The 71391-nt window shown below is 48.0% G+C and overlaps 1 protein-coding gene across 1 annotated transcript; it reads right to left on the minus strand.

Annotated features, from left to right (window-relative positions):
- Positions 1-31188: 31188 nt before the first annotated feature.
- LOC138080828 (histone-lysine N-methyltransferase PRDM9-like) lies at positions 31189-49627 on the minus strand. Its single transcript, XM_068973668.1, is given in 14 exon segments — positions 31189-31251; positions 32463-32652; positions 35973-36007; positions 36010-36481; positions 36893-37418; positions 39098-39291; positions 40418-40485; positions 41016-41287; positions 41504-41605; positions 42404-42560; positions 44350-44399; positions 48612-48719; positions 49023-49146; positions 49553-49627. Coding segments are annotated over 14 exon segments (2436 nt in total).
- Between the last annotated feature and the right edge of the window lie 21764 nt (positions 49628-71391).

Raw genomic sequence — 71391 nt, forward strand, 5'->3', positions numbered from 1 at the left:
GAGGTGTGTGCCTTTACATTGGGCTAAAAGAGGTTTGGGAAAACAGGTCATATCAGAGTTTCCTCGCACAGACCTAGAAACAGAGAGAAATGGAGGTGGCACCCGTGCCAGAAATGAAAGCTGACGCTTTGGAATCCATTGTGCCGAAGACAGAGACTAAAGCTGAGTTATAATTAATCTGATGATATGTCAGGGAACAGAAAGGCACAGATAGATTTGCACATTTCTCCACTAAAAATGCACTGAAATTCAGAATATATTTATTCCAAGTTTAAAACAACTGTTAAATGATTAATAATAAAAAGCAGAGGAGTCTACAGCAGGGACTGAAGCAGGGCTCAGCTGTGAAGGGAGGCCTCTGGCTTCATCTCACCCTCACATATTCCAATTGTATATATTATGGCAAAAGAAAAAAAAACTGAAGGATTTCACAGATCAGGTTGTGAGAATTTAGTGGATTCTTGCAGTCTGGGATTCCACTGCTGGGAAAAAAAATTTGTTGAGAAAAACTGAGGCTGTTATTGGAACAAAGCAGAACTTTCTCCTATATCTGCTTATCAGCCATCCTATAGTATGCAGACGTAAGAAAAGGTTAGAGCTGGGTTATTCTTGAATGGGGCTCCTGGTGTCCCCAGAATGCAATGGAAAGAGAACAGACCAGTTTCTCTCCCTCAGAACACAACTGACATTTACAAGTACTCAACCTTAGATGATTTCTTATTCATTTTAAAAACTTATTTTTTTAAGTTGTTATATTGTTTTGTATTCAGTAAAACTGATTCTATTTCAGTTACTTAAGAAATCTAAGAATGATTACAGTGTGATTTTGGAAACAAAACTAAATTTCAAATAATACCAGACAGGGTGAGAACATTAATATGAAAGAGAAACTATCATTTTAAAATCCGCATTGTGAATAAAGTTATAGATGCCTATTTTTCAAAGAAAACGAAGAATGTTAGATATTCAGTTCAGTCGCTCAGTCGTGTCTGGCCCTTTGTGATCCCAGGGACTGCAGCCTGCCAGGCTTCGCTGTCAATCACCAACTCCCGGAGCTTGCTCAAACTCGTGTCCATTGAGTTGATGGTGCCATCCAACCAACTTATCCTCTGTCATCCCCTTCTCCTCCTGCCTTCAATCTTTCCCAGCATCAGGGTCTTTTCAAATGAGACAGTTCTTCACATCAAGTGGCCAAAGCATTGGATCTTAAGCTTCAGCATCAGTCCTTCCAATGAATATTCAGGACTGATTTCCTTTCAGATTGATTGGTTTGATCTCCTTGCAGTCCAGAGGACTCTCAAGAGTCTTCTCCAACACCACAGTTCAAAAGCAGCAATTCTTTCACGCTCAGCTTTCTTCACAGTCCAACTCTCACATCCATACATGACTACTGGAAAAACCATAGGTTTGACTAGATGGACTATTGTCGGCAAAGTAATGTCTCTGCTTTTGAATATGTTGTAAAAGTTGGTCATAGCTTTTCTTCCAAGGAGCAAGCGTCTTTTAATTTCATGGCTGTAGTCACCATCTGCAGTGATTTTGGAGCCCCCTAAAATAAAGGCTGTCACTGTTTCCATTGTTTCCCCATCCATTTGCCATGAAGTGATGGGACCAGATGCCATGATCTTCGTTTTCTGAATGTTGAGTTCTAAGCCAGCTTTTTCACTCTCCTGTTTCACTTTCATCAAGAGGCTCCTTAGTTTCTCTTCACTTTCTGCCATAAGGATGGTGTCATCTGCATATCTGAGGTTATTGATATTTCTCCCAACAATCTTGATTCCAGTTTATGGTTCATCCAGCCCGGCATTTTGCATGATGTACACTCTAGAAGTTAAATAAGCAGGGTGATAATATACAGCCTTGATGTATTCCTTTCCTGATTTGGAACCAGTCTCTTGTTCTATGTCCAGTTCTAACTGTTGCTTCCTGACCTGCATACAGATTTCTCAGGAGGCAGGTCAAGTGGTCTGGTATTCCCATCTTTTTCAGAATTTTCCACAGTTTGATGTAATCCACACAGTCAGAGGCTTTGGCATAGTCAATAAAGCAGAAGTAGATGTTTTTCTGGAACTCTCTTGCTTTTTCCATGATACAATGGATGTTGGCAATTTGATCTCTGGTTCCTCTGCCTTTTCAAAATCCGGCTTGAACATCTGGAAGTTTATGGTTCACATACTGCTGATGCCTGGCTTGGAGAATTTTGAGTATTACTCTGCTAGCATGTGAGATGAGTGCAATTGTGTGGTAGTTTGAGCATTCTTTGGCATTGCCTTTCTTTGGGATTGGAATGAAAACGGACCTTTTCCAGTCCTGTGGCCACTGCTGAGTTTTCCAAATTTGCTGGCATATTGGGTGCAGCACTTTCACAGCATCATCTTTTAGGATTTGAAACAGCTCCACTGGTCTTCCATCACCTCCACTAGCTTTGTTCATAGTGATGCTTCCTAAAGCCCACTTGAGTTCTCATTCCAGGATGTCTGGCTCTGGGTGAGTGATCACACCATCCCGGTTATCTGGGTCATGAAAATTTATTTTGCATAGTTCTTCTGTGTATTCTTGCCACTTCTTCTTAATATCGTCTGCTTCTATTAGGGCCATACCATTTCTGTCCTTTTTTTGTGTCCATATTTTCATTAAATGTTTCCTAGGTTTTATTTTCTTGATGAGATCTCTAGTCTTTTCCATTCTATTATTTTCCTCCATTTCTTTGCATTGATCATTGAGGAAGGCTTTCTTATCTCTCCTTGCTATTCTTTGGAACTCTGCATTCAGATGGGTATATCTTTCCTCTTTTTTTTGCCTTTCACTTCTCTTCTTTTCACAGCTATTTGTAAGCCCACCTCAGGCAACCACTTTGCCTTTTTGCATTTCTTTTTCTTGGGGATGGTCTTGATCACTGCCTCCTGTACAATGTCCTGAACCTCCATCCATAGTTCTTTAGGCACTCTGTCTATCAGGTTTAATCCCTTGAATCTATTTCTCACTTCCACTGTATAGTCATAAAGGTTTTGATTTAGGTCATACCTTAATGGTCTAATGGTTTTCCCTATTTTCTTCAATTTAAGTCTGAATTTTGCAATTAAGAGTTCATGATCTGAGCCACAGTCAGCTCCCAGTCAGACTGTATAGAGCTTCTCCATCTTTGGCTGCAAAGAATGAAATCAATCTGATTTCGGTATTGACTATCTTGTGATGTCCATGTGTAGAGTCTTCTCTTGTGTTGTTGGAAGAGGGTGTTAGCTATGACCAGTGCATTCTCTTGGCAAAACTCTATTAGCCTTTGCCCTACTTCTTTCTGTACTCCAAGGCCAAATTTGCCTGTTACTCCAGGTGTTTCTTGACTTTCTACTTTTGCATTCCAGTCCCCTATAATGAAAAGGACATCTTTTTTGGGGTGTTAGTTCTAAAAGGTCTTGTAGGTCTTCATAGAACCATTCAGCTTTAGCTTCTTCAGCATTGCTTGTTGGGATATAGACTTGGATTACTGTGATGTTGAATGATTTGCCTTGGAAACGAAGAGAGATTATTCTGTTATTTTTGAGATGGCAGCCAAATACTGCATTTCAGCCTCTTTTGTTGACTAGGAGGGCTACTCCATTACTGTTAAGGGACCCTTGCCCACAGTAGTAGATATAATGGTCATCTGAATTAAATTCACCCATTCCACTGCATCTTAGTTCACTGATTCCTAAAACATTGATGTTCACTCTTGCTGTCTCCTGTTTGACCACTTCTAATTTACCTGGATTAACGGACCCGCCATTCCTGTGCAAAATTGCTCTTTAACCACATTGGACTTTATTTCTATCACTAGTTGCCTCCGTAACTGGCTGTTGCTTTTGCTTTGAGCCCATCTTTTCATTCTTTCTGGAGTTTTTTCTCTATTCTTCTCCAGCAGCATATTGGGCACCTACTGACCTGGGGATTTCAACTTTCAGTGTCCTATCTTTTTGCCTTTTCATACCGTTCATGGGGTTCTCAAGGTAAGAATACTGAAGTGGTTTGCCAATCCCTTCTCCAGTACATTAGATGTAATATTTATAATAAAATAAAATTTTCTGGAAATAGAGACATCTAGGCCATAGCTATATTAAAGCTACAATTATTCCCCTCTTACTGAGATTAAAATAATACAGTCTTCTACAGTGAAGAAGGAGAAGGATGGCCAGACCCACAGAGATTTCAGGGTTCAGGCCATGAGAAGCGGCTGCATGCACGGGTGGCGCTGTGTGCCAGGTGAGGGCTGCTGCAAGGAGCAGCGAGGATCAGAGTGACTTTGTGTATCTTGTTTCTGCAGAATTAAGTTTCAGATTTGTTACATTTTTAATTCAAAGTTTATTATACATTATTAGTTATAAAAGATAAAAGAAAACTCCCAATGTTTGAAGTAACAAAGGCTGCTATGTTCAAAAATCATGGAAAAAAATGCAGTTGAAACATTAGGTGGACCTAAAGCACCCCCACCCCCCTGCTCCCATCACCACCAAAAGCAGAAGAAACACTGTGATTATAAACTCCAGCTTGTATGATTTGTGCTTGGGGGGAAATCATGGCAGAATTATGAGCCACTGAGACTTTTTGATCTCTTGACAGTAAGATAGTCAATAGTTGATAGATTGGTTTTCTAAATTTCTATATTCATTTGGCCTTGCTTAGCCAAGGTGGTCTTCAGTGATTCCAGAATCACCCCACTGCACCATTTCCAAGACATTATTTTCTTTCCTTTTGAACACAGCTGGTCACAAGCTAGCTGTGCCATTGCAGAAGCTATGGGTCCCACATCTTCTAGCGAGAAATGCACATCATGGTTGGGAACAGGCCTTACTTTGGGGCTTGTTTCTGGTCTAAGATCCGACCTGTGCAGCCTTTGCATCAGCTCAGCCTGAGCTTCACTTCCAGTTATTTCCCGTTCCTCTTGCCACTTTCCTTGGAGGCACCTCTGGAATAGCCTCCCCCAAGTGTGAGGTGACCTCTCACTCATTCCAGGCATTGTACTTTGACTCCAAATACCTTTTTGTTCAAGAATAGATTTCTTCTTTACTCTCGAAGAGGCAGCCCCTGTGTCCCCACCTCAGAGATGGCTGTCTGCCGCCCCAGGATTCCCTAGACCATCAGGGCCCTTACTGAGCTTCTGTAGCCTGCTTCTTACCTCTCTAGGTCTGCTCTGCCAGGATGAGCCTTCGGCGCCAGCGCAGGCTGTGCAGGAGCAGGCTGGGTCAGTGGTGGCAGCAGTAACCAGCTGATGTGCTCGCACACGGCTCAGCTCTAGATTTCTGCCTGGCCCTAACAGTGTCCAAAGTTCTAAATTCATGTGAAGATTTTTCTTAGAAAGAGAACTGTTGGCTTGAACAGAGTCTTGAGCATAAGCTGATTCTGCTAGTTCGTTTCTGTGTTCGGTAGCTGTTAGATCCAGACCTAAGCAGTGATTCTGCCTCTAACAGTTGAGTGGTCCTGGGAGGTCACTCAGTGTTTCTCAGCTGAAGCCTCATCACGAGGAGCACTTTCTCGTGGCCTTGTCAGCATATTCAGTGAATAATGCGTACTAATCGCTTCAGTCGTGTCCGACTCGGTGACCCCATGGGCTGCAGCCCGCCAGGCCCCCCTGTCCATGGGCTTCTCCATGCAGGACCACTGGAGTGGGCTGCCATTTCCTTCTCTAGGTGAATAATTGTAAGCACAACACATTCAGCTTTCTGGAACCTGGTGCAGAGTAGGTGCTTGCTAAGTATCAGCTCTGTTGATAAGATTAAGTTAGAAGGAACTTTCAGAAATAATGGGAGCATCACTACAGTAACGTGCGTAGAAGAAGCATCTGCTGCGGCACATTCCATCAGCTCTTCAGCAAGAACAGGAGCACTGCCTACAGACGCGGTCGGTGACTAAAGAGAGACGTGCTCTAATCGCCTTTAAAATGCTCTACATCACGACTTTCACGGGTCTTTACACCTGCAGATTCTGGAGAAAGAGACCCTGAGTGGGATCGAGAGTGATGACTCGCGTGTTTTATCTAGAGCCGAAGTCCAGGAGCACTGCTTCTGGACTTCAGGCTACAGATTCCAAGGGCACCGGGGCTCATCAGGAGTGCTTCTTCCTGCCCTCAGGAGTCTGGCAAGTTCCTGTTTCCAGACAGTACTCAGACAAGCATTCTAGAAACTCTCTGAGACTTAGGAATGTTGCCTGCTTAAGCAATACTTTTGCTTTTATATAGCATGATATTGGAGAAGGCAATGGCACCCCACTCCAGTACTCTTGCCTGGAAAATCCCATGGACAGAGGAGCCTGGTGGGCTGCAGTCCATGACGTCTCTAAGAGTCGGACATGACTGAGCGACTTCACTTTGACTTTTCACTTTCATGCATTGAACAAGGAAATGGCAACCCACTCCAGTGTTCTTGCCTAGAGAATCCCAGGGATGGGGGAGCCTGGTGGGCTGCCGTCTATGGGGTCGCACAGAGTCAGACATGACTGAAGTGACTGAGCAGCAGCAGCAGCAGCAGCAGCGTGAGATTGTTCATCTAAGGGTCACTTTTGAGGCTATTAGTTCATATGGTTCATTTTCAAGATTCTCACATATTATCAGAGTCGTAGCTGACATCAGTGGCCCCTAAGATAAGAGGGCTTTTTTTAAAAAAATAATTCGCACATCTGCCAACAAACATGATGCGAAGGTTAGAACCTCCTACTGTTTCTTCTGTGGAGACTATGACAGTGCGTTTTAGCATCATGACTGTAAAACAGCCTGTTACATAGTCAGCAGTGTAAAGGGCTTTTGTTTCTTTTCTTCGTGGACTTTGGAATATAATGTGTCTACTCACCAAGGCAGGTGGTTCTGTAGCAGCAGCACATGTCAGGGTTTCAGGTCCCAGCGGCTGAGTCTCCTCACTGCCGGGGCCACTCCCAACCTGTACCCACTGAAGCTTCGCCCAGCGTCTTTACCTTCCGAGCACATCTCTCCCCTGGTTGCAGGTGACACATTGACAGTGGAGCCAAAGTAAACAGGCTCCGGGAAATGGGAGGTGATTCTCAGAAAGGGAGGGACTTCCCAGGTGGCTCAGATGGTAAAGCGTCTGTCTACAATGCGGGAGACCTGGGTTCGATCCCTGGATCAGGAAGATCCGCTGGAGAAGGAAATGGCAATCCACTCCAGTACTATTGCCTGGAAAATCCCATGGACAGAGGAGCCTGGTAGGCTACAGTCCATGGGGCCACAAAGAGTTGGACATGACTGAGCGACGTTCCTTCTCAGAAAGGGGAGGGCTGAGTCTTCGACAAGGCTGATGGGGCAGAGGCAAGCTTGTGTAATGAGTAAATACAATGTGTATCTTTTAATTAAATATTAAACCATAATTGAGTGAGTATGGAAAGTGCCTAACATGACTTAGACCCCAGATTTCAGATGGGGAAGAGCTGCTGTTTTAACCTAAAGGAGCAGAGTGTGGTTGAGGGGCTAGGGACTGAGGGGTAGGCTGCACTCCCGGCCCCTTCAATCGGCACCACCAGTTTTATCTATTTTATAAATAAGGATTCTCTTCAAAAAATGATTTAAACAGCTCAATCCAATTTCCCGTTTTACCAGCGAAACGTGATGAACCCCAGAGTGGTTAACTGGTCTGGTCACAGTCATCCAGGCCTCAGCCTTCTTTCATCTGCAAACGTGGAAGAGCAGTAGAGCCTTCCACAGCCGCAGAGTTGGGTGCAGTGATCACACTGTCTCCCCCCTCTGTCCCGACGTTCCACTCCTGTGGGGGCGGCTGGGAAAGGGCTAGTGACTCAGTGGTGAACAGCACGAGCTCTGGTGTTGCCGTTCTTGTCATTTGTCGCGTGGCGACCAACAGCACCGCAGGCACCCCATGGCTTCTAGCGTCTGGCTTCCTTCACTTCTTTCACTGTTTCCAGAGTTCAGCTGTCTGATAGCATGGATCCATCCTTCATACCTTATCACAGCTGAGTGATGGTCCATTATATATATGGATGTGTATGTGGATATAGCATATATCACTTATGCATCCAGCAGCTGATATAGACTTTTAGGTTCTTCTTTTGAAGTATTATGACTAATACTGCTATGCACATTTGTGTACAAGATTTTGTGTGCACATGTGTTTTCAGTTTCCTTGGGTTTACACACAGAAGTAGAATGGGTGGCTCAAATGTTAATTCTACGTTCGACTTTTTGAGAAACTGCCAGGCTGTATCCAAAGAAGCTCACTATTTTAGATTTCATTTATGTTTTCTCCCTTCTGTTTTCCTTTTTCTCTCTTTGTGGAATTCTGTTATAAACTGTGAAGACGAATCAGCAAAATAAACACAGTTTCTTCAATAAGTCAACTACCAAAAAAAAAGATAGGAGGATAATTTATTAACTATCAGTTCAGTTCAGTTGCTCAGTCGTGTCTGACTCTTTGCGACCCCATGAATCGCAGCACCCCAGGCCTCCCTGTCCATCACCAACTCCCAGAGTTCGCTCAGACTCATGTCCATCAAGTCCGTGATGCCATCCAGCCATCTCATCCTCGGTCGTCCCCTTCTCCTCCTGCCCCCAATCCCTCCCAGCATCAGGGTCTTCTCCAATGAGTCAACTCTTCGCATGAGGTGGCCAAAGTACTGGAGTTTCAGCATTAGCATCATTCCTTCCAAAGAAATCCCAGGGTTGATCTCCTTCAGAATGGACTGGTTGGATCTCCTTGCAGTCCAAGGGACTCTCAAGAGTCTTCTCCAACACCACAGTTCAAAAGCATCAACTCTTCGGTGCTCAGCCTTCTTCACAGTCCAACTCTCACATCCACACATGACCACTGGAAAAACCATACCCTTGACTAGATGGACCTTAGTTGGCAAAGTAATGTCTCTGCTTTTGAATATGCTGTCTAGGTTGGTCATAACTTTTCTTCCAAGGAGTAAGCGTCTTTTAATTTCATGGCTGCAGTCACTATCTGCAGTGATTTTGGAGCCCAAAAAAATAAAGTCTGACACTGTTTCCACTGTTTCCCCATCTATTTCCCACGAAGTGATGGGACCGGATGCCATGATCTTCATTTTCTGAATGTTGAGCTTTAAGCCAACTTTTTCGCTCTTCTCTTTCACTTTAATCAAGAGGCTTTTTAGCTCCTCTTCACTTTCTGCCATAAGGGTGGTATAGACATAAAAAACATTGCAACCAATTACACAGCACTCTGAGAATGACTGTGCCCTCCTGGATGGCCAATATCCCAAATATTTGGGGTAGTCTTGGGCAAACCAGAGCAGTGTGTCACCTTCTGTGACGTAACTGGCCACTATCAATAGGAATTTAGCCAAATCAAAGTATTTTCCAACTGGATTAGTTTTCCAAGTCTTTATACCAGGAACTCTTGTACTCTTAAGCACTATACCTATATTCTGGTTTATCAGAGTGCTTTCAGAACCACACAATACAAAGGAAACTCTGGTGCATGTGTCTAACTTGTGCTGTGCACTTAGTTGCTCAGTCATGTCCAACTCTTTGTGACCCCATGGACCGTAGCCAGGCTAACCCACCAGGCTAATGCCAGGCGTAGTAATGGGGGCGGGTGCATGGTGACTGCAGCCACGAAATGAAAAGACACTTGCTCCCAGGAAGGAAGGCTCTGACAGACCTAGATGGTGTGTTGAAAAGCAGAGACATCACCTTGTCCACAAAGGTGCATATATTCAAAGCTATGGTTTTTCCAGAGAGTTAGACCATAAAGAAGGCTGAGCACTGAAAAACTGATGCTTTTGAACTGTGGTGTTGAAGAAGACTCTTGAGAGTCCCTTGGACTGCAAGGAGATCCAACCAGTCCATCCTATATTCATTGGAAGGACTGATGCTGAAACTCCAATACTTTGGCCACTTGATGTGAAGAACTGACTCATTGGAAAAGACCCTGATGCTGGGAAAGACTGAAGGTGGGAGGAGAAGAGAGTGACGGAAGAAAAGATGGTTTCATGGCATCACCGACTCGATGGACATGAGTTTGAGCAAACTCTGGGAGACAATGAAGGCCCAGGAAGCCTGGCGTGCTGCAGTCCATGGGGTCACAAAGAGTCAGACATGACTGAGCGACGGAACCAAGATTAAAGTTGTTATTCTGGAAGCCGCCACAAGGCGGCAGCATTTCCTCATGTCCGGCTCTGGTTCACCCAGGCGGCCGGAGCCTTGGGGGAAATTCGGTTCGCGGATTGTGAGCGCGGGAAGTGTGGCAGCAATCACCAAAGGCTTGTTTGTGTCTCATGACTTCTCCCTTACGGTTTATTCCTGGGACACATCTCTGTTCTTGAAACCATCCTCTGCGCAGTGTGCTGTCACCGCAGCTGGGGGGACCCGAAGAAAGGAGGCGGAGGGGAGAGCCCCGGGGCCTCCTAGCCCTCTCCCAGCGCAGAGGCTGCACCGTCGGGGCGCAGTGGGCTCGCTTCCTCTGCAGGACCGGGAGGCCGCGGGCCGGTGAAGAGGTCGCAGGCGCAGTGGGCTCGCTTCCTCTGCAGGACCGGGAGGCCGCGGGCCGGTGAAGAGGTCTCAGGCGCTCCCGTCCATGAGCGGATGGCTGGCCACGCGGGCCGGGACACTCTCCTCCGTCCATCGGACACAGGGCTTCCCAGCCTCGGCCCCAGCCTGCTCGGGCTCCGGAGATCTGACGGCAGCTCAGGGCGTCAGTGCTAAAGGGGACTGGAGTAGGCATTTTCTTTCTTTCTTTCTTTTTTTTTGTTTTCAAGTATAATTTGAATTGGAGTATGTAGGTGAATTACAAGGTTGTGTGTGTGTGTGTGTGTTCCTTTCCTATATACAGCAACTTGATTCAGTTATACAGACATACGGTCCTTCACTGGTCCTTTTCCCATGTAGCTTATCACAGAGGGTCGAGTAGCTTCCTTGCGCCACACAGTCTCTCTGTGGATTATTATGTAAGTAGCAGGGCGCATATGTAAATATCAGCCAGCTATCGTCCCTGGCCCTCCCCTTTCTCTTTCCTAGGCCTGAGTCTGCCTTTGTTGGGTAAAGACATTCATTTTGCATCCATTATCAGATTCTACCTGAAAGTGCTATCATATAATACTAGCCTTTCTGTGTCTTCCTTACTTTACTCCGTTTGATCAGCTCTACTTTCTTCCCTGTGACTGGAAATGGCGTTATTTCACCCTTCTCTGTGGCTGAGTAATACTGTGTTACTGTACAAGTGCCCTCTTCTTCACGCATCCATCTGCCCTTTGACAGGTAGGCTGCTTCCCTGTCTTAGCTATGGTACCTAGTGCAACTGGGATCTTAGGGGTTCAGGTGTCTTTCAAGGTTTTGTTTTTCTCCAAATCTATGCCCAGATGTGGGATTTCAGGGTCCTTCGGTGATTCTGTTGAGTTTTTAAGAGAAACTCCATACTTTTCTTTCTAGTTGATGTATCAGTTTGCTTTCTCAAAAACCACTTCAGGAGGGCTACCTGCTCTCCACACACTCTCCAACATTTATTGTCACAGGTTTTTTTAAAAGGCCATTTGACCGGTGTGAGTTGATACGTCACTGGACTTTTGAGTTACCTATTTATAGAATAATGGGTTATGCTGAGCACCTTCTCATCTGATGAATGACCTTCTCTATGCCTTCTTTAGAGAAATGTCCAGTTGGGTCATTGGCCCATTTTTTGCTGTGTGTTTATATATATATATGTGTGTATCTGTATATGTATTGAGCCGCGCAAGCTGCTTACATGAGGTTGTTGTGATATTGTCCTTTGCAAATATTTTTTCCCATCCTGAGGATGGTCTTTTTCTTCTGTTTTAGGTTTCATTTGCTCTGCCAAGGCTTTGAAAGTTAACTAGGTCCCATTTGTTTATTTTAGTTTTTTCATTATTCTAAGAGGTGGATGCAAAAAGAACCTTCTGTGATTTATGTCAAAGCATGATCTGCCTATATACACCTCAAGAGGCTTATAGGGTCTGACGTAACATTCAGATCTGTGAACTGTTTGGAACTTAGCTTTGTGTGTGGTTGTAGGGAATATTCTAATTTTATTCTTGTTTCCCTTGCTTAAGGAGCCTGCACCCCATCCTCAATAGTGGCTGTTCCCAATTTGTGTTTCCAGCATCTGTAGAAGAGGGTTCCCTTTTCATCACACCCTCCTCAGGATGTAATGTTTGTAGAGTTTTTGACAGTGGCCCTTCTGACTGGTGTGAGGTGATACCTTGTTTACTTTTGATTTGCATTTCTCTAATATTTAGTGATGTTGACATCTTTTCCTGTGACTTTTTTACAAAGGTGTAATATAAACTTTCCCCTTGAAATTGGCTTCCTGAAGGTCTTCCAAGTTTTGCATTCTTTTTCAGGGACCAGTCCTTGGATATTTCTTGAAATCGGGTATTTTTCACCTGTAGCCCCACAGGCCTTGTGAATCCTGAGCATCCACAGCACAGCGTTTCACGCTGTTGTCAGTCACTGAGTCGTGTCGTGAGTTGGATGTGAGTGTGTGCGTCTCTTTCTGTCATGTCACTTTGTTCATTTGTATGAAATGACAGAATACACCTGTCAGTGGTATCTTAGGTCATTTCTCTTTCTGACTTACTTCCCTTAGTATGATAACCATTTGGTCTGTCCATGCTGGGGCCATTGGCATTATTCTGTTCTCTTTCATAACTCAGCAGGGCTCCAGTGAAGAGGGTATCACTAAGTGTTCATGTTTTGGTCAACAGACTCGAGAGGTCTACAGTAGCTGGCGCGACATTTAGATCTGTGGGCTGTTTGGAACCTAGTTCCAGGTTTGGCTAGTCGGTTGGCTGCGTTTGGCTGACCCCAGTGTCCTGTGGGCTGTCAGCCATGCTGCCCTGAAATCAGCGCTGCGTGTGCCGTTTCTAATTCTGACTTTCTCTGGGTCGAAGTCCAGGAGTGGGACTGCCAGATTTCGCAGTTCCACTGCGCTTAGACTTTTTTAAGGGGCCTCTGTGCTCTTTTCCATAGTTCCTGTACCAATTAACATCCCGATAAAGAGCGAAGGATGACTCTGTTTCCCTAACCCTCTGTAGGACTTATTCCTGGTAGGTCTTTTGGATGTTGGTCTTCCCGACCAGTGTGAGGTGACTCGTCGTGGTAGTTTTGATTTCCATTCATTTGATATTTAGTGAGCTGGAGTATCTGTGCAGGTCCTTTTTTGATCTTATACAGTGTGAGTACAATTTACCAGTTGAAATTGGTTTATTGAAAGTGTGCCCTGTTTTAAATTATTTTCAAATGATTACACAGCGACATTATTTGAAGGCAGGTGTCATATACAGCCTCACAGCCCTGGTGAATCTGAGCCCCGCAGCCCTGGTGAATTCTGAGCCCCTCAGCCCTGGTTTTAAAGTTGTTGCTATGGGGACTGGCCACAAGGGGCAGCACTTTGCCACACCCATCTCTGGTCTCTAGGGCGAGCAGAGCCTTAGGGGAGCCTCAGTGAGCCTCCAGGTTCACCCTGTCCTGGAGCCCTCTTGGTCAATTACCGAGGCGATTGCATCTTTACTATTTAAAATTAAGTAACTGTCCAGGTGGATGGCATCACCGACTCAATGGACATGAGTTTGAGTAAGTCCCTGGAGATGGTGAAGGACAGGGAAGCCTGGCGTGCTGCAGTCCATGGGGTCGCAAAGAGTGGGACACACTGAGCGACTGAAGAGCAGCAAATTGTTCGGGTGCGTGAGACGCTGATCGGTGTGTTTGGGTTTCCCTGGTGGCTCAGCTGGTAAAGATTCTGCCTGCAATGTGGAGACCTGGGTTCCATCCCTGGGTTGGGAAGGTCCCCTGGAGGAGGGACGGCTACCCACTCCTGTATTCTTGGGTTTCCCTGGTGGCTCAGCTGGTAAAGAATCCGCCTGCAATGTGGAGACCTGGGTTCCATCCCTGGGTTGGGAAGGTCCCCTGGAGGAGGGGACGGCTGTGTATTTAATTCTTACTTTTCAGTGCTTAGTGACAGCATGTTACTTTGGTTACCTCTTTAAAAACCCTATCTCCAAATCCAGCCATATCCTGGTGTCTTGGGGGTTCAGAACGTGAATTTAGGGGGACATGACGGAGCCCGCAATGCCCTGCTTCGGAACGAGCTGACATGTGCCTCAGTCCCTCTTTCCCTCAAGTCCCTCGGGGGTGATGCGGCGGCCGAGGGAGGGGCCGCGCCTGCCCCGCTTGCGGCCCAGCTATGCAGCCCTTCTCAGCTTCCCTTGACCAGGCAGCAGCAGCTCCAGCCCTCCTGAGGTTCTGGGGGGCTCTGTCCTTGTCCTGCTGAGGAGTAGTTCTGGGGTGCTGTGTCTTTGTCCTCCCGAGGAGCAGTTTTGGGGGGCTGTGTCTCTTGTCCCCCTGAGGAGAGGTTCTGGGGTGCTGTGTCCCTTGTCCCCCTGAGGAGAGGTTCTGGGGTGCTGTGTCCCTTGTCCCCCTGAGGAGAGGTTCTGGGGTGCTATGTCCTTGTCCCCCTGAGGAGCAGTTCGGGGGGGGCTGTGTCCCTTGTCCCCCTGAGGAGAGGTTCTGGGGTGCGGTTCTGTGTCCTTGTCTCCCTGAGGAGAGGTTCTGGGGTGTGGTTCTGTGTCCTTGTCCCCCAGAGAAGAGGTTCTGGGGTGCTGTGTCCTTGTCTTGCTGAGGAGCGGTTTTGGGGGGCTCTGTCCCTGTCCTCCTGAGGAGAGGTTCTGGGGGGCTGTTGCGGGGGGCGCTCCGCAGAACGAGAGAGGCAGTGGAACTTCCCTCAGCAAAGCCGAGGGGCCCCGAGGAGAGGTGAGCTTGCTGTCCGCCAAGCCAGCCCCTCCGCGAGTGAGAGACAATCAGACGTGACACAGGTTCCCTCCGAGCAGTTCCGCTTTATTGCCACAAAGTCTTGGTTTATATAGGCAAGCAAGGGGGTTTTGCGAGGGACTTTCCATAGTTGCACCAATCACGTTAAAGGTCTAATCATAAATGCCATAGTTGCACCAGTCACATTAAAGGTCAAGTCATCACGCACCTTCATTGTAACAGGAGTCTACCGTGATCATGCGCTGTCCACTGCACGAATATCAAGACAGCCAATCAAAAGTTTTGACAAACAACTTAGGCGCCCTCATCTCTTCTGCCAGGCGCCATCTTAGCTCTAAACCGCAAAGCTAGCCCTTCTTTTCTAAGGTTTCCCATTTAGGGCCCCACAGGCTGCGTCCTTGTCCTCCTGAGGAGAGGTTCTAGGGTGCTGTGTCCTTGTCCTCCTGAGGAGTAGTTCTGGGGGGCTGTGTCCTTGTCCTCCTGAGGAACGGTTCTGGGGGGCTGTGTCCTTGTCCCCCTGAGGAGAGGTTCTGGGGGGCTGTGTCCTTGTCCTCCTGAAGAATGGTTCTGGGCTGCGGTACTGTGTCCCTGTCCTTCTGGGGTGCTCAGTGTCTGGGAAACCAGGAGCCAGCAGTCTAGTGGGGATACTGGGAACTCTCAGGGTCCTGGCAAATGTCTCTCCCACCAGACGCCGCAGCAAAGGGGGAAACCTTGGGGGGAGTCACGGGGGGAGAGTCATGGCCTGATTTATGCTGCAGGAAGGAAACGTTGAGCCTGGGGTGTGAGCGGCCCCTGGGGTCAGGGAGCTTGGTTGGGGCCTGCTGGAGGGATTGGGCTTGGGCCAGGGCTGTGGGGGTGAGGGGAATCAGCATGGGGCCTGGCCAGAGGCTCCGCAGGAGGGTCTGACAGTCACTGGAGCACAAGGAAGTGGGGGCCTGGGAGGGCCTGGGTGGGGCTCAGCAACCGGAGAGGGTGGGACTTCTTCTGGGCGTGGGGAGCAGCAGGGTCTCAGCCCTCTGAGGGGCCTGTTAGCCCCCGAGATGAGATGTGGATGCAGTGGTCGGGCCAGTGCGTCTGGCCTGGGAGAGGGGTCCAGGCTGGAGATGTTGCTGGAATCATCGCAGGAAGAGGAAAGGCCAGGACGGGGCAGGGGTTACAGCAGACCGTGTCCAGTGACTGCAGTCCCTTCGGAACCAACCGAGAGCCCAAAGGAGTGGCTGTCAGGGGGTCAGCTTCACTTTCTCATTCCTTTGTAGAACCACTGTGTCAGAATTAGGGTCTCCGTCAGGAGACTTCAGAGCTCTGTGGTGCTGCGGCTTCATCAAAGGGCCCCAGGTAGAAGCAGAACCCCTGCAGGGCCCGCCTGTGTCCCCAGTGGGGAGGAGTCCCATCAGGGCACAGGGCTCACAGCCATCGTCAGGGAGCTCCTGCCCTCAGGACTGGCTCCTCCTTCCCACCAGCTGCTGGCCAGAGGCCCAGGCACCTGCATCCTGGCTCCAACCTCCCGCCCCTGGCTTCTGGGACAGCTTAGGGGTAAGTAAGACCCTCAAACTCCTGTGCCTGCCTGGGGTAAGAATGTCTAAAAATCTGCACCTCGCAGACCATGGAGGGCTGTTCCCAGCAGGTATAGGGGAAAGATGGGGTGTGAGATTCCTACGTGTGCAGGGCCTTCCCAGTGCAGAGATCTGTGCATTTCCCGGCCAGTCAGCTCCCCACGTCATCCTTCCAGGAAGCCCAGATCCAGGGTCAGGAGGGCAGAGGCCGTCCCCATGCTTGTCTGTAACTTCTCACCCCCACGGTGAGGAGCCTGGCTCCCACCATCTCCTGTTCATCTTTGCCTTGCCCCATAACAGAAGACACGTGCACAAGTTTCAGCTTTCTTAGCTACTGCAGCCTGGAAAGAACCCCATAAAACAAGCCCACTGTGTTTATGAAAGATCCATTTTGCCTTTAGTCTACACATTCTGTTAATTTCCAAAGTTGAGTCAGCACCTTTTGCCCCATCCCTTACACTGAGGCTACTTTGTATGTTTCTGTTATTCTGAGTCCAAGCTCACTCCACTGGCTGAACAGTAGGCCAATGAATCCGAGGGACGAGGTGTTGAGGCAAAGAAGAGGCTTTAACTGGGGAGCCAGCAGGCTAGCACCTCAAAACAACCACCTTATTGGGGACTGGATGCCAGGTTCTTTTAGACTAGAGAGAAAGAAGCAATGAGGAACTAAAGTCAAATGCAGCTTAGAGAGGGAGAGGCGGTGGGGAATTAAAGGGAAAGGGCCTTCACTTTTGCAAAACATTTCCCACGGAATGTCCAGCGTTGGAAGGGGTGTGGGTAGGGACAAACTATTCCTCCATGAGCTGAACAAAGGCACTTTAGTTCACAGTCAAGCAGAGGGGTAGGATCCTCCAGGCAAGCCACTGAGCATGATTATAATAATAAAAACAACAGAAAGCAAGTCACAAGTCACAGAAACAGCTTCCAACATGGAGTCAGAGTCGGCTTTCTCTCTACAGTGTGTATCCCACTGCTGCACCCAGAATAGCTGAATTTGAGTAGATTATGTTTACCCCTTGGGCCATACAGATCTGTGGGCTCAGACAAAAACAGGGACAGGCTTTCCATCCTACAGTTGAAGAAGAAAAGTTAAAATTTTACGTAACCCCCTGCTCCTTCTGCCTCTGTAACTCAGCTTGCTTCTCGCAAAGTCTGGATCACGGAGGTCATGTAGTCTCAGAAAGCAGGGATTTAAAATACTAGGAACCAGAGCTTATCTCACTCACCCTGTCCTGCTCTTTGCAATGGCCCAGCCCCTGCAAACCTGCTTAATCAGGCCTGTCCAGGTCAGGCATCCCCCTCCCATCTTGACTGCTGTTCCCACGCATGAGAAACCCCTTAGTTTAAACCAGCCTATTAACAGCTAGTGTTGCCTACTATAGTCTGTCTATAAAAACTCTGTACCCCTTTTGTTCGGGGCTCAGAGCTTGGAGTGTTAACTCCTCAGGGCCTGCCGGCATAATAAACCTGAGTTCTCCAACTCTCTAAGTGTGGTGCTTGGTTCTTTGAGCACTGGTTTCTGCAACGGTATGCCAGCTAAGATGTATTCTTTCTTTCCCGTGGGCTGATGGCTCATCCTTTCTATTGCTGAGCAGTGGTCATTGCATGTGCCTGGGAGGAAAAACAATTTTCCTCTAACCTAGGTGGTTAGTTGGGACTTTCCCTGTAAAAGACAAAAAAAGAGATTACCAGGAGAAAAACAGAAGTTTAATAGCATGGATACCTCCTGTATATACGGAAGTTAACCAAGAAAACTGAGTCACTCCCTTAAGTGTCCAAAGCCATCACCTTAAATGCCATCTTCAGACACAAACAAAAGACCTGGGGGGAGGGGAAGCCAGTTACGGCAGGCTATCATGCAAAACACAGTGAAGAAGGGTGTGGTTGCTTGCAGATTGAAGTCAGGACTTGTCCATTGATAAGTTACTTGAGATTTAATCATCTGCCTGTTTCTGGTGGGAAAAGGGACAGCCCTTCAATATGGAGACTTCTTTACTGTAAATGTCCTTCTCATAAGGACAGTTACTACTCAGCTTTCCAAGATCCCTTTTTTAAAAAAACATTAGACTGAAATAATCCTTATGCCAGAGAGTCGTATTTTAGTCAAATCAGGTCTGCTCGCATAAACTTCTAGGATTTCCTTGTAATTATGCGAGGGCCCACCTTCTCCCATAGGAAGGAGAGTGGCTGGATTCAGGGCCTGACAAGGCTGAATAGTAACACGGAGGTTCTCACATAACAGTCCCTGGTATTGAGTAATCTGGATGTCGACAGCCATTTATGGGGGTCCCCTCGCAGGAGAGTGTTGACTTTTATGATCAAATCTTGGCCCAAAGTCAGCTTGGTTGCCTCACGGACCAGTAAGGCAACCACAGCAACTGCCCATAAGCATCGCAGCCACCGGGTGGCAACGTTGTCTGGCCGTTTCTGGAGAGAAGCCATGGGTCTGTCCCGTGTCCCCGCAGTCTGGGACGACACTCCCATAGCCACGTTGCTTTCAGTCCTGTAAAGAGTAAGCGGCTTAGCGAGGTCTGGCAGGCCCAAGGCGGGCCTGATGTAAGTGCACTGCGTTTGAATCCCGGTACCGCTGGGACTTGTTTCGCAAGCTTGGGGGTGTTGTCTTCCGCCCAGACCTCAGGGAATTGTGGCGTTGACTCTCTCTGTCTCGAATGTTTAGCCCTTCCAGGAGATTGTGCAACCTCCATTCATCTTGAGGGGTTACTGATGGGGAGACTAAAGTGGTGGTTGAGCCCCCTCAAAGAGTGGGCCTTTCCTGGGAGGGAAAGGTCACTTGTGCCCCCAATTTAGACAGCAATCTCTTCCCAGCAAAGGTACTGGGCATTCAGGGATGTATAGAAATTCGAGTCACTTGGTGCTTCCCCTCCCTCATCTGACATTTTCAGGGTAGGCTTGAGACACAGAGGCTGCATTTATCACCATCTGAGACCCAGCAGCCTCTGATCTATTGGTGTACAAAGTCTATAGGCCTCGCACAGTCTTTCGTAGAGCTCAGAGGGCGATTCGCTTTCCCTTTGAATCACTTCGGAGGGTTTTGCCATACTCAGGTTTTTGGGGCCCCCCCGCCAAGGCCTTGTAAAATAGCCGCATGATATCTCTCTAGGTGGCCACTCCCTTTCTCTGTGTTACAGTCCCGACTGGGCCTCCCTCTTAACGGGGGTCACTGGTTCTGCCCACCGCTGTGGGTTGGCAGTACCCTCAGGTGCCATTTCTCTTAACCATTTTCTGGCCTCAGTTAGGATCCTGTGTCTTTCCTCAGTGCTGAGAAGGGAGACTAGTAATTAGGTTATGTCATTCTATGTAGGGCGGTGGGTTCGAAAAATAGTCTCTATTAGCCTAATCAGGGCTTGTGGCTCTCCCGAGTATGGTGGAGTGTGTCTCTTCCAGTTTAATATAGCCGTAGAGGAAAGTGGCTGGTAATAATATGCTACAGCGCGCTGATGGTAGTGCTCACATGCGTCCTGAACTGGAGGCTGCTGTAGCTCTCTGAGGGGCATCTGTAGTGGGGTTCTTTCCCCTTGCTCCTTGGTAGCACACAGCCTCTAATTTCTGGTTTTCTTCCCCCTCCCCATCAGTACTCACTGGGAGAGGTGGATACAATCTAGGAGGTCCAGCCGAGGTGGCATTCTGGGGGCGCTGACCAGAGGTCTCCATCGCTGGGATCGGAGCCTCCCGAGACGGCAGCTCTGTGATCTCCAGGAGAGCTGGCAGAGGAGCAGCGGCTGCTTCAGGAGCTTCACCCAGCCCTGGATCGGGCGTTAGGCCGCCTCTGGTCCTGATGGAGCACTGGGAAGCAGGTGTGTCATTATCCAGTACGAGGGAGGGGCAGGTCATCTCCATCCAAATCCTGTAGAATTTCCTTTTTTTATCATCTTTTTTTTTTGCCATTAATACTCCCTCCTTTCCCTTCTGGATACAGAACCTTGTCCAAGTAGGAGGGTCTTGTGCTAACCCTAGCTGTGAGTCAGTATATGGGTATTGATCCGGGTGTCCTGGCTCTCCGGGACTACTGTATAGACTGTCTCCACTAGTTTTAAGCTCATGGTGTCCTTGGTGGCCCTCCTACTCCCGTAGGGGGCCATTCGACCTCACAGAGTATGTGGAGGCAGTTAGGTATCATCTTCACCCCATCAGTTCAGTTCAGTTCAGTTCAGCTGCTCAGTCATGTCCAACTCTTTGTGACCCCATGAATCACAGCACGCCAGGCCTCCCTGCCCCTCACCAACTCCCAGAGTTCACTCAAACTCATATCCATCGAGTTGGTGATGCCATCCAGCCATCTCATCCTCTGTTGTCCCCTTCTCCTGCCCCCAATCTCTCCCAGCATCAGAGTCTTTTCCAATGAGTCAACTCTTTGCATGAGGAGGCCAAAGTACGGGAGTTTCAGCTCTAGCATCAGTCCTTCCAGTGAACACCCAGGACTGACCTCCTTTAGAATGGACTAGTTGGATCTCCTTGCAGTCCAAGGGACTCTCAAGAGTCTTCTCCAACACCACAGTTCAAAAGCAGCAATTATTTGGCACTCAGCTTTCTTCACAGTCCAACTCTTGCATCCATACATGACCACTGGAAAAACCATAGCCTTGAGTAGATGGACCTTTGTTGGCAAAGTAATGTCTCTGCTTTTGAATATGCTATCTACGTTGGTCATACCTTTCCTTCCAAGGAGTTAGCGTCTTTAATTTCATGGCTGCAATCACCATCTGCAGTGATTTTGGAGCCCCCCAAAATAAAGTCTGATACTGTTTCCACTGTTTCCGGATCTATTTGCAATGAAGTGATGGTACCAGATGCCATGATCTTCATTTTCTGAATGTTGAGCTTTAAGCCAACTTTTTCACTCTCCACTTTCACTTTCATCAAGAGGCTTTTTAGCTCCTCTTCACTTTCTGCCATAAGGTGGTGTCATCTGCATATCTGAGGTTATTGATATTTCTCCTGGCAATCTTGATTCCAGCTTGTGTTTCTTCCAGTCCAGCGTTTCTCATGATGTACTCTGCATAGAAGTTAAATAAGCAGAGTGGCAATATACAGCCTTGACGTACTCCTTTTCCTATTTGGAACCAGTCTGTTGCTCCATGTCCAGTTCTGACTGTTGCTTCCTGACCTGCATGCAGCTTTCTCAGGAGGCGGGTCGCTGAGTCCCTGACTCAGGATGTCTGGTTTTCTCTAACAATCGCCTTTTGATGTTCAGACTGCCTGCTCTTTGTTGCAGAGCTCTGTGTAACCTGGCTCCTCCCTTCACCTCCTGGGAGCAGTTCCCTCAGGGTTACTTGAGACGGTGTCTCCTGGGCTTGTAGTCCTAAAAATTCCCACTGAATAGAACACAACTCTCAGCTTTCAGGTTGTGCGTCTTTTTTAAGTGACAGGAATATTGTAGCATCGTCCCCATTTTCATTGTTTACGGGACCTTCACACTGTCTTCATGGGTCTCCCAGGAGGCAGATCCCATCTGCCAGTGCAGGAAACATGAACGACTTGGGTTCAGTCCCTGGGTTGGGAAGATCCCCTGGAGGGGGACACGGCAACCCACTACAGTATTCCTGCCTGGAGAACGCCGTGGACAGAGGAGCCTTGCAGGTTACAGTCCGTGGGGTCGAAAAGAGTTGGACATGACTCAAGTGACTTAGCACGCATGCTCTCTCCACAGAGATTGTTCCCAGTTGACATTCCAGGATCGATGGAGGAGGGCTCTCATTTCTCCACACCAGCTCCAGCCTTGGTTCTTTGCAGAGCGTTTGGCAATGGGCATTCTGACTGGTGTGAGGTGATGCCTCGTTGTAGTTTTGATTTGGATTTCTCTAATATTTAGCAAGATTGACATCATTTCCTGTGATTTTTTTTAAAAGAGTATGAGTGTGAAACCTCTTGCAATAGACTCTTGAACGTCTGCCCTGTGTTTTGATGAACACTCCTAAAACATTCCTTGAAGCCGGGTGTTGTTTACTCACAAGGCCATGGGCCCTGTGAATATTAAGGGTCCATCTGCACAGCTTTCGACGTTGTTGTTACGGAAAACGGCCACAAGGCGGCAGCATTTTTCATGCCCCTTTTTTCTTCTTTCTGTGCAATTTCATTTTGATCTATTGGAATAGAGTTGATGGCCAATGTTGTGTTTGTATAAGGTGTACAGGAACTTAATTCAGCCATGCATAAACACATATCTATTCTTTCCAGGGTTTTCTTCCCATATACAGAAGATCCTAAAAAGTAGTGAGAAGCAGGAGTCGGAGAAGGGAATTAAAATGCAGCAGGAGGTGGCGGAGGTGTTTGAAACAAGTGGAAACCCACGAAATGTAACCCTATAGAAGCAGGGCTCTACAAGCTTAAAGCACGGAACCCGGATTCTGGAATGCTTCACAATGGGCGCATTTTCCCTGAGAAAGTGCCGGAGAAGCCACCCACCGTGCCTGCTGGCTTTGACTTTGAAATGGAGAAAAGAATCAAACGGCGAGAAGCAAAGGGGGTATTGGAGGATAAACACTTTCAGTGTACACAAAGCCTTGCCCTAATCGCATCTTTTTAGGTGTTGCGGATGTTCCCAGTAAGAAAGAAATTCCACTCACTGTCCCCAGGACGCCTGCCTTTGTTTGGAAGGAGAGAACCCAAACCCACCCAAAATGAGGCTGGGGAGCAGCCAGTAGCGATAAGAACCCAACAGTCGCCAATGACGGGGACCTTTGAAGCCCCAAATCCCGGTGAGAACTGTGGAAACGCGCCCTTTCTGTTTTGATACAAAGAAAGTCACTCACAGAGGGAGAAGAAAGTAAAACAGCCGCAGAAAGGGGAGGCGGCACAGTCTCGGCGCCTCCTTCGCCTCATGTTACCGCCATCGACCTGCCGGAGAAGATCGCGAAGAACACGGCTCAGGCTGAGCCTTCTGCGTGGAGCCTGGCGGGAGAGGCGCATACACTTGGGGTCTCTTCGCCCCTGGGGACAAAGAAGGCTCCCCCCGGCGTCACGGACAGAGCAGCTCCGGTTCCCGGCTGGCGTCTGCAGCCGAGTCTGGCGGCGGGGACGGCTGGAGAACCCGGGCGGCAGCCACACAGTCAAGGGCCGCTCACACAGTGGTTTGCGTGGCTCGCATCCTCCTCCTCTGTTTTATGAGTCAGAATATATAGTTGATCTGGCTTGCAATTTATTCGCTTGAAGTGTAATTTTTACTGCTTTTACCCTTCACTTTTTATATTTAAAAATAAAGATCCTTGATTTAGTTTATAGAGTATGTCTGATTCTTTCCTCTTTGTGCAAAATGAATTTGGATTTAAGGAGCCCTTTGCTGGGAGGGGGAGCCTCGCAGAGACCTGACTGTGTGTCTCTCACGAAGGCTGTCTGCCGCTTCGGGCGGGGCTGCTGTTCAGGCACCGTCTTCCCATGTTGGCGCTGAAGATGAGGGAACGCTGAGCAGGGTGTGCATTACGTCCCCCTGTGACCGAGGCTGGAATCAATGTTTGTCTTACTAAAAATTAACAAAGCAGTTCCGTACTCCTCTCCACAGTGGTTCTCCGCGTTCGCATCTCATCAGCACTGTGAGTGTTCTCTTTCCTCCACGTCTCTCCACCCTTTTCCTTTGTAGACTGAGGATGGCCTTTCAAACCGCTGCAGTGTTCCCTCGCTGTGGTTTTGATTTGCACGTCTCTAACAATTCCTGGTGTGCAGCACGGTTTCATGGGCTTTGATTTTAACTTGTGTGTATGGAATTGACTGGAAATTTTCATCTTCACTGTCTGCCCAGTTCTGTTTTCAATTAGTTACCCATGGAAACTTTTAAAGTACTGGTATCATTTACGGCCCAGCAGTCCTCGTGAATGTGAACAGTTAGTTACCCATGGAAACTCTTAAAGTGCTGGTATCATTTAGGGCCCAGCAGTCCTTGCGAATGTGAAGTGTTTATGAGTGTTACAGTGAAGTAAGAAATAGTTTTTCCTCTTTTGCCTTTTGAGTCCTTCTCTCCTTTAACTGTTCCTGATACACAGCCTGCATTGATAATTAAGTCTCCTTCTTTTCAGAAGACTAACCTGTTGTGTAAGCTACATCCGGCACCTCTGTGTGTGTGTGTGTGTGTGTGTGTGTGTGTGTGTGTGTGGGGTTAGTCACTCAGTTGTGTCTGATTCCTTGTGATCCCGTGGACTGTAGCTCACCAGGCTCTTCTGTTCATGAAATTCTCCAGGCAAGAATACTGGAGTGGCTTTCCATGCTCTTCTCCAGGGATATCCCACACCTATTGCCCTCTAACTCTGCATGAGCCATGTTTCACATCTATTATCTTTTAATTTTATGCTAGTAATATCCTGATGCTTAACTTTATGGTGCTCTCTCTGCAAACCTCTCCTTATAGGTTTTCTCTTTTTGCATTATGGAAAGAAAGCCTCAATGCAATTTACAAAAGACAATGGCCCCAACTCCTGCGACTGCCTGCTGGACCCAAGTTACTGGGCTCCCTGATGCCAGCCTATGGACTGTTTTGAAACAATGCAAAAAGAAAGAATACAGGATCCTTATATGTTTGCCCTTTATCTCCAACCTCTGATGATGAGCCCCAACTGTGTGATCCCTTGATTCCCCATCAGGGGAGACACAGTTCTTGAGACACAAGTCTACTGTGTTCTCTCCTCTTCCAGCTTGGGGATTAAAGCCATCTGTCTATTTCCTCCAAAAAACATTTATTTCCACAAAAGTATAAGGTTCCTTCCAATGTTCTTGTTCTTTTTTGCATTGTTTCAAGAGTCAATAGGTTAATTTTCTGAAAAGAAGGAAACAGTTATCAATGAAGACGGTAGGTAAGGAGCAGCTAAAGTAGAGAAGGAATCGAAAGGCCAAAGAGAAGAAGCTTTTCCTTATTTCACTGCAGCACAGGCACTAGCTGTAAAGTTTCTGTTGCAGGAGATGGCCACAAGGGGGCAGGATTTCTCCATGCCCTACTCCTGTTGCTACAGTAGCCAGAGCCTCAGGGTGACTCCTAGTCTGTGGATTCTTCTGGCACTTGCCAGAAGCCTGTGGCTCATTAACCCTTGTTTTTCTTTTTTAAAGTTAGTGTTTACTTTTTTGGAGGATAGCTGACTTTCAGTGTTGTGTTTGTTGGTGGAGAGATTCTTCATCAGTTATCCCCATACACATTCTGATTCATTGTTTTTTTCACATACACGTTATCATAGTGTGTAGTACAGCACCCTTTCTACAGTAGGTCCGTGTCGATTCTATATTCTCTATGTATTTGTGAGGATACACGAATCCCAGCCTCCTAATTCATCACTTCCACCCAGCACTCTCCTGTAACAATGTCTGTTTCCTGACTGGGCGTGTATTTCACTTTCATAAAATAGCTCATCAGTACCAGTTTCTCCTTCTGAAGTGCTTCACTTACTGTAATTGTCCCAGTTCTGGATCAGCCCTGCAGACGGCATTACTTTCTCATGGCTGAATCATAAATCCCTTCTGTGCATATATAATTTCTTCATCCGTCTGTCCGTGCACATTCTGGTTACCTCCATGTCTCAGCTGCTGTAGATGCTGCTGCAGCGCATGCCTGTGTGTGGTGGTGTTCAGTCACTACTTCTGTCTTGCAAAACCCAGACAGTCCCCGTGGGACACTCAGTCCCCATTCCCCTCCCTCAGCCCCTGGCACCCACCATCCTGCTTTCTGTGTCTATGGAGCCGATTGCTCTAGGGGCCTTGTATGAGCGGACTCAAACATCGTTTGTTCTTCCGTGTCTGCCTTATGTCACTGAGCATAATGCCTTCAGGGTCCATCCACGCTGCAGCTTGTGGCAGAACTGCCTTCGTTTCAGGCTGGACAACACTCGTTGTGTGGATGGACCATGTTCTGCTTGTCCATTCTTTCCTCAAGGACACATGGGATATCTACATTCATCTCTCAGGGCTTGGAGTATTTGTGGAGTAACGTCAGAAAGTCCCATCATCTAAAAGTCATTCACCATTAACTACTTTATAAACGTGTTTAGTTTGGAAACCGTCAGAGCTCAGAAGAAGGGGAGAATGCACGTGAGCGTCACTTGTGTTCAGGAGCGAGCACTTAGGGTGTTCATTTTATTCCCCGTGCGGGCGCTGTGCGTGTGCGGGCGCTGTGCGTGTGTGTGCGCTGTTCGTGTGTGTGCGCCTGTTGGTGGACACGCGCTGTTTGTGTGCATGGTGTAGGTGCACAGCGCATATGTGTGCGGCGTGGGAGTGTGTGTGTGTGTGTGTGTGTGGTAATGGATCATGGGATGGGGGCTTGGGGCCCGAGGTGGGCAGGCGGGCGCAGGTGGGATTTCCCGCAGGCGCTCTGCTCTGATGGCGTCTATGCCCCGCATCTGCCCACATTCTCCGTCTGGATGCAGCACGGTGCCCTGTGGGGGTCAACCCCGGCACGAAGTCACTTGACCAGGAGCCTAGGAGGTATCAGGCCCACTCCTCGACCCTGCGGGGAAGCAGTACCTGAGCGCACTCCATCCCTAACTGACCAGCAGGGTGGACGGACCCGCTCTCCCCGCGGACCCGACGCTGCAGGGCTGTCCTGCCTGGGCGACCTGCGCAGCACCTCCTGCTGGGAGCCCGGAACGCTGCAGCCGGGCCACTTCCGGTCTGTCCTCGCAGGACGCTGGGTGGCGCTCCACCGGGTTCCTGGCTTTCCCCCGGCCCTGACCACCACGTGGTCTCAAAACCTGGTCACAGTTTTGTTTTGCCTGCCAAAATGTTTAGTGACAAAGCTTTTGTTCCTTTCCTGATGTGGGTGAAGTGTGGAGCCAGGGATGATTTCTTCAAGAAAGGTACGTCCCAGTTCTCGCACGCAGGTGAGCCCCTGTCCAACAATGAGAGACCCTGGGGGTGTGACCTGTGTCTCCTGGGAGCCCAGCCCTAAGCTACTTTGAGCCTGGCCAAGTTCTGTCTACGTGGTGGATTCAGACCTCTCCAAGTCCTGTCTACACTGATTATGTTTACACGTAATCAACTCTTCTACAGTGAGGACATTTACGCCTGGCCGGGTACTCTGTGCATGGAGGCCTGGGTGCAGACTAGGCCTGCCCTCTGTCCTGGAAGACTCCGTGCCTGCGTCTGAGTGTCAGTGCTCAGACTTCTGGGGTCTGGAGCTGAGGTGGGTTTCTCTGGGTGACCGTGGGGTTCCATGGCCCTCCGAGGGGTCAGTGCTGAGGTAGGGCTCTTAGTCTTTCCCTCTGACAAGTTCAGCTCCCCTGGGGCTCATCGAGACGCCTCAGATAGGCCACCTGGTTGTTGTTGTTCAGGCTCTAAGTGTGTCCAGCTATTTGTGACTGCACGGACTGCAACACACCAAGCGTCCCTGTCCTCCACGTCTCCTGGAGCCTGCTCAAACTCACGTCCACTGAGTCGGTGATGATCCAACCATCTCATCCTCTGTCGTCCTCTCCTCCACTGTCTCCTGGAGCCTGCTCAAACTCGCGTCCACTGAGTCGGTGATGATCCAACCATCTCATCCTCTGTCGTCCTCTCCTCCTCCTGCCTTCAGTCCTTTCCAGCATCAGGGTCTTTTTCAGAGTCAGCTTTTCCCATCAGGTGGTCAAAGTATTGGAGCTTCAGCTTCAGCATCAGTCCATTCAATGAATATTCACAGTTGATTTCCTTTAGGATTGATTGGTTTGATCTCCTTGCAGTCCAAGGGGCTCTCAAGTATCTTCTCTAACACCACAGTTCCAAAGCATCAGTTTTTCGGTGCTCAGCCTTCTTTATGGTCCAGCTCTCACATCCATACATGCCTACTGGACAAACCACAGCTTTGACCATATTGACCTGGCTTGTTTACACACTGGGGACCCGCCAACCACAGCCAAGGTGTCCTGACCGAGGGAATGTGTGACCCCAGGTGGGGGGTCTGGGGACGGAGTCTCACCCCATCTGCCTGGGCCAGAATCATGCGCAGAGGGAGACCATACACTCAAAGCAAAGAAAAAGGGGAGAATGCATGTGGGCTTCACTTGGCTTGTGTTTAGGAATAGATGCTTTACAGTATCATTTTATACAGGCCTCTGCCTATTTCCTCTTTACCCCTGAGCGGCTCCCCATCCCTGGGGCTCCTGGTAACTATTCCAATTCACCAGCATGAGCATGGGGAGAAGGGAGCAGGTTTATCTGGGCAATTGATTATCCAGGCACATGGACCAGCAAGCAGCTAATGGGCAGCAGGTGAGGGTGCAGCTGTGCTCCCCTTCCAGTAGACGTCCATACTCAGCAGAGACCAGACCTGCCCCTCGTCTTCCAGCCCAGCATCCGATGTGTTTTCACAGAATCTCAGTGGGATAACAGAAGACCCAGGCTGGCAGCACCATGGCCGTGTGCTCAACACTATTATGACGGCTGTAAAAACACTTACTATCACACAGAACCAAAGGGAATGTGGGAGAGCAGGCTGGGGAACCTGGGTCCCCAGTGAGACCCTCTCAGCGAGGCTGGGCCTGGGTCGGGCTTGGAGGGTGTGACTGAGAGTTTGCTGGACAGGACGCCACATTTAGAGGGTCTCCTGCAGTGTAGGTTTCAAGGCTACATAGCAACTAAGTGCAGAGCATGGCGGCGGAGCTGGTGGGTGTGGATCCTGCAGGCAGAACGCTGAGCCCCGAGTGTTGGAAGATCGTCTGGAGTCACAGGGCATGCTTGCTCTCTCTGCTGAGATGATCTCAATGGGGATCCAGGTTCCCCCTCCTACTCTCTAGAAGCCATCAGACTGCAGCCACTCCCCACAGTAAGCCCTGAGGAAACTCTGAAAGGAGAAGAATACCTGCCCTCTAGCAGGAATCAAAGTGCAGCCACTTCTCATGGTGAACCCTGAGGAAACTCAGGAAGCAGAATACCTGCATTTCAGCAGCCATCAGAGGGCAGCCACTCTGCACTGTGAGCCCTGAGGAATCTTGGGAAGGAGAATACCTTCCCTCTCGAAGCCATCAGGCTGCAGCCACTTCTCATGGGGAGCCCTGAGGAAACTCAGGAAGGAGAAGAATACCTGCCCTCTACCAGCCGCCAGACTGCGGCCACTCCCACGGTGATCCCTGAGAAAAGTCAGGAAGGAGAAGACAGGATGCTGGCCCCAGATGGTGAGGTGTGTATCAAAGGGGATGATTTCAATGAGAGGACTCTTGCGTCTTCCCACACATAAAAAGCGCTAAATTCCTTACCTTTAGATGCTGCCTGCAGTCTTGAAGTACTAAAAGATTCTTGCTGAATAAACGTAACTCTCAACACTTAGATTATAAACATTTTTGTGTCTGTACATATGAAGTAGACACTTTCCAAAAAAGCAACGGAAGGTAAATCTCAGCATCCAGAAAACTGGCACCAGTGGTGGGCACTCCCCAAAAGAGGCAGCTGGTAGAGCAGTTAGAGCAGTCAGGTCCCCCTTTTCCATAAGACTGTGGAATGGACACTGAACTGTTACAGGGAAGAACAAAATCTGACTCCATGTTTAAAAAAAATTTTTTTTTTTCAAATTAAATCTTTTACTTTAAACTTTGCTTCCTCTTGGTTTGTTTGCTACAGGGATACTGTCCATACATAATGGCCTGCTTCAAGAAACCCTGGCCCTCTGCCTTTGCTCAGGAGCTGTCCACCTGCGGGTGGCTACAGGAAGGGAGAAAGTAACACATCTCCTCCCGGGGCTGGCCATTCCAGGAGATATTTGCCAGATTAATGGCCTTTTACTTTATTTCCTCACCTTCCCAGCCCCGTGTTCTATAAAAGACACTGGCAACCAGACCCTGACGAGATGGTTTCACTGAGATGCTAGTCTGCTGTCTTCTCAGTCTGCCGGCTTTCCGAGCAAAGTCATATCCCTTGCCTCGGCACCTCGCTTCTGGTTTCTCGGCCCATTGCGAGGCATGCAGAGTGAGCTTGGACTTGGTAACAATCCCACATGCCTTGCAGTCAAAAAATCAAAACATAAAATGGAAGCAATATTGTAACAAATTCAATAAAGACTCTGAAAACAAACCATATCAAAAAGATCTGAAACCAAAAACCAAAAGGAAGTCAGCGGTTGTCTGAAACATTTGAAAAGGAGTTAGTGCCCCTCTTGCCCGTACCCCAGAAGCCACACTGGGCAGTTAGGCCCTGTCCACTCAGGACACCCTCTCCGGACCCCAGGAGGAGGTGCTCTGCCCCCAGTGCCCACCTGGGTCTCAGGAGGCAGACGAGACACAACCTAGGGGGTCTCTTCTCTGGTCCAGGGGAGCGTCACGCCAGCCACCCTGTCTCCCTGCCCATAATAAATAAGGAGGGTAGTTGGCACCTGGGCGAGTGATGTTGTGGGCACCTGGACAGCCTCGTCCTTGTGAGAGTTAATGGTAGTTGGCGCCTGGGTGAGTGATGTTTGGGCACCTGGACAGCCTTGTCCCTGTGATTTGATGTGAAGACAGCACAGAAAGAGAACTAGCCAAGAAGGATCCAGTCAGAACAAAGGCCTCTTCACAGGGACCCTGTGAGACCCAAGCACGCACTCTGCCCACCCTGCTCCAGCTTTGGGAACTGGCCTTTGTCATGCTCTGGGCAGGAGGTGGAAAGGACAACCTGGGCCTCTCTTCAACCTCCTGAGACCCAGGTGGGTGCTGGGGGCAGCAGCACCTCCACCTGGAGTCCAGAGAGGGTCTCCTGGATGCGCAGGGCCTAACCGTTCAGTGCGGCCGGTCCTGTCCACAGTGCACTGACCTGCTGCAGGGTCTCGGGTCCCTGGCATCCAGCTCACCCATCGCCAACCCCAGCTTGGTGTCTTGGGAGCCCCTCGCTGGCAGGCACCCAGGAGGTGAAAGCTGCATGCCCAGCGAGAGGAAGGAGAAGCTAGTGGGGCAGGGGTCCAGCGTGGAGTGTCCAAGGCCCCTCTGCTCCCCCAAGAACACCCAGCCCCGCCTGCCGTGGCCTTTCTCCTCTTCAGTATGTGTCTTTGTGGCTGATGTTGCCGAACACCTTCCTCTGGAAGAGAAGGCTCCATGGCTGTGGAAGGGGTGGAGGTGAGGAGGCGCTGTAACCCTGATCCCAGGAAGCTTCAGGACTACCTTCCCTGAGCCCTGAACGTACTGCCTGTTACGTCTGTACCAACGGAGGCCGAGACCCGGACAGATTCTCTGTGGAAACACTTTCCATGTCCAAGAAGAGGACCAACTGAGGCCAAGATCTGGGCAGGTTCTCTGTGGAACCATGTTACGTTTCCAAGAAGAGGACCAACTGAGGCCAAGATCTGGGCAGGTTCTCTGTGGAAACACGTTTCGTTTCTAACAAGAGAACAAACCAAGGCTGAGATCTGGGCAGATTCTCTGTGGAAACAGTTTTCACGTCCAGAAAGAGAACCAACTAGGCCAAGATCCAGGCAGGTTTCTGTGAAACACTTTTCGTTTCCAACAAGAGGACCAACGGAGGCTGAGATCCAGGCAGGTTGTCTGTGGAAACACATTTCTTTCCAACAAGGGAGGATTTAACCCACAGCCGAACCCTGAGACCTGGGACGTGCTGTTACTTAGAGATGCAGGGAAGGTGTTTGAGAGGCTTCTTCTCAGGCTGCTCGCGAGGGCCCTGAAGTTACTAGACCTAGAGGGGGAGCACACGCGCTTCTCTTCTCACTGCAGGCCAGACGGTGCCCCCAACTTCACAGCCCTGCTCCCTCCCTCCCTGAGCTCAACAGAAACCCCCTACCAATCACGGGGCCAAAGTGCAGTCTTCTTGGTGAGCAGAGCAGAGGCCTGTGGGAAAGTGGGTGGAGGTTGAAAGCGTTTGTAGAAGAAAAACACACATGTGTGTTCCCGTGTGTGGTGGCCAGATGGTGCAGTAGTTGGTGTTCCCTACACATTTATGGGTGGGTTTTAGTTTCTGTATTTTCTAATTATTTTTTAAACAGCTGCATGTTATGAGAAAACTTTTGCAATCAACCACGAGAACCTGCAAAATAAGATCTTTGTTTTTTTTCTTTCACTAAAATGTTGCAGTTTTCTATGGTGACAGATGAACAGCCTCCTACCTTTGAATATTCATTTAATTGGCTGCGCTGGGTCTTAGCTGTGGCACGCAGGGTCTTCAGGTGCGGCATGTGGGATCTAGTGCCCTGACTAGGGATTGAACCTGGCCTCACTGTGTTGGGAACTCAGAGTCTTAGCCTCTGGACCAGCAGGGAATGCTGCAACCTCCTACTTAAAAAAAGCTTATTTATTTACTTCTGGCTGTGCTGGGTCTTCACTGGTGTGCCGGCTTTTCTCTGGCTGCAGGGCGTGGGGGCTGCTCTCTCGCTTCTGTGTGGAACTTCTCGCTGCGCTGGCTGCTCCAGCTGGAAGCACAGGCTCAGGCACTTTTCTCTGGTTGCAGGGCGTTTCTGTGCGGAACTTCTCGCTGCGCTGGCTGCTCCGGCTGGAAGCACAGGCTCCAGGCACTTGGGCTGCCGTAGCTGTGCACGGGCTTAGTTGCTCCATGGCACACGGGGTCTTCCCAGATCAGGGATTGAACCCGTGTCTCCTGCATTGGCAGGTGGATTCCTAACCGCAGCACCACCAAGGAAGTCATTCCCCTTCTCCATTCCTGCCAACATCCCACTTTAAAAACAGACGAAAAATAATCTCTTAGTACGTTTTCAGGAGTCTGAGCTCTGAGGTCAGTGTCTGTGATGTCGTTCTCCCAAAGGCATCTTGGCTTCAGATACTGGCTGGGCTATGAGTCTGGCGACCAGGGTGGGTCTGACGGCTGAAGACAGGCTTGGCCTCTGGAGCTCTGCCCTCACCGACTCACCCAGGGTCCCTGAGCCCTGGCAGCCAAGCAGAGCCGCTCGCAGGAGGGGCTGGTACAGCCGTGGGGCCGCTGCGGTCAGGGTGGAGCGTGAGGCGGAGGCAGCTGGCTGTCCATCCCCGCGACTGCTGCACTCCTGTGTGCCCATGCAGGGTGGTCACGGTGTCAGGTGAGGCCTGGCCACCATCGTGGGGACAGGATGGGACCTCAGACAGCTCACATCCCCACTCCCAATCCCCCAGCTCTGCTTCAGATCGTTGCTTGTGGCTGCTGGCAGCTCCCTGGGCTGGGAGGCTGTGTAAAGCACCAGCCCCGTTGCTCAAGGTCAGCTGAGACCCCCAGCTCTGGGGTCACACACCATCTCTGCCGCCATGTAGGTTGTCCCACTTCTGTGAGGGAGGGCCTGTGCAGGGCTGTGGGTGATGGGGAATTTGGGGATGTTGTGGGCTGGCCCACAAGTCAGCTTTTTGAGGGGAGGGAGGGGAGGGAAAAGCTTTGATCTGCTCAGCCTTCCAGGGGATTCCAGGCCCAGCTCTGGTGGGAGGTGCAGGTGAGGAGCCCCTGCAAGTTTCTGGGTCCCCACCGTTTTTCAGGTGAAGCCCCTCTGCCTGCACCACCCCTAACTCTCCCTCCCGTGGCCCCTGCCTCAAACCACAGAAGATGGGGAGTTTATGTGGCTTCCCTTCCTGTAGGGAAACCAAGCCACAGACAAACATGTTCCTTTAAGAAAGTGTGAAAGAAAGCAGAAAATAACAGTGGGTGGTCATTACTGACACGGTTCATGTAGAGACGCTTCGGAAGCCTGGCACAGGAGGGAACTGAGGACCGTTGCCCCCAGCCCTGGAGCTGGCACCCTCTGCCCCCCCATCCCATGGCCCACTCTCCCCTTGGTGTCTTCTGGTGAGCGGGCGGACTTCAGCCTCCTGAACCCCTTCTGGAAGGATCAGGATAGGGCAGAGGGCATCCACAGAGGGGAGGGTGTGGCCAGCTCTTACGAACGCTGCTGCCTCGGCTCGGTCGGAGCTCAGTTCTGCGTCTAAGCAAGCGTGGCTTCCTGGTGCGGTCCCCACCTTCACTCACCAGGGGAGGACTTTGTGTACACCTTGTCCCCATGTGCAGCCTGGTCACCCCGGGACCCGTGCTGTGCGCATCTGCTCTGCTCGCAGCGCACCCCGTGGTCCATCAGACTTCACTCATAAAAGGGAAGTGTATGGATGAAGTATTCCCTAGTTAAGAATTTCAAGGTCACAGCAGCATTGAGCAGAGCACGTGGGCACAGGTATGAGGCCCGTGCATAGAGAAGCTGTGGCGTGGGCTTCGAGGACCCTCCGTGTGGGGGTGGGATGGGGACCGGACAGGGGTTTCCTGCACACACAGCTCCAGGCTCTATTCTCAGCAGGGTGGACGACTGTCGGCCCTGCCTGTCTGTGGAGGGGCTCTGGGGCTGCCCAGCTGAGCAGGAACGGCAGTGGTGGGAAAGGAGGTCGCCCTCCCTTAGCACCCCTGACCTCACACCCCCTCATCAGGGCAGCCGAGTGCCTAAACGGCCCCTTCCCTGTCTAGCTCTGAAGACCTGGAAGGTATGGGGGCTGAAGGACACACAGGAAACAAAATTCTGTAAAGCAATTATCCTTCTATTAAAAAATAAAAAAAGATCAAAGAAAAAAACACAGAGACCAGCAAAGGCGGGGCTTGCATTCTCAGCCAGCCTCTGCCAAATTCTGCTTGTCCTTACGCGTCAGACCAAGATGCTGGTGCTCCCACCCTGTATCACAGATGAGAATTGAGACACAGACAGGTTGAGCATCTTGCCCCAGGTCACACAGCTGCTGAGTGCAGGCCTGAGAACTGGACCCCTGTGGTCGAATCTGGAGTCCAGATGCTGTGATGATCCTGAGGGAGCGGCAAAGACCAGATGGCCCACGCTGACCCAGGCACACACATGCACACACACTCATGTGCATGAGGCCTTCACTCTGAGGCTACAGAAGTCAGAGGAAGACAGAGAGCAGCCAGGAGAGGCCAAAGGAGAGTCGAGGTCTATGAGGAGGAGAGGCCACACTTTCCAGGAGGCCGGGGGATTCTCTTCCCTGGTGAGTCTGTCTCAAACCCTAGATTCCTCTCCCTGGACTCAGGAACAGACTGTCCAGTGACCTAACTGAGTTGGCTCCAGAATTATGCCTTCCCAGGGCTTCAGCTACCACTGGACCCCACTGCTGTCAGTAATAAGGGGGAAATGAGTATGTAGTCTGGGCTTCAGATTTGTTTGGAGACAAAGTTTATTAGGAGTACAAAAAACCACAAAGGCAGCTGGCAAGAATATCTCCAGAACACTTAAGAAACCCTCTGCTGTTTCCCTACCTCCTCTCCTGTCATGAAAGTGGAAGGTCTATCTAATCAAGTAATTCTGTGCTGATAACACTCTTTCTTTAAAATATTTATTTATCTATTTATTTATTCAGCTGCGCTGTGTCTTAGTTGCAGCATGTGGGAGCTAGTTCCCCAATCAGGTACTGAACATGGGTCTCTGCATTGGAGTCTTGGCCCCTGGACCACCTGGGAAGTCTCTCCTCATACTCTTGGGGACTGTAACGGGTCACAGGCCTCCTCTGAGGCCCCCTTAGAGCTGAGGCATGGGGTGGCTGCAGTAATCCTCCTGTGGCTAAAATGTGGTTTGTTGGTCATGATTCACTCACACTCCCTGCAAACATAGGGCTTCTCCCCTGTGTGTGTCCTCTGGTGTGTGATGAGATGGGACTTAACACTGAAGCTTTGCCCACACTCCCTGCAAACATAGGGTTTCTCCCCTGTGTGTGTCCTCTGGTGTGTGATGAGGACTGACTTCTGACTGAAGCTTCGCCCACACTCCCTGCAAACATAGGGCTTCTCCCCTGTGTGTGTCCTCTGGTGTCTGATGAGATTTGACTTATTACTGAAGCTTTGCCCACACTCCCTGCAAACATAGGGCTTCTCCCCTGTGTGTGTCCTCTGGTGTGTGATGAGGACTGACTTCCGACTGAAGCTTCGCCCACACTCCCTGCAAACATAGGGCTTCTCCCCTGTGTGTGTCCTCTGGTGTGTGATGAGGACTGACTTATTACTGAAGCTTCGCCCACACTCCCTGCAAACATAGGGCTTCTCCCCTGTGTGTGTCCTCTGGTGTCTGATGAGGACTGACTTCTGACTGAAGCTTTGCCCACACTCCCTGCAAACATAGGGCTTCTCCCCTGTGTGTGTCCTCTGGTGTGTGATGAGATGGGACTTAACACTGAAGCTTCGCCCACACTCCCTGCAAACATAGGGCTTCTCCCCTGTGTGTGTCCTCTGGTGTGTGATGAGATTTGACTTATTACTGAAGCTTCGCCCACACTCCCTGCAAACATAGGGCTTCTCCCCTGTGTGTGTCCTCTGGTGTCTGATGAGGACTGACTTCTGACTGAAGCTTTGCCCACACTCCCTGCAAACATAGGGCTTCTCCCCTGTGTGTGTCCTCTGGTGTCTGATGAGATGTGACTTATTACTGAAGCTTTGCCCACACTCCCTGCAAACATAGGGCTTCTCCCCTGTGTGTGTCCTCTGGTGTGTGATGAGATGGGACTTAACACTGAAGCTTCGCCCACACTCCCTGCAAACATAGGGCTTCTCCCCTGTGTGTGTCCTCTGGTGTGTGATGAGATTTGACTTATTACTGAAGCTTCGCCCACACTCCCTGCAAACATAGGGCTTCTCCCCTGTGTGTGTCCTCTGGTGTCTGATGAGGACTGACTTCTGACTGAAGCTTTGCCCACACTCCCTGCAAACATAGGGCTTCTCCCCTGTGTGTGTCCTCTGGTGTCTGATGAGATGTGACTTAACACTGAAGCTTCGCCCACACTCCCTGCAAACGTAGGGCTTCTCCCCTGTGTGTGTCCTCTGGTGTGTGATGAGACTTGACCTATCCTTGGATCCTTGCCCACACTCTCCGTACTTGACTTTTATAATCCCTGAGACCCCTGCCCCCATGAGTAATTTGCCCGTGTCCTCTGGATTCAGTTTCTGGCTTGTGCTGGGCTCTTCTGTGATTCTCTCATGCACCCCAGAAGCCCTCGTTTGTCCTCTGGGTGAGTAGGAGGAGGCCCTTGAAATCCTCTTCAGTCTTAGGCTTTTCAGCAAAGGTTGGGGCCTGTCCTTGGCCTTGTGACCCTCAGGTTTGTCACTTGGGCTGTGTGGATCGGAATATCGCTGCTGCTGATTTTGATTGCCTGGGCAGGGATCCTCTGGCTGGAGGTGGTCTCTTGCAGATGGTCTCAGGAGGGTCTGAGAGGGGTGACTGCGTTGGACGTGTTGGCTGAGGAATTTCTGACTGGAGAAGGCCAGAGAGCAGGAGGCACATGGGTGGATCTCGGGCTTCGGTTCTGCTGAGAGAGGAAGCTTTTGGTCAGGTGGCTGGTTTGCCGTGGTGAGGCCCGCCCCACTAATCATCTTAGTGTGGGCAGTGCACGGTTTGTCTCCCATCAGGTGCGTCTCTACAGTCCACTTTCCATTCCATTCTTATTCTCTGCATCTACAGAAATCCAGGAGGCTTGTGTCAAGGGCCTTTTCTACATATCACCCAGACTAGGGGCCTTCCAGCAGCCGCAGAGGCAGCCTCTCTCCTGATGGAGGTGGATCTGCAGGAGCCTTTCCCTGTGTGTAAGCATCTGAAAAGTCATGTCACAGTGGCCACAGGAATTTTACCCTACTGAGAGAGAAGACTTGATGACTCAGGGGGAATCCTCCTGAGCGGCTCCCTGGGAGGGGAAAGGGTCTATTAAGTCAGGGGCACCTGGCCCGGAGCTCTCTGCATGTGGGCGGCAGCACAGGGGGTGGTTAGAGCAGGTGCGAGCAGAGCTGACTCTGCGGCTCCTGGCTCACAGAGTGGGCTCCGTGCCGGTCTCTGCAGGAAGCGGGCTCAGGCTGGACGAGGCCGGGCGGCCCCGGGCCCACCGACTGCCGGCCTCTGGCTCCTGCTGCCCCCACTGGCTCACAAACTGCTCCTCTCAGTTCCCCATGAATCATGAAATAGAGGCATGTCCTTTCTCAAGCCTCACCAGGATTCATGCCTCATTTATTTCACTCAGTCTTGGTGCGTTTAACATGCACTAGGAAGCCCTGTTTAAAAATACATCTCCAGCCAGACTCCTCACACCCTCACTCCCGAGCATCTTCAGCCAGCCCACTCTCCCCTCATGTCTGGCAGTGAGCTGACCTCTGAGGGGACTCCCCACTGCTGCCTCTTCCCCAAAATGAACCAAAGCATCGTCTTAGCACAGAGAACATGCTGCTTGCAGCTGAAAGCCGCACGGTTGTTCTGTGTCATCCAGGAAGAGCCCTGGGGCCTGCACATGGACACGGGCCCTGAGGCGTCCCTGTCCCGTCCAGCCTCCTTCCTCTCCCTGTCTGCGTCCTCCTGTGACCACGGGCATGGCCTCTCTTCCCGGGCCTGGGACTGCGGCACTGGCTGCTCCCCTGCCTGGAATCCTTTCCCACAGGTGTTATCTCTGCAGAGACCCTGCCCACCACCCTGAGCCAAACCCCACCCTCTGCTCACGCTGATTGGAGGTGCTTTCCCTGCACTGGTTGTCCTCAGAGCACCAGCCCCCGTCTGGTGTGAAGCCCATGCTGCCCTGGGGCAGTGGGTCTGTCTGTTTCGGTGCATGGAGCCCTGTCTGGCACAGAGTGTGAACTCACATGACAACACACTGAAACAGTAACTGAATGCAAATCTCTGCACACATGTCGCTTAGAAATGTGAGGGAATGAGGAAGAAACAGGTAAGGGGAGAGAGCTGGTAGGCACTAGAAAACTTGCTTTTTGCTTCTAAGCCTTTCAGCAGAAGGTGATGTTACATATTTTTTGCATGAAATATTAAAAATTAGAACTAACATTTTTAATATAAAAAACTTTTTCCTAATAGTCATATGAAATGAATCAAAGTCTGAGGCATTTTAATTGCGACCCAATTGACTTTGGACTGGATTGTACTCTGCCTCGGAGTCGGACCAGGGAGGCTCCCCAGGATGGGGTGGGGTGCTGGAAGAGGGGTGGCGCTCACCTCTCCCGGCTGCGAGCTCGCTCTTCCCGCTGCTGTCCCGCTTGATGCCGAGGTCCTGGCCATACTCGTCCCCATACCAGACCAGCAGCTCACAGCCCGGCCTGACCACCTGGCAGGTTCGGTAGAAGATCTGCCCTTGATACTGCAAGGCCACCAGGTTCTGCTCCTCGTCGTCCCGGGCACAGTTCACATACCTGGGGTCGAGGCCGGGAAAGGGAAAGAAACCTCAGGCGATGAGTCCCCTCCACTGTCGGGCCATGCCCAGCTCCTTGCCGTCAGGCTCTGAGGCCGCCATGGCTTCCACCGCCCCTCGTGGGGACCTTCTGTTCATTCCTTCAGCCAGGCCACGCGAAGTCCCATTTCCAGGTCCTGTTTCCAGCCCTCTTCCTGGCTGGAATGCATTTCTCTCCTTTCCTAATTAGCTACTTTACAGAGCCCAGTTCCAGACTCGTCTCCACCTGGACTGTCCATGGGGCTGGTGGCCTCCGGCTCCCCTAAGCTCTGAGTTAAGTTCTCTTTCATTCCACAGGACAGGGTGCTCCTCTGCTAGCATGCAGCCCTCAGCACTCACCCCAGCCTGCCTTCTCTCCCGAGGCTTTCCTCCAATCTCCCCACATGTATCCAGGGTCATATTCACTTGCCCTCCCCCTCCCATGGAAACTTGGAGAGTGCTCTGACGTAGCTTGAGACCCAGAAGAGTGATAGTTTATTCACTTTCTTCCTGCCCTGATGAAAGGAGCGGCCCTCAGGGAACAGCCCTGCTCTCGGCCATCCTGCCCCCCCATTCCTCCCGAGGCCTCAGGGCCCACTTCTCACTGGAACCGAGCCTGGGGAGGTTGTTGCCCAGACGGATTCAAGGTCTCCCGTGTTAGGTTATCCTGGTGCTGTGCAGTTTCTCAAAGATAGAGAAATTAAGGTTACTGTTCCTAAAATCAATTGGCTAGTGTCTGTCTGCAGTTGTTCTCCGAAAGGACATGGGATGCGTGACCTGCTTCAGTAATGAAGTTCACTGTCTAAACTGGAACATAAAATGCTTGGCAAGTGTCAGTTAAGTGAGTTAGAGTGTCCCTGGTGAATCTAGACTCCTCAAGTTGTTTTCAAGTCCCCCAGTTTTGTTCAGCATATAGATTTATATTTTGAGGGCACAATATAGGCTATATTTTTATTTCCTTCAAATGTCTTTTGAAATGAAAGACCATGATATGGAGGGAAAAGAGGAAAGAAGATGTGAAAGCTATTGAGGGAGACAGGTTGAGAAGGAAAGGGGTGGGGGCTTGAGGGAAGAGTGGCATCTACAAACTGCAGACTCACTGCGCGCACCTCATCCAGTTGGCCAAGGACGTGTCCTTTCCATCCACATACTGGTAGCAGTTTCTCCCTTTGGTGATCTGAGTGTCAGAAAAGAGATACAAGCTTTCCTCTCTTTTATTTTTTTTGGTAGGAAGTAATAGAAGAACTATTTCCCTCTGCAGTCATTGGCGCTCTTCAGCCTGCATGGATTCAACTGCCAGTCAGACCAAATGGTAAGCTGCTTAATCATCATTCCAAGTCTGAGTCTCCTGGTTCACTGAAGGCAAGGGCTCCACAAAGGAGGAGTCACCTCTGTGTCTGTACACTGTGGTCCCACCTCTCCTCTGAGCTTTAGACAGAGGTCCTGCGTGCCTGTACACTCTGGTCTCACCTCTCCTCTGAGCTTTAGACAGAGGTCCTGTGTGCCTGGACCAGTGTCTCCCACCTCTCCTCTGACCTTTAGATGGAAGTCCCGTGTTCATGCCCAGTGCACACAGTACACAGGGCTGCCTGTGTCATTGCTGACGGTGTCATCACCACCTGCATTCTTGCATGTAGACATGAAGTGCCCCCCACCACACACAAGCAATTCGAGGCCAGAGAACAGGGAAACAGGGGTGTTTCTCACCAGCCAGGAGTATCCACTGTTGGCGGCCTCTTCATCGTCTGTGATCTGGCCCTCATAGGGGCCAAAGTGCAGGCCCAGCGGCAGATCAGATGCCTCATTCCACACTCCAAGCCCAGCCTCAGGGATGCCCGACAGTCTGATACTTAACCCAGGGGGCAGAGTGAGGGCTGAGCGGTTGGCATGCCCCTTTTCCACTGCACAGTCCTTTACGAAGGTTGGGGGCCCGTGGGCAGCACAGCTGTTGATGAAGAAGTTCTGACACTCCTCACAATCTGGAGGTGAGAGCGACAGGGATGAGGGGAGGTATAGTGATGTTGCTGGTTGTAAAGACCTTCAGAGAGAGCTGGGGCACTCATGGCATATGGCCTCGATCCTGCACCCCAAATCATAGAGGAAGGGGATGATTGGGGGACCAAATGGTGAGGTGAGGTTATTGGACCATGGCCTCATAGCCCCTTCTCCGTGAGTGGGCCAGTGGGGGCACTCACAGAGGTAGTCGTCATCCTGGGGCTCGCTGACCTCTTGGTACACATGGCCCTTTCTTTCTCGTAGACTGTACCTCTTCACTCCAGTCTCCGTTCTTTTGCGTTCTAAGATGGAGAACAGAAGCTAAGCAAGGCTGGTGGGGTTTGGAGAGTTAGTCCCTGTTTTATTGGAAAGTGTGAGATCTCGTACCTGTTCATTTATACACTTTGTTAAAACTTGTTTACATGTATTTTTAAACTTTTACTTTTGTCATTTTATGTTTTAATGTTACATATTTATGCATCTTAGTTCCCTGACCAGGAATGGAACCTGCACCCCCGCAGTGGAAGCGGGAGTCTTAACCACTTAACCACCGGAAGTCCCTTTTCTATACTTTGTTTCTTCCCCCCTTAACTCCTGGTTCAGGAGACTGAGGCTCCTCACTGACCGCAGATGCCCAGTCTAGTGTTAGCTTCCTGCACTTCCCGTTAGTAGGTTTAACTTCCCACCTTCTTACTTAGGAAATAGTTCACTGACACATGTACTCAGAAAACATACGTTGAGGGCACATGACATGTAAGGCATTGAGCAGAGGTCTGGGCATAAACACTAACAAGGCATGGTCCCTGTCATCACAGCTGGATTTACTGAACTACTTTTAGCTGAAAAAAATGTCAGCACTTTTGCATTTAATGTAAAGCATGAGTTATGTATCCTTATCTTCACTTTACAGATGAGCAATCAAGACCTCAGAAAATGTATCAGATTTTCCCAAGGCCCCATTGCTAACTTCATGTCTCAGATCGGTCCAGCTTAAACCCAAGCCTACCCAAAATTCACACCACACACCTAGTCCATACTTACTAGCTTTTCTACAGGGATTAGAGGAACTAATTAGAGGAACTCCCCAAATTTTCTCTTACCGACTTTTTGTCTGGGGTGCTGTCCAGGGATCCTTGCTTTTCTGGGAGGGGGCACCGGTTTCTGAGCCTGCTTGGAGCCACTTGTCTTCAGCAATTTTGCTGCTCCTGGCAATTCCTTCGAACTAGATTCCTTACTTAATGGTGCCCTGGACATTGCCTTCCACATGAGTAAAAGACAACATGCATTTCTTTAGTTCTTTAGGACTTTATGAAGTGTTTTCACATGCACGACTTTAGCTAATACTTTGACAATTGGAAATACCTGGTGGAGGAGGCATCTGAACACTGGAGTGTAAAATAAGGACCTAAGTGGGTAGTGAATCAAAACTAGAATTCATATCTTAAGGTTCTTACCCTTCAACTTTCTGCATAAAAGTGAGAGCAAGGCAAGAAGAATAGCTGGAGGTCAGGGAAAGAAGAGGGTAAGGGCTCATACAGAAATCTGGGGGGTTTTCTATTAATTAGTGGCCCTTTGGTGGATGAAGACGTATGGAAAATTACAGAGGGGACAAAACACGTCTGGAAGATAAGGTGACAAACCAGTGAGATCGAGAAGAGAAAAGATCGGAGAAACACATTTAGACAATAAAGAAAATGAGCTGAAAGTTGCAGGTGACCATGTCCTCTTAGAGACAATGTTTGGAATTAAAGTAGCTGGCCTCATCAATTCTGCTTGAACAAGGCTGTATGACTAGCTGGTTCTTCTCAGTTTCCTGATCCATAAATTGGTATACATGCTAATTCTTAATGTTACAGTGGACATGAAATTTAATAACATTTCAACAAATCATTGTGTGAGCTATTTAATACAGTATGAATGTGAGTGTATATCCCTGCCTTCAATTCATCTCTTCAACTGTCTCTATATTTGAAATCTAGCTCACAGATACTATCTTCAGCATTCTTTGACCTTCTTACTCCTAGATGAATGTTTAAATGTGGAGTCACTCATTCATAAAACATTCAGGGGGCCCTCAGGGGCTTTAAGCTGGGCCTGGACTTCTGAAAATTAAAGGGTATGGGCTAGGCTCTCAAAGCTCACAACACAGGGCAGGCTAAACAAATGATTCCAAACATGAGAGTTGCCTAATCAGAGCTCAGGGGAACGACTTGTTACTTCTTCCTGCAAGAATGAGCATTTGAAATGATGCCCAGATGAGTTTCTACTCAAAAGTGGGTAACCTATGTGAAGTCCTTCAGTTATTTTCTCATTTGTTGCTTTTCAGTCATAAACTCGAGGCTTGTCAGGGTTGCGAGTTGCTTCCTCTTATTGGACTGGGAGGCTCTGAAGTAGGGTTCCTGTCACCTTCATCATCCTGGACTGTCCACTGTACACACTGGCCAGCATGTCCTTAAGCTTCTTCATCCTGGACTGTCCACTCTACAAACTGCCCAGCATGTCCTTAAGCTTCCCTTAGTCAGATAACTTAGCATATCCCTCCTTAGCACAGCACAAAAGAACTGAGGTTGAAAACATCTCTCAGATGAATGATATTAAGATGTATGAATAAACTTCATAGAACTATGGGAGTTTTAGTCATTTTGTAAGGAGTTTAGAAAAAGTGGTTTGGATTAGATTGCACTACCAGTGATACTGTGATCTCAGGCATATAGTTAATCATTTTTTAACCTCAGTTTTGTGATCTATAATGGTGATAGCTATATACCTACTGATAGGTACGGTAGGATTGTTTTAAGGTTTAAGTAAGTTTATTCACATAAAATGCTTAAAGTCTGAGATATTGTGAAAATAATGTAACAACAGAACAGCCTACTATTGTTGCTGTTCTTCCTAAGTATAAAGACGGTGATGATGTCAGACACTGTGCTAAAGACTCAGGACAGGCAGGCAGCAGTCTCCAGGACCTCTGTGTTTTCTCCTGTTCTCACCTGTGACTGGAGCCACGAGGAGGATATTTTGGCGTCAGGATTTGGGAAATACTCACCTTCTGGTGTTTATTGTGCTCCACTCTGAAGGCCATCGAAGAAGGTTTACCTAAAAAATTATGGGAATCAGTGTTTTGTAAATGTTTCCAAACTCTGGGCATTTCAATTAAGGACACATAATTCTGAGCCAGAGAGTGACAAGGACAAGGATTACCAAAGGAGGAATGGAAAATGATTTCTATATCATCAACGCCTATGCTTCCACTGGGAGCATTGCATAATTTTCTTAAAATTAAAAAAAAATATGAAACTTCATCTGTGCCTCATCTGATGTCCATATAGTATCTAATAAATTTACTAGCCTTTCATGGCAAAAATACTCAAAAAAGTAGAAATAGAAGGAAGTGACTGCAATATAATAAAGGTCATATATGGAAAGTCTACCTCTAACATCATAGTCATGAGTGAAAAGCTGAAAACTTCTCTAAGATCTAGAAAAAAAGGCAAGGATGCCCATTTTCAACATTTCTATTCACCATAATGTTAGAAGTCCTAGCCAGGGCATTAGGTTAGAAAAGGAAACATAAGGCTTCTATTTGGAAAGAAAGAAGTAAAATTATGTCTGTTCACAGAGGACATGATTTTATGTACAGAAAAATCTTTAAAATTACACACACACACACAAACCTACACAGAAAGTTGCATGGTACAAAATCAACATTCAAATATCTTTCCATGCGTGAATGATGACCATTCCAAAAAGGAAAATAAGAAAACAATCTTATTTATTTTTCATTTTTATAAAACTATAGTCAAGATGTAAATTTAAGTTAAAAAATATTTATTTTTATTTATTTATTTGTGCCAGATCTTTGTTGCAGCATGTGGGATCTAGTTCCCTGACCAGGGACTGAACCCAAGTTCTCTGCATTGGGAGTGTGGAGGCTTAGCCTCTGGACCACCAGAGAAGTCCCAATAATGTTATTTGTAATAGCATCAAAAAGAATGAAATAATTGGGAGTAAACTTAAAGAGATGAAAGACTTATACATTGAAAACTACAAGGTATTGCTGAAAGGAATCTGACACAAGTAAATAGAAAGGTGTCTCATGTTTATGGATTTGGAGACTTAATATTATTAAGCTGTTCATACTACCCAAAGCAATTTAAAGATTCAATGCAATTCCTATTAAAACCCCAATGGAATTTTTTTCTGATATAGAAAATCCATCCTACACTAAATACCGAATCTCAGAGGACCCCAAATAGGCAAAACTATCTTAGGAAGAACAGCAAAGCTGGAGGCCTCTGATTTCAGAACATATTACAAAGGTGCTGGAACCAAAAGAGTGTAGTTTCGGCATAAAGTGTGTGCTTAGTTGCTCAGTCGTACCGACTCTTTGTGACCTTTTGGACTGTAGCCCACCAGGCTCCTCTGTCCAGAGGATTTCTCAGGCAACAATACTGGATGGGGTTGCCATTTTCTTCTCCAGGGGCTCTTCTTAACCCGTGGATTAAACCTGCATCTCCTGTGTCTCCTGCATTGAAGGCAGATTCTTCACTTGCTGAGCCACTGAGGAAGCCCATTGACATAAAGACAGACATGTCAATCAATGGAACAGAATAGAAAACCAGAAATAAACAGAAATACATTCTTGGATACGTGGTCTAATGATCTTCATCAAGGGTGTCAAGACAATGGGGAAAGTTTAATCCCTATAACGAATGGTGCTGGGGAAAAAAGATATCCATATGCAAAATAACGAAGATCTTACATCATGAAGAAAAACCAACTCAGAATGGATTCAAGACCTAAATGCAAGACTTGACAAGACTCTTAGAGGAAAACAAGGGTGAAGCTTCATGACACTGAATCAGCAATGATTTCTTAGATCTGGTACCAAGTGCACAAGTATTAGTAACAAAGTAAAAATACACAAATGAGATTACATTAATCTTAAAGTCTCTGTGCAGCAAAGGACACAGTGAATGGAGTGAAAAGGCCACCTATGGGACTGTAGAAAACATTTGTAAAATATGTATCTGATAAGGGGTTAACAAGCATACACCAATATGAAGCCTCCCTATAAGTCAGGAAGAGAACCTGACTGACCACGATGGCACCCTGATATCAAACTTCCATGCTTCAGCATTGTAAGAAAACAAATTTTGTGGTTTAAGGCATGCACTCTGTTTTGTTACGGCAGTCTGAGCTGACTAACACAGCGGGAGAAGGAATTCAATAGACATTTCTCCAAAGACACACAAATGGCCAACAAATATATGAAAAGATGCTCAACATTACTGATCAATAAGGAAATACAAATTGAAACCTTCTGTGATGGGCAATATGAATAAGAAGACAGTAACAGGTTTGGTAAGGATACGGAGAAATTGGAACCCTTATACACGATTGTTGGAAATGTAAAATGTTGCAGCCTTCATAGAATACAGTATGGAGTTTCTTCAGAAAATTAGAACTGCTGTCTGATCTAGCAATCCAACTCAAGAGTCTATTCCATAAAAAGTGAAAGGAAGATCTTGAATAAATAGTGTGCACATCTGTGGTCACTGCAGCATTATTCCCAGCTGGCGAGATGTGGGAGCAATCTAAATGTTCATTGGTGGATAAACAGATAGAGATTATATGTGAGATACTTCTTATATCTGTTATGTACACAGGCACACACTGGAATGTTTTTAAGCCTTAAAAAAGAATTCTGTCATATGTTACATCAGGGATGGGCCTTGATGATATGCTGAGTGATATGAACCAATCCAAAAAAGACAAATATTGCCTGATTCCACTTCTATGAGGTATTTAAATTAATCAAGCCCATGGAAACAGAAGATATAATCGTGGTTGCCAAGGGCTATGAGGAGGAAGGATTGGAGAATCATTCCTCAGTGGGTTAGGGCTTCAATCATGCAAGATGGAAAAGTTCTACAGATTTGTTGTACAGCAATGTGTGTGTGTGTATATATATATATATATCCCCGGTGGCTCAGTGGTAAAGAATCCGCCTGAAATGCAGGAGCTGCAACAGACACAGGTTTGATCCCTGGGTTGGGAAGATCACTTGGAGCAGGAAATGGCAACCCACTCCAGTATTCTTGCCTGGAGAATCCCACGGACAGAGGAGCCTGGTGGGCTACAGTCCATGGGTACGCAAAGAGTCAGACATGATGGAGCAGTTAACACTATGGCCACTAACACTAATGTGTACATAGTTAGCAAGAGAGTACCACACACTCAGAAATTATTAAGGTAAATAAAGATGCACAGAGGCATGGTGGACCATGGCAGATGTATTCCCTATGAAGAATCTCTCTTCTTGTCAAAACCTTTGCAGACAACCAAATGTTTGATTTTCATGTCCCTTTCACTAGTTTTAATAACCTAAGGGAACAGAGGGACTTCCCTGGTGGCACAGTGGATGAGAATCTGCCTGTTGATGCAGAGGACACAGGTTCGATCGCTGTTCCAGGAAGATCCCCCTTTCTGTGGGGCCACTAAGCCTATGTGTCACAAACTACTGAGCCTGCATGTGCTCTGCAATGAGAAGCCACTGACTGCAACCAGAGAATGCCCATGAGCAGCTGCAAAGACCCAGTGCAGCCAAAACTAAATAGATAATTTTTAAAAATCTTGGAGAACAGAAATCCATAGATGGAGAAGCGTAGAACTATCTTAATTGTTTGCTCCAGTCTAGGAAGATTAAACTTCTTCTAAACTGTCTGAGCAGCAGAAGAGGAAGTGAGCTGCTCACTTCTAGTTTATAAAGAGTGTACTTCATTTTATTTACCTGATGCTGTCTCTGGTCAGTGAAATGTGGGAAAGATCAGGGAGAATAAATAGTTCTCTCAAACCCTTTCCCAGAATTAAAACAAAGAATTAATTTCACCTTAGGGTAAGAAGATCATGTGTTGTTGTTTTATATACCTACATAAATAATGTATCTTGACATAATATGTTAATCATTTCCTCTTCTAAGAGATTTAATCCAACAACCAATTATGAGATTAGTATTAAATCTCTTTGGTGAATTTATTTCTAAGGTTTCTTTAACTGCCTTTCATTAAGAATGTTTAGCAAAAATAATTCTTTTTAAAAAGAATGATAAATTTTAAACATAAAACTTTTGAGAATTACAGTGGAAAACCTATACAGTTATCTTCATTCAGGCTTATGTCAATATTCAGCCACAACCACTTTGGAATGCTGAAAATTATGTTTTCTTTGCTAATGGCTGAAATATAGTTGAGACCTAGGCCCAGACTGGTTTCAGGAAGACACCTCTAAATCCTCCTGGCCCCTCACCTTGCTGCCTTGGTGTCCATTCTTCATCAGAATCCTCAGTGTCATCTACCTGGAGTTTGATGACCTGCCTGCGGTGATGCATGAAAGCTGGTCGAGTGGCTCTGAAACCTGGAAAGAAGCAAAATATTTGTTCTAAGGAGGAACAAAGCGCAGAAGCAATGGAAAGTGTCACAAAGTCAGGGAAATCAGTAGGATGGGCTGGGACAATCTAAACAAGGCAAGAGGTGAGCTCTGCACTGCAGGGTCAACCTCCCTTTGGTACAAAACAATAAACACTTCCTCCAGGTTAGTCTCCACACAAAAGGGAACTGTAAGCGAATGAAGCCACCTATGAGAGGGCTAAGTGAACCCTGAGGGTGAAGATCTCTTTCATGTTTCCCAGGCTCACAGGCACCCAGCACTTCCTGTTACCTATAGCAATCAGTGCTTCATAGTTCCTTTTCACATTCCTATATCGAATTTTTTCCCATTCTCCCATCTCTTCCCATTCTTCCTTGGAGAAGTATACAGAGATGTCTTTGAAAGCATCTTTGGCCTAAGGAAAATAATAGATTTAATCAGTGATTTACTAATATAAGTCAGACCTTAGCGCTGGGTCTTCTCCTCCACCTTTTGTGCAGCGAGTAGCCTGAAGCTACTGGATGGGCTCTGTGAGACAGGGATGAAGACTTTCCTTCCCGACTGTGTCCTGCTTAACTGAACAAACACTGAGCATTTTCCTAACTTTGCCTGGACACAAAGCAGTTGACGATGCTAGTGTCCTGTTTTGTCCCACTCCACTCCACCATCTCAGACAGGATCAGGCATTCCTGTCCTGTGTACGGTCACAGAGAAGTTCACTCAGCTAACCAGGCAAGCAGTCTGTGGTCCTTCGGGGACCAGCGCCATGTCCTTCCTATAGAGCTGGCTTAGAGCCCAGCTTTGCTGCCTCTGCCTCTCACCATGGGCTTCCACTCTGTTCTCCCAACATCTCCCTCAGTGCTCTCCTCTGGAGACCTGTTCAGCTTCATGGCCATCGGAGTGCTCAAGGCCAAGGTGCCTGTGGAAGAAGAAGGAGCTGAGATAGCTCAGACCACTGTTCAGATCCTGGTCTGTCTTCCTTGGGTGGAGTGTCCAGGGCAGGAAGGTGAGCGGAAAGTTGGGGTGAGGGTATTGGGGGGATGGACAGATCCTGACTAGCTATGACAGACAAGCCTAATGTGAACTAGATTTGGTTTCTTTGGTTCCCCTACGAGGAAAGGCACTAGGAGGGACATGTCTGTGGGTGACGGAGGGATTCCTGAGGCGACCTGGAAGCCCCTAACTGCTGGACTGGGGTCGGGCTGAAATCAAGACTCTGTTCCAGTGCAAGAGAGGGAATATTTCTCCAAGAAGGGTTTTGAAGATCTCCGCCTGGGAACTCAGAAAAATCTGGGCATAACGTGGTTCTAAGTCTAAAGGACAGGTCACTTGGCTTGAGGAGATCTGGGTCACACGGGCTGAAGGAACTGGGGTCTTCAGACAAAGGGGACTGGGGATCTTTTGGCTGATGTAGAATGCGCAGGGTGAGAGAACTTGGGATCGTTGAGGCTGAGGAAATTGGGGGTTTCTTATTAAGGCGCTTTAGGTCTGTGACAGGCAGGACAGTTGCGGTCTTGAGGATGAAGAGTTTTAAGAGCTCCCAGGCTGAGGTATTCAGGGTCTCTGAGGTTAAGGAAATTTGGTCTCTCTGCGGGTGCTATTTTTAGGGTGCCTCAGGCTGAGGGGAACTGGGGTTACTCTAGGTATTTGAGGGTCGCAGCACTAGGGGATTCGGTGTTTCTGGGGGTGAAGGGACTTGTAGTCCCTGAAGCTGACGAGACGCAAACTTCCTTCAGATTAGGACTCGGGTTCCTCAAGGCTGACGGGATTTCGGGCCTCCCACCCTGGCATTTGAAGCCGTCAGGCTAAGGGTTTATGAGGGTTGCGCAGGGTGCGTTCCCATCAGTCTCCCCGCTGTCCTGCGGCGCTGCCCAACCCGGCCTGGGGCCCGCTAGCACCACAGCGACGTCCAGTCCTCTTGCGCTGAGGTGAAGTGAAGGGCGAGCAGCCGGCCTGTATCCTGTCAGGCACGAGCGACCAATCGGCGTTGCGACTGAGGCAGTCTGGCCAATAGGCGCCGGGAGGGTGCGGAGCGCAATGGAGGCCCCACCCCACTGCTCAAGGATTGGCTGCTCTGGGGGCGTGTCTGTCAGGAAGCCTCCAGCGCGCAGGTGCATCTTGGCCGTTTTCTTTGCTTGTTTTCAGGCATGGCCTCTTAGGCCTGGATCCTCAAGTGGGCAGGTTGTCCTCAGGCTCGATGTTTCATTCCAGTGCCCTCAACTGGAATCTCGGCTCCACCAGACTGTAGTCGTGCCCCTGGACTTTCTCCTAGGCCCACCTGTGCCCTGTCTTGTCAAATCCAGTTTTGGCAAGAACTCTATGTGATGAGTACTGCATTATTCAGGGGAAAACGGTGTCATTAAATTCTGATGAGACACAGGATAAACAACATATGGTCAAAGATTTAAACGCAAGGCATGGAATAAGTATGTTAGAAAATCTTGGAGGATTTTAAACCTCAAAGTAGCAGTGGCACTGATGAGTCATCTGTATATTTAATGTAGATATTAAAAGCCTTCAGAAATGAGGCATGAATGAAACCTCAAAGCCTTGCAAGTATTTTCTGTAAAATGAGGCACTGAACTGGAGGACAAAGGATCCACAGAGCTGAGTTTACTTGACACCTACTGGCTTCACAAGGTAAAACAGGGACACTGTTTCTGGCCCTTAGCTAGATGTGTTCACAGAAAAATAACGTGATTTCCATGTATTGGAAGCAAGACAACTGACTGCAGAATTAGTATCAAGTGGTGGTTGGGAGTCTGGGCAGAGAAATGTTACCAGGAAAGTGAGTTTACCTCTTGGTGGGTGTTGAGCCAGAAGATACAACCCAGCCAAAGCTCATGGGAAGAAAAAATGCATTACTTGCAGAACTATGGAGAACACCATGGAGCTTTCCAGAGCAGAAGCTCTCTAAGCCACAAAGTTTGGGAAGCTTTAATCTCTGTGTGCAGACATGTTCAGGCTCTCATGGAGGCTCAGATGGTAAACAATCTGCCCATAGCCGAAGACCCAGGTTCAATCCCTAAGTGAGGAAGATCCTCAGAGGAGGGCATGGAAGCCCACTGCAGTATTCTTGCCTGGAGAATCCCATGGACAGAGGAGCCTGGTGGTCCATGGGGTTGCAAAGAGTCAGACATCAGACATGAGTGAGTGACTGACAGATTAACTTTACAGGCATGTTCATTAAGGGTCTTGGGCTGTGGCAGACTCCAAGCTTCCGTTGACTGAAGTGTTTAGAGTCAGAACCAGTCACCATCAGCATCCCTTACATTCCAGCTGGTCTGGTATAGATATAGATATCTATTCTTCTTCATATTCTTTCTGCTCATCAGTTCAGTTCAGTCACTCAGTCGTGTCTGACTCTGTGATCCCATGGACTGCAATATGCCAGCTTTCTCTGTCCATCACTAACTCCCAGAGCTTGCTCAACTCATGTCCATTGAATCTGTGATGCCATCAACCATCTCATCCTCTGTCATCCCCTTCTCCTCCTGCCTTCAGTCTTTCCCAGCATCAGGGTCTTTTTCAAATGAGTCAGTTCTTCACATCAGGTGGCCAAAGTATTGGAGCTTCAGCTTCAGCATCAGTCCTTCCAATGAATATTCAGGACTGATTTCCTCTAGGACTGACTGGCTGGATCTCTTTGCAGTCCAAGGGACTCACAAGAGTCTTCTCCAACACCACAGTTCAGAAGCATCAATTCTTTGGCACTCAGCTTTCCTCATGGCCCAACTCTCACAACCATACATTACTACTGGAAAAACCATAGCTTTGACTAGATGGGCCTTTGTTGGCAAAATAATGTCTCTGTTTTTTAAATATGCTGTCTAGGTTGGTCATAACTTTCCTTCCAAGGAGCAAGCATCTTTGAATTTCATGGCTGCAGTCACCGTCTGCAGTGATTTGGGAGCCCAAGAAAATAAAGCCTGTTACTGTTTCAATTGTTTTCCCATCCATGAAGTGATGGAACCGAATGCCATGGTCTTCGTTTTCTGAATGTTGAGCTTTAAGTCAGCTTTTTCACTCTCCTCTTTCACTTTCATCAAGAGTCTCTTAGTTCTTCTTCACTTTCTGCCATAAGGGTGGTGTCATCTGCATATCTGAGGTTATTGATATTTCTCCTGGGAATCTTGATTGCAGCTTTTGCTTCATTCAGCCTGGCATTTCCCATGATATGTTCTGCACATAAGTTATATAAACATGGTGACAATATATAGCCTTGATGTACTCCTTTCTCAATATAGAACCAGTCAGTTGTTCCATGTCTAGTTATAACTGTTGCTTCTTGACCTTCATACAGATTTCTCAGAAGGCAGCTTAGGTGGTCTGGTATTTCCGTCTTTTGGGAATTTTCCAACAGTTTGTTGTGATCCACCCAGTCAAAGGCTTTGGCGTGGTCAATAAAGCAGAAGTAGATGTTTTTCTGGACTCTCTTGCTTGTTTTATGACCCAGTCGATATTGGCACTTTGATCTCTCATTCCTCTGCCTTTTCTAAATCCAGCTTGAACATCTGGAAGTTCTTGGTTCATGTATGTTGAAACCTCACTTGGAGAATTTTGAGCATTACTTTGCTAGCATGTGAGATGAGTGCAATTGTGCAATAGTTTGACCATTCTTTGGCAGTGCTTTTCTTTGGGATTGGAATGAAAACTGACTTTTTCCAGTCCTGTAGCCACTGCTGAGTTTTCCAAATTTGCTGGCATATTGAGCGCAGCATTTTAAGAGCATCATCTTTTAGGACTTGAAATAGCTCAGTTGGAATTTCATCACCTCCACTTGCTTTGTTTGTAGTGATGCTTCCTAAGGCCCATTTGACATCACACTCCAGGATGTCTGGCTCTAGGTGAGTGAAAACACCATCGTGGTTATCTGGGTCATTAAGATCTCTTTTGTGTAGTTCTGTGTATTCTTGCTACCTCTTCTTAACATCTATTGCTTCCAAAATGGTCCATACCTTTCCTGTCCTTTACTCTGCCCGTCTTTGCATGAAATGTTCCACTGATATCTAATTTTCTTAAAGAGATCTCTATTCTTTCTTATTCTATTGTTTCCCTCTATTTTTTTTCCGCATTGTTCACTTAAGAGTTTTTCCTTATATCTCCTTGGTATTCTTTGGAACCTTGCATTCAGATGGTTATATCTTTTTCCTTTTCTCCTTTGCCTTTAGCTTCTCTTCCTTTGTGAGCTATTTGTAAGCCTTCCTCAGACAACCCTTTTGCCTTTCTTCATTTCATTTAGGTGGATGATTTTGATCATGGCCTCCTGTACAATGTTAGGAACCTCCATCCATAGTTCTTCAGGCACTTTGTTTATCAGATCTAATCCCTTGAATCTATTTGTCACTTGCACTGTATAATATACCTGAATGGCAGGTATGACATACTTTCTTCAATTGAAGTCTGAATTTTGCAATAAGGACGTCATGATATGAGCCACAATCAGCTCCTGGTCTTGTTTCTGCTGACTGTATACAGTTTCTCCATCTTTGGCTACAAAGAACATAATCATCTGATTTTGGTATTGACCTTCTTGTGATATCTATGTGTAGAGTTTTCTTTTGGGTTGTTGGAAGATCGTGTTTGCTATGACCAGTGCATTTTCTTTGCAAAACTCTGTTAACCTTTGCCCTTCTTCATTTTGTACTCCAAGGCCAAACTTGCCAGTTACTCCAGGTGTCTCTTGACTTTCTACTTAAAGAAAAAATTAATTTATTTTAACTGGAGGTGGATTACTTTACAATATTGTGGTGGTTTTTGCCATATGTTGACATGAGTCAGCCACTGGCATACATGTGTCCCCCTGTCCCAAAGCCCCCTCCCACTTCCCTCCATCCCATCCCTCTGGGTTGTCCCAGTACACCAGATTTGAGTGCCATGTTTCATGCATCTAACTTGGACTGCTCATCTATTTCACATATGGTAATATACATGTTTCACTGCTATTCTGTCATGTCATCCCACCCTCGTCTTCTCCCACAGAGTCCAAAAGTCTGTTCTTTACATCTGTGTCTCTTTTGCTCTTGTCTATAGGGTCGTCGTTATCACTGCAGATGGTGACTGCAGCCATGAAATTAAAAGACGCTTACTCCTTAGAAGAAAAGTTATGACCAACCTAGATAGTATATTCAAAAGCAGAGACATTACTTTGCCAACTAAGGTCCGTCTAGTCAAGGCTATGGTTTTTCCAGTGGTCATGTATGGATGTGAGAGTTGGACTGTGAGGAAGGCTGAGTGCCAAAGAATTGATGCTTTTGAACTGTGGTGTTGGAGAAGACTCTTGAGAGTCCCTTGGACTGCAAGGAGATCCAACCAGTCTATTCTGAAGGAGATCAGCCCTGGGATTTCTTTGGAAGGAATGATGCTAAAGCTGAAACTCCAGTACTTTGGCCACCTCATGCGAAGAGTTGACTCATTGGAAAAGACTCTGATGCTGGGAGGGATTGGGGGCAGGAGGAGAAGGGGATGACAGAGGATGAGATGGCTGGATGGCATCACGGACTCGATGGGCGTGAGTCTGAGTGAACTCCGGGAGTTGGTGATGGACAGGGAGGCCTGGGGTGCTGCGATTCATGGGATCGCAAAGAGTCGGACATGACTGAGCGACTGAACTAAACTGATAGGGTCATCATTACTATGTTTCTAAATTCCATATATATGTGTTCATGTGTATTGGTGTTTTTCTTTCTGACTTACTTCACTCTGAATGACAGGCTCCAGTTTCATCCACCTCATTGGAACTGACTCAAATGTGTTCTTTTTAATTGAGTAATATTTCATTGTGTATATGTATTACAACTTTCTTATCCATTTATCTGCCTATGGACATTTAGGTTGCTTCCATGTCCTAGCTATTGTAAACAGTGTTGCAATGAACATTGGGGTATGGGTGTCTCTTTCAATTCTGGTTTCCTTGGTGTGTATGCCCAGCAGTGGGATTGCTGGGTCATATGGCAGTTCTGTTTCCAGTTTTTTAAGGAATTTCCACACTGTTCTCCATAGTGGCTGTACTAGTTTACATTCCCACCAACAGTGTAAGGGGGTTCCCTTTACTCCACACCATCTCCAGCACTTATCGTTTGTAGACTTTTAGAAGGCAGCCATTCTGACTGGCATGAGATGGTACGTCATGGTGGTTTTGATTTGCATTTCTCTGATAATGAGTCATGTTGAGCATCTTTTCATGTGTTTGTTAGCTATCTGTATGTTTTCTTTGGGAAAATGTCTGTTTAGTTCTTTGGCCCATTTTTTGATTGGATCATTTATTTTTCTGGTATTGAGCTACATGAGCTGCTTGTATATTTTGGAGATTGATTCTTTGTCAGTTGTTTCATTTGCCATTATTTTCTCCCATTCTGTCTTTTCACCTTGCTTATAGTTTCCTTCGTTGTGCAAGAGCTTTTAAGTTTAATTAGGTCCTGTTTGTTTATTTTTACTTTTATTTCCATTACTCTGGGAGGTGGGTCATAGAGGATCTTGCTGTGATTTATGTCAGAGTGTTCTGCCTGCTTTCCTCTAGGAGTTTTATAATTTCTGGTCTTAAATTTAGATCTTTAATCCATTTTGAGTTTACTTTTGTGTATGGTCTTAGAAAGTGTTCTAGTTTCATTCTTTTACAGGTAGTTGACCAGTTTTCCCAGCATCACTTGTTAAAGAGATTGTCTTTTCTCCATTGTATACTTTTGCCTCCTTTGTCAAAAGATAAGGCGTCCATAGGTGCGTGGATTCATCTCTGGGCTTTTTACTTTGTTCTGTTGATCTATATTTCTGTCTTTTTGCCAGTACCATACTGTCCTGATGACTGTAGCTTTGTGGTATAGTCTGATTGACTCTCTGCTTTTCCATTCCAGTCCCCTATGATGAAAAGCACGTCTTTTTTTTTTTTTCTGGTATTAGTTCTAGAAGGTCTTGTATGTCCTCATTGAACCATTCAACTTCAGCTTCTTTGGGATTAGTGGTTGGGGCATAGAGTTGGATTACTGTGATATTGAATGGTTTGTGTTGGAGACATAGAGAGATCATTCTGTCATTTTTGAGATTGCACCCAAATACTGCATTTTGGACTCTTGTGTCCATTTTTTTCTAAGGGATTCTTGCCAATAGCACTAGATGTAACGATCATCTGAATTAAATTCTCCCACTCTAGTCCATTTTAGTTCACTGATTCCTAAAATGTCAGTGTTCACTCTTGCCATCTCCTATTTGACCACACCCAATATCCCGTGATCATGGACCTATCATTCCAGGTTCCTATGCAATATTGTTCTTTACTGCATCAGACTTTACTTCCATCACCAGTCACATCCACAACTGGGTACTATCTTCACTTTTGCTCCGTCTCTTCATTCTTTTTGGAGTTATTTCTCCACTCTTCTCCAGTAGCATAATTGGGTACTGACTGACCTGGGGAGTTCATCTCTCAGTGTCATATCTTTTTGCCTTTTCGTACTGTTCATGGGGTTCTCAAGGCAAGAATACTGAAGTGGTTTTCCAGTACTGAAGTGGTCCCTTTTCCAGTGGACCATGTGTTGTCAGAGCTCTCCACCATGAGCCATTCATCTTGGGAGGCCCTACACAGCATGGCTCATTGTTTCATTGAGTTCAACAAGGCTGTAATCCATGTGATCAGTTTGGTTAGTTTTCTGTGATTGTGGTTTTCATTCTGTCTGCCCTCTTATGAATAAGGATAAGAGAGTTATGGAAGCGTCCTGATGGGAGACAATGACTGTGGGGAAAACTGGGTCTTGTTCTGATGGGTGGGGCCATGCTCAGTAATCTTTAATTTTCTACTGATGGGGGAGGCTGTGTTCCCTCCCTGTTGTTTTGCCTGAGGCCAGAGTGTTGACCCACACTTCCACCAGAGACTCCTGGACTCTCACAGGGAGGTCTAACTCAGTCACTTGTAGGGAGACTGCTCCTTTTTCCTGGTTCCTGGTGCACACAGGTTTTGTGTGTGCACAAAAGCCAAGCGTGAACAGCCAAGAGCCTGTTTCTCAAGTCCTGTGGAAGTTTTGTAATGAAATACCACTGGCCTCCAACGTCTAATTTCCTGGAGGTTCTCAGTCCCTTTGTCAGATCCCCAGGTTGGGAAATCTATTGTGGGTGCTAGAACTTTCTTAACAGTGTGAGAATTTCTTTGGTATAATTGTTCTGCAGTTTGTGGGTCATCTGCTCGGTGTCTCTGTGATGGGTCTAATGGCAACTTCCTCCAAGAGGGCTTATGCCATGTGCTGTGTGACCCAGGTCTGCTGCAGCCAGAGCTCTTGTCCATGTGGCAGCCCACTGCTGACCCTTGCCTCCGCAGGAGATACTCAAACACTCAAAGGCAGGTCTGGTCAGTCTCTGTGGGGCCTCTGTGTCCTGGTGCACAGGTTTGTTTGAGCCCTCCAAGGGTCTCTGGGGGGCATGGGGTTTGATTCTAAATGCAATTTTGCCCCTCCTACCATCTTATTGGTGCATCTCCTTTGCCCTTGGACGTGGGGTATCTTTTTTTGGTGGGATCCAACATTCTCCTGTAGATGGTTGTTTCACAGAGAGTTGCAATTTTGGAGTTCTTGCAGGAGAAGATGACCACATGTCCTTCTACTCAGCCATCTTTCCCCTTATAAGTCGTCACAGAATGTTGAGTGTAGTTGCCTGTGCTACACAGTGGGTCCTTGTTGATTATCTGTTTTACCGTAATTTTTAAAAATGTTGATTTTACTCATTTATTGTATTTATCTGTTTTTGGCTGAACTGTCTTTGTTGCTGTGCGTGGGTTTCCTCTGGTTGCAGTGAGTGGGGCTACTCTTCCTTGTGCTGGGAGGGCTTCTCATTGCAGTGTCTTCTCTTGTTGTGGAGCACAGGCCTCAGGGTGCACGGGCTTCTGTGGTTGCAGCACATGGGCTCAGCAGTGGTGGCTCCCAGGCTCTCAAGCACAGGCTCAATAGTTGACTGACAAGCCCTCACACTGCAACCAGGAGAAGCCCACACTCTCCTCAGCTAAAGGAAAGTCCACGCAGCAGCAAAGACCCAGTGCAACCAAAAATAGACAATAAATAAACAAATAAAATTATAGAATAACAACAGCAATGCACCCCACAAAAGTCAGAGCTGGTGTCAGGGAGCGGGCAGTTAGGGCTGCTCATCTCTGGTGCATTGCGCTGCTGCTTTCTCCCTGAAATGCAAAAAGAAGGAAAACTGCAAGGGGGGGGGGCGCTGTGGGAAAGGCAAGCACCAGGGTGTGAGTAGCATGGGGTTAGCGGAGAATAGGTGCAGGATGTAGCTCAAGCAGAGTTAGGGAGCAGAAAAGCAGACTTAGTTACCGGGTACAGATTAGGGGCAGTGAAGGAAACCTAGGAGGGAGCCAGCCTGCTCACTGTTCTCTTTATCTTCTTTGTTCTCAGGAAAGAAAAGAAAATCATTTCTCTCTTTTCCTTTTTACTGCAACACTGATAGAAGCAACTTAGATGAGAAGGAGTGGCCTTCAGGAGCCCAACCTCATTCTACAGTTCTTGTATAAAAGCAGTGAGTTTGAGACATCACCAGGAGAAAAGCAGACATTTAATAACTTGTATACCTCCTCTATGGAGAAGGCAATGGCACCCCACTCCAGCACTCTTGCCTGGAAAATCCCATGAGTGGAGGAGCCTGGTAGGCTGCAGTCCACGGCGTTGCACAGAGTCAGACACGACTGAGCGAATTCACTTTCGGTTCTCACTTTCATGCATTGGAGAAGGAAATGGCAACCCACTCCAGTGTTCTTGCCTGGAGAATCCCAGGGACAGGGGAGCCTAATGGGCTGCCGTCTATGGGGTCGCACAGAGTCGGACATGACTGAAGCAACTTAGCAGCATCAGCAGCAGCAGCAGCATACCTCCTGTATATAGGGGAACTATCCAGGAAACCTGAGTCACTCCCTGAAATGTCCAAAGCCATCACCTCAAGTACGATCTTTAGAGAAAAATAAAAGAAAGACCTTGGGGAAAGGGGGAAGCCTGTTGTGACAGGTTATCATGCAAACATAGTAAAGAAATGTATGATTGTTGCAGATTTAAGTCAGGACCTCTCCACTGGTGAGAATTACTTGAGAGTTACTCATCATCTACTTCTAGTGCAGAGAGGGATAGCCCTTAAATATGTAGAGTTCTCTGTTGTAAATGTTCTTCACAAAAAGGCAATTGCTACTTAGTTTTATGAAATTTCTGTTTTTTCTTTTTTAAAAGTTAGACTGAAATAATCCTTATGCCAGAGAGGCATATTTTGGGGTGGCATATTCTACTCATCTTATCATGGATGTACCCCACTTTGCTTATGCTTTCATGTATTGAAGGATATCCTGATTTTCTTTTCAATTTTTTCGCTATTATGAATAGTGCTGCTGTGCATAATTGCATCCTTGTTTGAATTTGGGACAAATTTTCAAAGCAGTTGACAACACTGAACACATGATTGTTGGGTCCGGTGTTTTGGCTTTGGAAAACGCTGCCCAGCTGTGTTATAAAGTGGCCGTCCATACACCCCACCAGCAGTGAGGGAGATTTCTTGTTCCTCATCCCCCAGCAGTGGATATTGTCATGTGTATGGAGTTTAGTAGTCCTAAGAAGTGTGGTGTGATACTTCATGATTTTCACTCAATGTTCCCTAGTTCAGTTCAGTTCAGCTCAGTTGCTCAGTCATGTCTGACTCTTTGTGACCCCATGCACTGCAGCAGGCCAGGCTTCCCTTTCCATCACCAACTCCCAGAGCATGCTCAACTCATGTCCATCGAGTCACTGATGCCATCCAACCATCTCATCCTCTGTCATCCCCCTTTCCTCTCGCCTTCAATCTTTCCCAACATCAGGGTCTTTTCAAATGAGTCAACTCTTCACATCAGGAGGCCTAAGTATTGGAGCTTCAGCTTCAGCATCAATCCTCCCAATGACTATTCAGGACTGATTTCCTTTAGGAATGACTGGTAGGATCTCCTTGCAGTCCAAGGGACTCTCAAGAGTCTTCTCCAACACCACAGTTCAAAAGCATCAATTTTTTGGCACTCAGCTTTCTTTATGGCCCAACTCTCACATCCATACATGACTACTAGAAAAATCATAGGTTTGACTAGATGGACCTTTGTTGGCAAAGTAATGTCTCTGTTTTTTAATATACTGTCTAGGTTGGTCATAGCTTTTCTTCCAAGGAACAAACGTCTTTTAATTTTATGGCTGCAGTCACCAACTGCAGTGATTTTGGAGCCCAAGAAAATAAAGTCTCTCACTGTTTCCATTGTTTCCCCATCTATTTTCCATGAAGTGATGGGACTGGATGCCATGATCTTAGTTTTCTGAACGTTGACTTTTAAGCCTACTTTTTCACTCTCCTTTTTCACTTTCATCTAGAGGCTCTTTAGTTCCTCTTCACTTTCTGCTATAAGGGTGGTGTCATCTACCTCTCTGTTTATTGATATTTCTCCTGGCAATCTTGATTCTAGCTTGTGCTTCATCCAGCCTGGCATTTCTCATGATGTACTCTGAATGTAAGTTAAATAAGCGGGGTGGCACTATACAGTCTTGATATACTTATTTCCAAATTTAGAATCAGTCCAGTGATCCATGTCTGGTTCTAACTGTTGCTTCTTGAGTGGGATAAAGTTTTGCAGGAGGCAGATAAATGGTCTCATATTCCCATCTGCTTAAGAATTTTCCACAGTTTGTTGTGACTCACACAGTCAAAGGCTTTAGCATAGTCAATGAAGCAGAAGTAGATGTTTTTCTGGAATTCTCTTGCTTTTTTATAATCCAGTGGATGTTGGCAATTTGATCTCTGGTCCCTTTGGCTTTTCTAAATCCAGCTTGAACATCTGGAATTTCTTGGTTCATGGACTGTTGAAGCCTCGCTTGGAGAATTTTGAGCATTACTTTGCTAGCATGTGAAATCAGTGCAGCTGTGTGGTAGTTTGAACATTCCTTGGCATTGCCCTTTTTTGGGACTGGAATGAAAACTGAGCTTTTCCAGTCCTGTGGCCACTGCTGTGTTTTCCAAATTTCCTGGGATATTGGGTGCAGAACTTTAACAGCATCATCTTTCAGGATTTCCAATAGCTCAGCTGGAATTCCATCACCTTCACTAGCTTTGTTCATAGAGATGCTTCCTAAGGCCCAGTTGACTTCACACTCTAGGCTGTCTGGCTCTAGGTGAGTGATCAAATCATCATGGTTGTCTGGGTCATTAAGATCTTTTTTTGTATAGTTTTGTGTATTCTTGCCACCTCTTCTTAATATCTTCTGCTTCCATTAGGTCCATATCATTCCTGTCCTTTATTGAGCCCATCTTTGCATGAAATGTTCCCTTGGTATCTCTAATTTTCTTTACACATATTAGAATATTTTAACTGGGATGGGTGGAGAATGTTCAGGAGCAGCTAGCCCAGGGATCAGGCAGCATTTACTTCAAGATGACTCTGCCTGGTCCCCCAGCTTCCCACTGAGGACCCTCCTTGTGGGAGTGGGGGTGGGGGGTTAGGAGGGTAGAGGAGGGGGTCAGAAGTGTGGAGGAGGGGGTCAGGAGTGTGGAGGAGGTGTGGGAAAGTGGAAGGGCTGCTGTCTCCATTTAAGTCCCCACCCCCGACCATCTTCAGAATTGCTCATTGGTGTAGCAAGCATCCTAATTGGGTTTTCACCTGTGTAACAGTGGGTTATTAATGAGCAATGTGAACAGTGACATTAAATGTCCCCAGTCAGGACTAGATACTTACTATGCCACATACAGGTATAAGAACCTGGGGAGGCATGTGCAGCCAGTACCCCTAGGGACAAGGTTCAGACTTGACCCCTCAACATTTTGGGGCCCATCCACTGCTTTAGTATTTCTGAGGGCCCAGTTCTGACTCTAACGGTTCTGTAATCCAGCCTCCATCCTCCTTTAGTGAGACCCACACTTCTAGGACCCTACAGAGCAGGGCCTGTGTAAGTTCTCTGTAATCCAGCCTCCATCCTCCTTTAGTGAGACCCACACTTCTAGGACCCTACAGAGCAGGGCCTGTGTGAGTTCTCTATAATCCAGCCTCCATCCTCCTTTAGTGAGACCCACACTTCTAGGACCCTACAGAGCAGGGCCTGTGTGAGTTCTCTGTGGCTTCTCTAACAGATGACCACATGTTGGGAGATTTAAAGCAACAGGAGTTCATCCTCCCACAGTCCTGGAGACCAGACACCTGAGACCAAGGTGGCGCAGGGCTGAGGTCCCTCCAGAGGCTCCAGGATGGGGTCCTTCCTGCCTTCTCCAGCCTTGGGGCTCCAGGGTCCCGGGGCTTGGGACCCCTCAAGCCCCTCCCTCCCACCTCTGCCTCCATCTTCACGGGGCTTCTCACCTACGTCCTCTTCCATCTCCTATAAGGGCTCCAGCCTTGGGGCTCCAGGGGTCCTGGGGCTTGGGGCCCCTCCTTCCCACCCCTGCCTCCATCTTCATGAGGCTTCTCATCCACGTCCCCTTCCATCTCCTATAAGGACTATGTCAGCTGGACTGAAGGTCACCCCCGCCCCGGATGCCCTGACCTTGAGACCCTGACTCCATCTGCAAAGACCCTTTTCCCAGATATGGCCCTGTTCCCGTGTTCTGGGGGGGGGGCATATCTTTTGGGGGCTGCCATTCACCCAATTATCTGTATATAAAATAACCTCATTTTAGGAGTTCACCACAGGCCTGTATAGACGGGCACAGACAGCGGCCACACACGTGGGGTCTGGAGAGAATGAGGGTCCTGGAGTCACCTGGAACCAATCAGGCCTGGCTTCATCGGGTGAGGGGAATCACAGGGAGGAGCGGGCATGGTCGTGTTCAGGCTTCAAAAAGACCATGTTGGGTGGAATGTGAGATGCACCGTGAGGGCAGGGAGCTTTGTGGGGCCTGATGGAGGGAGTAGGCTTGGGCCAGGGCCGTGGGTGTAGAGGGGAATTAGTGTGGGGGTTGGCCATATGCCCTGGAGAAGGAGCTGACAGTCCCTGGGGCACGAGGAACTGGGAACCTGGGAGGCGTCTGTGTTACTGAACCAAGTCCACCCACCTGAGTGCAGTAAAGCCAGTCGCCTGACACCAGGTGCCGTAAAGGAAAGGGCAGCATTAATTGTAAAGGCACCAGTACGCGGAGACAGGGAGCTCGTGCTCTACACCCTGAGATCCCTGAAGGGCTTCAGGAAAGCAGTTTTATGGCCACATGAGGGAGGGGGGCGGTCACAGAGTATGTGATTCGCTGGTGCACGGTTCCCTGGTTGGTGAGGTAACAGGTGGCTAACCTCACAAATCCTCAGGCACTGGGCACTCTGGGGGTGACGTGTTCATGCTCATCAAGTAGTTAACTTCTTCCACTCAGTGGGGCTTTTAGCAGTGGCAAAACACCTCCCTGAGTGTGCCTCAGCTACTGTCATCGCCATACTTCAGAGAGGGGCTACGGCAGAGGATACGGGACGGGGTCTGTCCTGGGAGGGCCACCTAGGCTCCTGCTCGGTTTCACCAGGTGTCTGGGCTCAGCAGCTGGAGAAGCTGGGGCTGCCTCCTGGGCGTGGGGAGCAGCAGGATCGCAGTCCTCAAGGGGCCTGTTAGTCCCCAGGATGAGATGGGGAGGCTGTGGATGGACAGATGCACCTGGCCTGGGAGAGGGCTGCAGGCTGGAAATGTCACTGGAATCATCGCAGGGAGGAAGGGGAAAGGCCAGGAGGGGGCAGGTGGGTTATAGCACCTACATGCAGGTGATGGTGGTCCTGTTGGACACAACTCAGAGCCGTAAGGAGTGGCGGTCAGGGGCTCAGCTCCGTCCTCTTGTTCTCTGCTTATCTGTGACTCCCCGCTCCTGCAGCGAGGAGCCGGTCCCCCACCGTCTGCATCTGTCAGCTCTTTTCTCCTCTTCAGATTACGTGTACAGCGGTCTCAGGATTGCTAGCTACTGCACTCTGGAAAGATCCCTAAAATGAAGCCCAGTGTTTATGTGCAGGCCATTTGCCTTTTGTGTATCCATTCACTCATTTCCAAAATCACCACAATTTGCCCCATCTCCTACAGTGAGGTATCCTTTCAGTGCATTTCTAACATGGTTAGGTCTTGTTGCATTGTGTATTCTGTCCTGAGACTCTCCTACACCCTAAATAACTGTACTTGAATAGATTGTTTGATCCCTTGGGCTGTACAAATCGATGAGTGTAGACAAGTGCATAGTGACAGGTGTCCATCCTAAAGCATCACAGGGAACGCTTCAGCCCCCTTCAGCAGACGACCTGCTTATCATCAATATAGTGACAGGTATCCGTCCTGAGGCATCACAGGGAATGCTTCAGCCCCCTTCAGCAGATGACCTGCTTATCATCTATGTAGCTTTGCTTTTCCTAGAATGTCATAGATGAGGTCATACTCCAGACTGTGTTCTTTCACTGAGTGATATGCATGTGAGAGTTAACCATACTTTTCAAGGTTTGGTGAGTAAGGAATGAGCTCCTTACTACTGATGAGTAATACTCCATTGCATGCGTATGGGAGGAAAAACAGTTTTCACTCTGCTCTTCCATAATACAAGACAAATTACCAGGAGAAAAAAAACAGAAGCATACGTCCTCTATGCTTCCCTGGTGGCTTTGTGGTAAAGAATCTGCCTGTAATACAGGAGACTTGGGTTGGACCCCTGGGTTGGGAAGATCCCCTGGAGAAGGAAACGGCAACCCACTCCAGTATTCTTGCCTGGGGAATCCCATGGACAGGGGAACCTGGCTGGCTACAGTCCGTGGGGTCGCAAAGAAGTGAACATGACTTAGTGACTAAAACAACAAATAGCTTCTGTATACAGGGGAGCTACCAAAGAAACCTGAGTCACTCCCTGAAATGCCCAAAGTCATCACCTTAAATGCCGTCTTCAGCTAAAAGCAAGACCCTGAAGAATGGGAGAAGCCCATTATGGAAGGTAATTACACAAAACACAGTAAAGAAGGGTATGATTGTTTATAGATTTAAGCCGGGACCTCTCCATTGATAAGTTACTTGAGTTTTAATTATCCTTTTATTTCTGGTGCTAACAGGGACAACCCTTAAATGCAGAGATTTCTCTGTTGTAAATGTCCATCACAAAACGGCAATTGCTACTTAGTTTGCTGAGAGTCCTCTTTTTTTTTTTTTCCATGGAAGTGGACTTCAGCAACCCTCACAGCAGAGAGGCATATTTGGGGGTGGCATGTCCTACTTGCTTTGACATGGATATATCCCTATTTAATTATGCATTCATCTATTGAAGGATACCCTGATTACTTCAAGCTTTTAACTGTTATGGATAGTGCTGCTGTGCCTACGTTCATCTTTGTTTGCGTTTGGGCATGGATTTTTCAAAGCAGTTTTCTAAATACTGGAAGTACGATTGTTGGATCCCAAGGTGAGGTGTGTTTAGCTCTGGAGAAAACTGCCTAGCTGTGTTACAAGGAGGCTGTGCATGCGTCCCACCAGCAGTGAGGGAGTGTTCCTGCTATTCCTCAGCCTCCAGCAATTGGTATTGTCATATATTTAGAGCTTAGCAGCCGTAATATGTGAAGTGTGATAGCTTGTGACTTTGATTTGTAATTCCCCAATGGTGTATGATGTTGAGTGTGTTTCTCTTTTGTATTATCTGTATAACGTTTTTTTGGCTGGGTATCTGTTCAGATCTTTACTTACTGTTTATAGGGTTAAGAGGTCTTCGTCTATTTTGTGTCCAAATCCTGTATCAAATATGAATTTTGCAAGTATTTTCTCCCAGTTTGTGGCTTGTATTTTGATTTTCGGAATGAGGTTTTTCAGAATAGACATCTTTATTTCTATAAAGTCCACAGTATTTTTCTTTTGTGGACTGACAGCTTGTGTGTTAAAACTCATTGCTCATGATCTACAGGCCAAACCCAGGGGCATGTGGATTTCCTATGTTTATGTCCACAGTTTTGATAGTTTCAAAATTTAAATGTCTGTTAATAAATTTGAGCGAATTTGGTGACTACATTTCATTCTATATAGTTTCAAGTTAATTATCCCTTAACTATTTTGGAGAAGTTTTGGATATTGGCAACATTTCAGTTTGAATTTCCGTAGTTTAATGGACCTAGCGGAACTGCCCTGAGGGGCGGAGTCTCCGCTGAGCTGTGCCTGCGCGGGTGAGGGAGGCTTGAGCTGCAGTTCCCATTGGCTGGCAGGGAGCGAGAGCCCGCCTCCCCGACCCACCCCCACCCCAGGCGGAGTTCCCGCTCCGCCTTAGCGCCTGGCTGCCTGCGGTTGCTGCCGGGAGTCTGGTCTCCTCAGGACCCGTTGGGGCTTCAGTTTTGGGATATTGTGGGACTCAGTTCAGGAGGACAGGGAGTCTGGTCTCCTCAGGACCTGCTCAGGTTTTGGCCTTGGGACGTTGTGGGGTTCACTTCAGGCTGACAGGAGATGGGTCTCCTCAGGACCCACTGGTGTTTCGGCTTTGGGACATTGTGGGGTTAGTTCAGGCTGAATGGGTGTCCTTCTAAAGCACCGGGAATAAACGTGATGCCCCAGGAAGCTGTATCACAGGCACTCTGTTTTGCGTCCCCGTGCCTGGAACTGGGGCCGTGCAGGCTCCAGTTAGAGACGCCTGTAGGCATGTGGTCCTTGGAGTTATTCAGAGCAACTAAACGGAAAACGGTCTAAGTGACTCCCGACATGGACAGTGCGGTCGTAAAGGGGAAAGGCTTGAGCCGCATTGCAGGACCGGAATACGGAAAGTGTGTGCTAGCTTCCTGCACTCGCGTTCCAGAACACTTCCAGAAGGACCGAGGGATCTCCGAGGCCCTTACTAAGAGACCAGAGTCCGTGGCCGTCCCCGCGCAGCTGTCTCCTGACCGTCGCGCAGGGTACCTTTCCATGGCGAGTTCCCCTGTTTACAACGGGCGGTGGAGCAGCCCCTCTGAGAGGCTGGACCATGGTGGGAGCTGCTGAGCAGCTCAGGTCCTGGGGAGGCTCCTGTGAGCCCCACGTTTCAGGGGGAGGAGTCAGGAGACACAGCAGCCCAGAAGGGCGAGGGCCAAGGAAAGGGCCTTGAAAAAGCTAAGTTCCAGCTTCCCACGAACCAGGTGTTTCCACTTTAGGTGGTGCGTCTGTCTGTCAGATGTCTGTCCCGGCGCTTGCACATGGGCTCCTGGAAGCCCCGGGCGGCTGCATGTGGCCCAGGGGCCCCGTGTGCCGGGCTGTCACCGCGCAGTGACGCTGCCCGTGTGTCCACACCAGACCAGTCGGAGAGGACCTTCCTCCAGGCCCAGAGAGCGGGCTGAGAAGCAAGAGGGCTGGGACGGGGTGGGGGCCCTGCTGTGCCCTTTATCTTCCCTGCTCTGGCTTTCTTTGCGCTAAGATCCTCAGGACCTGCTGGTGCTTCAGCTCTCATCAGCCTATGCCGTCCCTGCCACCAACAAAGAGTGAGTTTTTTTCCATGCATTTCTAAGTCATTTAGACTCTGCCGCATTCTGTGTTTCATTCTGTAACACTCTCATGTCCTAAATAACTACATTTGAATAGATTATGATTTACTAAGTGAGGTCTAAAGATCTATGGGTTTATACAAATGCACAGTGGTAGATACTCATCTGTAATGTCAGTTCAATCGCTCAGTTGTGTCTGACTCTGTGTGACCCTATGCACTGCAGCCCGCCAAGCTTCCCTGTCCATCACCAACTCCCGGAGCTTACTCAAACTCACGTCCATCGAGTCGGTGATGCCATCCAACCATTTCATCTGTAATGTATCAGATGGAATATTGACCCTCCTACCTCATATTCTTTTTCTAAGTCTGTTTTGCCTTTTTCAGAATGTCGTATAAATGGGGTCACTAGTGTGTAGACTGGATTCTTTCACTTAGCAATATACATGTAAGATTCATCCATGGTTTCTTCTTGGTTTGATGGTTCATTCCGTTGTATTTCCGAATACTATTCCATTGCATGTGTATTGGAGGAAAAATTATGTTCCCTTTATATTTCTCTTTTCCTCACTGAGACTTTCCCCTGCAATGAAAGGCAGATGAACTGGAGGAAAACAGAAGCTTATTACCATGCATACTCCCTATATGCTTGTAAGGTACCTAGGAAAACCTGAAATGGCCCAAGCCTGTAACTTATGTGCTATCTTTACCAAGAACAAAACAAAGATATGAGGGGGTGGTGGTGGAGTGATTTGGGGGGTTTGGAGGCAAAGCACAGTAAACAAGGGTCTGGATATTATGCAGAATTACATCCAGGCCATCTCCATGGACTAGCTTCTCTGAAGACTTAGTTATCCTTCCATTTCTGGTACACAGGTGGAGACAGCCTTACAAGTGGAGATTTCCCTAATAAATGTAAATTTAATTCCTAATAGGGCACTTTCAAACATTCTCCTGGATCTGCTGTTTTTTAAATGTCAGTCCAGAATTATGCTGTTAAAAAGACACAGCTTGGGGTGGCATATTCTGCTCCCCTTGATGTATATGTGCCCTAACTTGCTTATTAATTCATTTACAGAAGATCATTCTGATGTCTTTCAGTTTTTAACCAATTTTTAACCCAGAATAAAGCTACTGTGAATTATCTTATGCTAGTTTTTGTTTGAACACAGTTTTTCAAAGCTGTTGTCTAAATACAAGAGGTGTAGTATTGCATCCTAGATGAGTCTGTTTAGCTTTGGAAAAAGCTGTCAGACTGTCTTCCAAAGGTGGCTGTGCACGCATCCCACCAGGATCCTGAGTATGTCTCTTATGGTGGTTTACTCTCAGTGTACCCTCTGTGGCCAGGTGTTTTTCATGGTTGCTTACTCTCAGAGTACCCTCTGTGGCCAGGTGTCTGTTTCAGTTTAGTTCAGTTCAGTCACTCAGTCATGTCTGACTCTTTGCGACCCCATGAATCGCAGCACGCCAGGCCTCCCTGTTCATCACCATCTCCCGGAGTTCACTCAGACTCATGTCCATCAAGTCCATGATGCCATCCAGCGATCTCATCCTCAGTCGTCCCCTTCTCCTCCTGCCCCCAATCCCTCCCAGCATCAGAGTCTTTTCAGTCTTTAGTAATTACTAACGGGTTTGTTTGCTCTAGAGTTCTTGGTATAATTTGAGTACAAATTCTTTATCAGATACGCATTAAAAAAATTTTTTTTTATGTTTCACTGCTCTGGGTCTTCGTTGTGTGGCTTTTGTCTAGTTGTGCCTAGCAGGGGCTCTGCTAGTTGTGGTGTGGGCTTCTCATGGGTGGCGCCTGTTGTTGTGGGTCCTTGTTGTGTGGCTTTTGTCTAGTTGTGGCGAGCAGGGGCTGCGCTAGTTGTGGTGTGGGCTTCTCATGGGTGGCGCCTGTTGTTGTGGGTCCTTGTTGTGTGGCTTTTGTTTAGTTGTGGCTAGCAGGGGCTGCCCTAGTTGTGGTGTGGGCTTCTCACGGGTGGCGCCTGTTGTTGTGGGTCCTTGTTGTGTGGATTTTGTCTAGTTGTGGCGGGCAGGGGCTGCCCTAGTTGTGGTGTGGGCTTCTCATGGGTGGCGCCTGTTGTTGTGGGTCCTTGTTGTGTGGATTTTGTCTAGTTGTGGCGAGCAGGGGCTGCACTAGTTGTGGAGTGTGGGCTTCTCACTGGTGGCGCCTGTTGTGGGACACAGGCTCTGGGGCTCATGGGCTCAGCAGTTGCAGCTTCCGGCATCTAGAACACAGGCTCAGTGGTTGCGGTGTGTGGGCTTAGCTGCTCCACAGCATGGACAGGGATCCAACCTGCGTCCCCTGCATTGGCAGGAAGATTCTCTAATACTCAGCCACGAGGGAAGCCCTCAGCCGTGTTTTAAACTCGTTCCCACACCCGTATCTGGGGAGAGAGGCCAGGACCAAGAGGCCTGGGAGCTGGCGGTGCTCAGCCATGTTTAGACTCTAGTTTCCACACCCGTATCTGGGGAGAGAGGCCAGGACCAAGAGGCCTGGTTCCCACACCCGTATCTGGTGAGAGAGGCCAGGACCAAGAGGCCTGGGAGCTGGGGGTGCTCAGCCACAGTTCTGGCTGTGCCGGCGAAAGCTTCAGGGCCTTTGGTGAGCGCCTCAACTTTCCTGGGACTGTTTCCTCTCTTCAAAAGTGCCTTGCTGTTGGACTGTAGCCCGCCAGGCTCCTCTGTCCATGGGATTGCCCAGACAAGAATACTGGAGTGGGTGCCATTTCCTTCTGCACAGATACACATTTGGAAGATATTTTCTCCTGGTTTGTGGTTTTGATGCAGGAAGGGGGGACCCCTTCCATGGCCTGAGAGCAGGCTCTTGTCTGATACTTGGAATGAATTGTCCGAGGAGACGTGTGCTGTCAGAGCAAGAGATTTTATTGGGAAGGGCTGCCTGGGTGGAGGGCGGGAGGGTGAGGGAAGCTGAGAGAACTGCTCTGCCACGTGGCTCGCAGTCTCAGGTTTTATGGGCATTGGGTTAGTTTCTGGTTTGTCTCTGGCCAGTCTTTCTGAATTGGGGTCCCTCCTGGTGGCATATGCATCACTCATCCAAGGTGGATTCTGGCAAGGAGGATCCTGGAAGGCTGGTAAGACCTATGGATTGGAGTCTCCTGTCTCCTTTGACCTTTCCCTTCCTGGTTGGTGGTAGCTTGTTAGTTCCTTGTTCTTACCCAGCACCTCCTGTTGTAAGATGACTCCTGCAAGTGGTTTCTCTGGTGCCTGGCAAGGACGGGCAGGTGGTCTTGGTTAGTGGTTCCCC

Source organism: Capricornis sumatraensis, chromosome 6 (genome assembly GCF_032405125.1).
Source record: "Capricornis sumatraensis isolate serow.1 chromosome 6, serow.2, whole genome shotgun sequence".
Taxonomy (NCBI): Eukaryota; Metazoa; Chordata; class Mammalia; order Artiodactyla; family Bovidae; genus Capricornis; species Capricornis sumatraensis.